The sequence below is a fragment of the Hippichthys cyanospilos genome, chromosome 1, assembly GCF_059441005.1.
Source record: "Hippichthys cyanospilos isolate Australia breed blue-spotted pipefish chromosome 1, RoL_Hcya_1.0, whole genome shotgun sequence".
NCBI classification, from domain to species: domain Eukaryota; kingdom Metazoa; phylum Chordata; class Actinopteri; order Syngnathiformes; family Syngnathidae; genus Hippichthys; species Hippichthys cyanospilos.
Window position 1 is genome coordinate 31791935 of NC_142369.1, and position 64250 is coordinate 31856184.

Sequence of the window (64250 nt, forward strand, 5' to 3'; positions counted from 1 at the left end):
CTGCGCTTTTACTGCGAGGTACGGTGTTAGTCATCAACAATAATCACAATTACCGCTAAAGTACATGTTTTTTGCAAGTACGGTACAAGAAAGTACTTTTTTTCTTTAGGAAAAGCAGACACTTGGTTTTCAAATTCCAGGGGAGGGTGAGAACACATCATAAAAGTGTTCGTCTCAATGCAGAGGTTGGGACAAGAAGGTGTGGCGGCTGACTGCAGTACCAAAAAGACACTCCGGTGCGTAGCGTTGGGCCCACATCGATCCCATTTCTGCAAGGACAGCAGGAAAAAGCAAAAGGTCCACTGGCGGCTTTGGGATGTCAACTGTTTTTGGCGGAAATGAGAGAATCCTTCATCTTTTCTTAATTCGTCATTTCTCCATGATTTTTCATAACATTAAAAATGAATGAAAATGTTTACATTTAAATACATGTGCCGATGCTTTGGTGACACGACAGGGGAAGAGGCGCTAAATCAGTGAATTCTTCTCTCCCAAGAGGATGGAGGTATAATCTGCATGGGGTGGCAGGGCCCCTCCCACTCCGCGGCCCCCGCATCCATCCATCCCTTCTGCGTCAGATGATGCGCAGGCGCTCCTCCCTATAAAAGTACCTGCGTGGAACTCGATCGCCGCATGCACCCCGCGCTTGAGCTCACGTTAAAAGTGTCTCACACTCTCCCGGACTCCACCACTTTCATCCCTCAGCAGACACCGGCGAGTGGATAAGGAAACATGAGCTACTCGAGCGATATGTATAGCAGCAGCAGCTCCTATCGGAAGATTTTCGGCGATGCCCCGCGGGCCGGCTTTGCGGGGATGGGCAGCAGCAGCCCGTCCCGCGTGCACTCCTCCGGGTACCGCAGCCGCACCTACGGGTCTCCATCGGTCATCGCGTCCAGCAGCTACCGCAGGAGCGCCGCACCCGCTCGCGTCTTCTCCTCCCCCATGCAGGACTCCCTGATGGACCTGAGCCAGTCGACGGCTGTCACCAACGAGCTCAAGATCATCCGAACCAACGAAAAGGAACAACTTCAGGGGCTCAATGACCGCTTCGTGTCCTTCATCGAGAAAGTGCACAACCTGGAGCAGCAGAACAAAGTTCTCGAGGCGGAGGTGACATTGCTGCGGCAACGCAACAGCGAGCCGTCGCGCCTGCACGAGCTCTACGAGCAAGAGATCCGCGAACTCCGCGCACGTGTCGAGGAGCTGACCCACGAGAAGAGCCAGATGCACCTGGACTGCGTGCAGATGAACGAGGCTCTGGAGCGCCTACGGGAGAAGCTCGACGAGGAGACCAGGCTGCGGGAAGAGGCGGAGAACACCTTGAAGGGCTACCGCAAGGACGTGGACGACGCCACCTTGGCGCGCCTGGAGCTTGAGAAGAAAGTAGAGTCGCTGCTGGACGAGATCGCCTTCCTCAGGAAAGTTCACGAGGAGGAGCTGCAGGAGATGCAGTCGTCCCTCCAGGCCACGCAGGTAGCCACCGTTCCTCTTATTTTCCCTTGACTTTGCAAACTTTACGGGCTCAATTGCGCTCTAGTCGCGTGACGTAATTGTGCTGCTACATCCCGCATTATTGCACGGGCGCACGTGTTAAGCAATATTGCACCCGTAATGTGAGAAAAAAAAAATCACCTGTGTTATTTTTAATTATTTTGCGCAATTTTACATGCATTGTGGCTTCTGTGCCACTTAAGAGCTACTTACTAGTTCTGACCCACGCATTGTCCCACCCTTTGCAGAAATCTGTTAAGACCTGTGAAAACTTGACCACAAACCCATTTTTTTCTTTTGTGCTTATATACGCTACACACGAACATTATATTCAAGTCCCGGGTCAACATTGTCATGCAGAGAGATGTCTAAAATCAGTTTGAAGTCCTGCGCCATATAGAAAAATGAATTTCATATTATGAGCAATATGAAAAGATATTTTCACTCTTGATTGTATTTATATTTCAGGGAACAATTGCCTATATGCTTGAAAAAGGGAGGGGCGTCCGAAAAGGGAGAGTGGGATGAAAATTGCGCAGAACAAGCGCATCATCCAAGGGTGTGGTCTCCCCAAGGGGAAGTAGTCAGGACAGGCCCCCTGACTTGCGCTTTAAGATTACAGATGAAAAATATGTTTTAACAGTCTCGGTAATCAGCATATAAAACGTTTTTTTCAGCAACATTATTATCGAAACATATAGCTTGCTGGACAATTTATTTTTTACTTCTGTTGCATGCCAAAGTATAAAACAAAGAAAATTCAAGACTTTGCTGAGTAGACGAAATATAATCAACAGTGGAAGATGGTTTTCCAGTTAGATTTCTCCAGAGTATTAGCACTTCCCTGCAAGCAATTTTACCGCCACGTAAGATATTGACCGCAAAACGAAGGCTTGAGTCAGCAGTTAATCCTTCAGTTCAGTTCTCCACCTTTCCGCCCCTCCACAACTCAGCTCATTAACGGTTAGATTAAAAAAAAAAAAAAAAAAAAAAAAACTAACCTTGTTTGCGGCATCTTAACGATTTTGATGAACAATTGGAAGATAATTACCACTTATACCCTGCAAAATGACAACAATTTGAAAACAAAACAATCGAAAGCTTGAATCCTCCTCTGTCCAGGTGTCAGTAGAGATGGACATGAGTAAACCGGACCTGGCCGCGGCCCTGAAGGACATCAGGGCCCAGTATGAGAATCTGTCATGCAGGAACCAGGCCCAGGCCGAGGAATGGTACCGTTCCAAGTTTGCAACGGTGACCGAGGCCGCAGCTCGTAACCAGGATGCCATCAAGCACTCCAAGGAGGAGCTGACCGAGTACCGCAGGCAGGTGCAAGCCCGCACCCTGGAGATTGAGGCTCTCAGGGGCCATAATGAGGCCCTGGAGCGGCAGATTGCTGAGATGGAGGACCGTCATAACAATGAAATTGGAGAAATGCAGGTAAGTGCGAAGAGAGTATGAAAAAATCTGATTTCAAATGATAGGTCTCAACTTCTCCCTGGACAATCACCTTCTTAGATGTTAAATTAGACCATGTGTAAATTCCTGTGTTTCCAGGACACCATTCAGCAGCTGGAAGCTGCACTGCGCAGCACAAAAGGAGAAATGTCCCGTCACCTGCGGGAATACCAGGATCTGCTCAATGTCAAAATGGCACTTGACATTGAAATAGCCGCTTACAGGTTTGCAACTTTCCATACAATAGCCCCATTGTCGACAGCAGTACCTTCACTCAAATAACGGTCAAGTCACTTGCTAGTAATACAGGGAAAGTATTCATGAAAGTAATCTTATCTCAATACAGAGTATGTACAGGCCATATTCACGATCTGAATAAATGTCACATTGATTGTATTCCTTTATTATTTCAAGTACATTTACACATTCAGCAAGTCGAGCACAAGACTACACTCAAAAAACAGTTGAGTGAAAAATGAACTAATTAATAATTAATTTCCAAAATTAGATTGGTTCCCATTTGACCTGCTTTGTGTTGATTTTTAAATGATGCCTATTTTATAATGTAAATAAATATCAATGATTCCTCTTTGAAACAGTTGGTTCAAAATAACCTCCCTATGTGATAAGAGTAGTGAGAAAAAAGTCATTTATTACACTGTTGAAATAGTATTGTAACATATTACACTGTTGCTGGGTGTTGTAGGAAACTGCTGGAAGGCGAGGAGTGCCGCCTCAGCTCTGTGGGAGGAACCATGGTGCAGTCTGGCTACCCCGGCTTCTCCTACATGTCGTCCCGCACGTACGCCCTGGGATCCTACAGAAAGTCCAAGCCGGAGGAAGAGGAGGAGGGAGAAGAAGAGGAGAAAGACGACGAGGATGAAGAGAATGAAGAGGAGGGAGAGGATGAAGATGAGGGAGATGACCAGGAGGGAGGTGATGCTGAGGAGGAGGAGGAGGAGGAAGAAGAGGAGGAGAAGCCGAAAGGGAAGGATGAGAAGGAGAAGAAGAAGGAGAGCCCCACCGAGAAGACCAACAAAAACTAAACCGCTTGTGTCATCGTCATCCTTGCTTTCATCATCGTTGTCTCTCGTTGTTCCTGCTTCTAAAATAGTGACCAATTACACACGTACGCACACACGCACACACACGCGCACATGTGGAAACAGCATTATATTTTTCTGACAGTTTGGACTATTTGCATGGTGTTCTTCAAAAAAGATTTAGAGTTTGGATGGGATTAGCTGACTCAGCACACGCAGTTGAGCCATCTGCACTTGGTACGACAGAATGATGCTGTCAAGAGCTTTGTTTGACTTCAAACATAGATGATGTACTCTAAAATGTGCCAATCACACCAGTAAGAATAATCAAAGCCTGGAAATAACAACTGCACATACTAGCACACACACTTCCAAGACAAATGCGCAGAGCATGACACAGTCCAACTTTTACGGTGCTATTAGATTTTGACAGATAAAAGTTGGCAACCTTTTTATTTGATTTGATTTTTTTTTTTAAATCATAGCACTACCAGCTCAATGCACAGCATCAGCTTGTCACCCTGGGATATAAAACCGAATGAATAGCTTCCATTTGAGTGCAACCCTGTGTGTGTCGCAGTGAGGGAACGATTTTCATCCTCTTGCATTGCAATGTCAAATCGGAGCAATAACCAAAACTCCTACAATATACATCCATAGTATGTTGACACAGTGTTTCTCTTTGCTTGAATGAAGAAACTGGTAAGACTGGACTATATCTGAGTGCATGTTCAAAAGGGAAAATGATTGAAACCCAAACTCTGTATAATTTAGCATCGTTAAGTTTCTTCAAGCATCCCTCTTTGACTCATGTACCTTCTTGCTTTTTCCTTTTTTATGAGAACCAAAACTTACACTGTCTTTGTCACAGAAACACGTCCGTAATTTTGTTGAATGTAGCATTGTGCGCATAGCCGAGTGGCAGGCAGCTGAAAGTGACGCTGACGGCCCTCCACTCAGCCTGCAAGTGGCAGATGGTTCATGTAACTGTGGTACGTACAAGGGCTATTTTCACCTCAACTTCATATTGTGATACTTCTTTTTTTTGTCCTCTACCCCAAAGTGTTTGTAAAGCTTCCGTGCATCATGTCCCACATCGTTGCTCCTCCGCGTTCTCCTCGACAAATGAATGAAACAATAGGCACAAATGCATGGCCTGACTCTCAGAGCTTGAATACTGTACCTGTGGTTGGAAATCATGATTTGCTTGTTGTGTGTTCAAGTTAAACTTGCCTTAACCATAACTAAAGCTATAAAATACAACAAGTTCTCACCTGTGTCATAAATATTGCTGGGGTAGCAGAGGAGTATGGACACGTTCCCATTCGATCTACAAGTAACATAACTGTGACTGCACACGCTGCTAGCTTATGCAGTGACATTTCTCTCAAAGCCAAATAAAGCCATTTATTATCCAAACACAGACTACCATTTTTTGTTTCTCTTATGAGCATCTGTCGAACAGAACAATCACGTGGAATTTCCCCCAGAACTTTAATTCTATTTCACAGAGAAAAGGGAATCAACCAAATACAAACTCTTTATTACTTTGCTTGAGTATTTATTTTTCTAATCCCTTTTGACTTGTACTCCCAGATCTCTTTACAGCCAATTGGTTTTCACAAAAGGCTCGTTTTTTTTTGTCGACCTACACAGATGAAGACAAGACATTTAAAAAAGACATCTAAAAGATAAAGATAACAAAAGATTTTGTAGACTTGTAAAAGGGCAAAAAACAGACATACAAACAAACAGGGACAGCAGCATCATGAAGAGCAATAATTCGGGAGCAACAGCTTCAGAGAAGCTAGATATTCCCCATCCAGCCCTTATTTAACAGAATGCTTTTATGTTTCTTGGCAATTTTTGTTCTGCATAAAGTTCAAAAACATTACAAAAGTTTCCGCCTTATCTGAAAAAGTGCAGATAAAGTGCATTTGTTCATCTATCACTAGTGAATTTCTTTGTGTCTAAAAACACAAAATGCATGACAAAACCATTGATTAGTACTGTTTTGGTAGCCTAAAAATGTCTATCCTAGTATGTATGTGATCATAGCTCAGCTGCCTCTGCTGCATTACCCAGCCTTCGGTAGACAGTCTAATCCGATGCATGGTGGATAAAGGTAGACATTTAGTGGAATGTCGCAACGTGGGAGACCCGGGAAAACCTGGGATGTCCGCCAGATGCATCATCAGCTGGAAAGAGGAAGGCTGCCTGGATCACTTGCAGGGTTTGAACATTATTACAGAGACAAACTGCATGTCCAACAAATCTGAGTGCATGGCACTTCACTGTTATTGAGCTCGTCCTTGGACTTTCAGCCCTGGCATACACTACCTCCTTGAAATTGTACCCAATCGGATGCCCAGGATAGGCCAGGGACACCAGCTGATAAAAGACACATCACAGCGCACAGCTAGCAACTTCTGCAGAAGGTGACAGTGAACATCAAACTGGTAAAGTTAAATCCTACAATTCCTTATTGTTTTTAATAATGAGGAAGAAATGAAAAGAATAAAAGCCATTGCATGCATAAGAAGACAAGATGAATGTCATTAACCATGTACCTGAGCAATTTCTTTGGAAAATATTGACGTTTCAGTTGCTGGTGTATGAAAGCATCCATGATCCACAACGTCCAATTTCATAAAATACTTCAGCATTTATGTTACTCACTACTGGTACTTGCTGTGGTGGTGCTTCATCTGAGAAGTGACACACAAAAAAAATATTAGATCAGTTATGAATAAATAAGACATTCACATTGTTAACAAGAAAGAAGTAGCTATTTTAATTTTAAATATTCTCAGACAAAAATGAGCCACCTCATTGCCAATGTGGACTGGATTTCAGGAGGCGCGACCGAAGCTTAAAAATTGCAAAAGAAAAGAATAAACACTGCAGTATGATAACCAAATGAGTAGTTTTTGCTTTTATCTCTCTTTGACAGGACATGTTATTTTAGTCCTTGAATGTCATGCATGACTGTGATGCCTACCGCGACCGACTGGTGATGGAAGCAAACAGCTACACTACCCGAAGGTGTCACTTAAAAGAGGCTTATATATCTGTCCTGGATGAACCAGAAAGTCATAAGCAAGCTTCGTTTCCGTGTTCCCAGTCTGCACGCACTTTTATTTTCTTTTAAAACATTCAACTTACAGTGCGCCAGAGCGTAGCGAGCGGCCGCTAACTCTCCCCGAGCACCAACCTCCTCCACCATACTGAACCACAATGCCCATTCTTCACAATGGATGGTTTTCTTTGTTGCTGGTCTTAGTTGGGCACTCCGCTTCAACATACGCAACAATATTTCTTACTTCTTTTCTAAATTGTTGCTGCTGTTTCTTTTTTTTTTTTTAGGGGAGGGGGGGGGGCAAAATGTGCTTTTATAAAGTCATGACTCCATCAATGAAAAATGACGAGCAGTGGTTTAGTTTGAAGCAGAAACACCTTTATATGCGGCTGAACAAGACCGAATAGTAACAGGCTGTTGGGCTGGGTCAGACTCCACGTTAGACTGAGAGCAGGAGTGTAATTTTAGGTTTTTAAATTGAACATTTTTAAATTGAGCAAAGCCTGAATATCAAAAGTTAAGTTCATGTTTTCCTTTTTCGGTGTGTAAGGGTCCTGAATTCGTTAAAGAAAAGCTGATTATGTAAATTAGGTAGGGCTCTGAATTCTCTCGGCTCCATTTGTGGGGCCCAGAGTTTGCTTTAAATAGCGTTTAAACACTTTTAAAATCAGGATACAAACATTGCTTGTTTTTCCCCATACTTTTGATAAGTTTTTTTTTTTCAATCGTTTAAATTAATTAACATTTTTTTGTCTTTGAGTCATCTTAGAAACCTACTACAGTAATTCCATTTAGAAAGCTTTCAAATTTCTGTTTGTTCTTAATGTTCACTGGTTAGCTTTTGGTGGACAAAAGTGCGCACATCCAGGTGATTACCAAACAATGGGATACTGTTTGACCCTAAGTTAGCAATGACAGAAACGTTTGATATAATTGCAATGTTTGGTTCTAATATTTACAACTAGTCACTAATGTAGTAAATTCGAATTTCATTTGCTTTGAGAGGGTATTTAAGTCTCACTCTATCAGTTTGATGAATGCTCCATCACGCTTACGTGACACATTAGGAGTAATGACGCAGTTATGGGCGTAAGGAGTGAGCATACAGACATGGACAGTGTCAGGAAGCAGATTTATTGCAAGTGTAGGGGTCCGATCAATGCCATGGCCTGAGCAGATCGTGCGTTGCTTGCTGAAACATCGCCCTTGATCTGGGGCTGCCGTTTGTATGCTTAAGTCAGCAGATTTGTTATTGTGGGATGCATTTGTACTCTACTGCTTCTCACTGCTCTCCTGAGACTCTTTAGGATTAAACAGTACTGCATATGCCAAGCACTACCAATTTATGATAAGCCTCCCTTCGTGTTGCTTGATCATATATTCACTATTGTTTTAGGTGACAGAAACATCTACTTATATATTATATACTTATATACCTGTGTTGACTTACTATGTGTACATTTATATCGCATTCGTCAATATAGGTTTACGGCATTCTGATTTCTTTAATATATCGTAGACTTATTATTCGATTTGTCATCTCATTTCTTCCCAACGCCCTTTCATCCTTCTGTCTGTCCGTCTGACTCGCTTGCTCTCACCCTCTACCTCCATTGCTATATATAGACTTCTGCATTGCAGAGGTCCCAAAGCTCTGCAGAACTGGAGAAGAAGCCCCCTTCCAAAGTTGTACTGTTTCTGTAATCCATTGTGCTGAAGTAGGATATCACTAGACTGGGATGCACAGAAGACTGCGAGGATGAATATGCTGTCTGTACGCTGCTCAAATTCCCCCGCATCACACTGCAGTGAGGATGGGCTGCCACAGTTATACCCACTGCAGTAGTAATCGTTGACTGTGCGTGCACGCGCGTCCTTTTACTGTGGCCATTGAATAACTTGATTGGAAAGGGGGGACGATTTTTAAATGAATAAAAGTGAATTCCCACCTTCCATTTCTTGTGTAGTCTATGAATTACACAATAAATCGATCAACCTGATGATGCTCCTTGATATAACATCTCGTCGCCCACACCTTGCAGACAAAGCAAGTTAACACCCTGTTTGGTGGTGCCAGATAACATCGAACCGTTGGATCTGTCAACGTCGGGTCCCTTTCTTCTCATTTGTGTTTTACAGAGCAATTAAGTATTTATAACTTTTGACTCCAGACACAGCAACACAAACGCTCGTTTGCAGCACTAAATGAACTATTGCTGCCACTTCGTGGTAAAAGTGAAAACTACAGTGAAAAATATTTTCTCAGCGGCCTTTATCCTTCAAATGCCCCAGGCGAGCAGCAATATACCAGTCAGCCAGAAGAGAAAGTCCCTTGGTAGTAACATCAATGTGACATTGCCATAAAAATAAATCATTCATATTCTTAATGTGTGATCATGTAAAAGGTAAATATTTAAAGAGTGTTGAGTTGCGGTTGACAGCAGCAAGGGACGACGAACTTGTTAACTGTTTTTTTTTTCAAATTTTCTTTCAAAAAAAGAAGTGAACAGACCGAACCAGGACCGAGTGAATCCTTCAACACGCGCAAGCGCATTGCAGAATTATAGACAACAGACTACTAGGTTCGTATTGTTTTTATCCAATGCTTGACGGAATGATCTCGTATGTCTGACACACCTCTTCTAGAATCTAGATGTATTGGCCAGCACATGCTCGTACACGGCATCTGAGATGTTTTCACAAAAGCGAGCACATCTATCAAATCTGGCCTGCTGCTACTCGTTCGCCAGTTCGAGCTTCTGACAAACTCGGTTGTTTACGCCTCGTGCTTCATGGTTTGTGTTTTAAATTCTTCACTTCCATGACACTATAAGTACAATGCACGCAGGTGTTTTTTCTGAACTTGTTCCAGAAGTAAACCCGCTCAGACCCGCATGGCGCGAGGATAATCCGAGCAATTGCTGGGCGCGTGCAAAGTTGAAAACCAATTACCATACTCTGTTACGCACTCATAAATACTGTATCTTGTCTTCAAACAACACGCAGGACTAATTGCCAAAAACATGCAAAGTACTCAGGAAAAGCAAGCTGAGTTTCAAAATCTCTTACCTTCAAAATTGAAAAATCAAATGCCCGAATCACTCATCAATGTCCTGTCCAGAAAGAATGATTTTATTAAAATACTGCATTTTATATATTACATTTACGAACTACGATAAGTAGCATTTATACTTAAAGTAACATTTGAATGACAGTATCCTTTTCTTATTTTGAAAAGCGGAAGTTTTGTTCCATTTCACTCCCACTTAGCTCCGCGGGTTTTCTGTATACTAAAACCGTGCAAAAATATTAGCCAGTGGATAGCCAAGTGTCACGGAAGCACAGGTTCATCGCTGTTACTGTTCGGCCGCGGATATTAAGATGACAGAGCTGAGACACCGCGGAACCAAAGACACCGAGGACACGTTACAAGATGAGCCGTCCGAGGACAAGGTAACGTTAGCTTTGACAAGCTCCTGTCATTTTAGTGTTATGCTAACGTTAGCCGCCTAGCTAATTCATTTAGAACGGTACTTATCTCTGAAAGACATTGGCCTTTTGAATTTGGAAGTGGTGTTCTATTAAGAGAATATGTAGTTTCAGGCGCCATCGCTTTAATTTTTCTTTTCTGTTTACAAACGGAGCATCCCGAGCTTCTTGACCCTGCTTTCGTCATTGAACACAACGAGCAAATTTGAATATGAAACCTGATTTGTCATACTGTACATATCAGTTCGTGATTGAGCGCACAATGTTGCTGCGCACGGTTTATTCCCCATGTCACCTCCAGTTGTGCGCCACACGCTTACACGTAAAGATTGATATTGATCTTTTTTTGGATGTGTTTTTAATTTTTTGTCAACGATTACGATGGGCTTGAGAGGTCTGACGGGGATTGCCTTGCAACCAATCAGTTTGGCAGTTGCCACACGCAACGTGAAAATAGTCTTCATGTACACAGGAAGGAAATGTAGGTTTTGTTGTTGTCAAATCTGGAGGTGGATGCTGGAGGGGGCGTGGTGCAGGATGTGGCGAGCAAGCTGGATGTAGCCATTGTGATTAAGTTAAAAGGCATCACATGGATTTCAAATGCGCCAGGAATTCATTGCGTTTTACGACCTGTCCAAAAACAAATGACCGTTTGTAATCATACGTTGGACTGTCATATATTTGTGGGTTTTTTTATGTTCAGTGGAAATAATAGTGTACTGGGCCGATATGTTCACCTCCAAAAAATGGTTTCCCAGTTGGAACACCAAGCTCACAGTTTTTCCATTGCAGCAAAGTGTGAGACTTTCAATCCTTTGGGATTCGCTGACCGTATTTGATTTCAAGGCTGTCCTGTTGTGTGTTCTCTTGCGCATTCTCTTCAGTATGGTTAAACATTTAATAATAATAATAATTAAAAAAAACCATCTAATTGACAGGGCATTATTTTCATGCATGTTTAGTTATGGAGTATCTAGAAACTTATTTGATGATGAAGTGCAATCCACATTTTTATATTTTCTCATGAACGTGAAAAGTTTATGTGTTTGTATTTTTGTAATCTGACTTTTGGCTTATTCATATTAGTTTATGCCACACTTTTGTCATTGAATTATGGCATTTTTCTTTTTCTTTATTATTTTGATGAAATTCTCAATTATTACATATGTGTAGATTTCAGTCCAATTGGATTGCTCTACTGTCGTCAGCGCCGCTACTTACATCCATTAGGGGTCATTAAATATGGGATGATCTCGTCATCCATTCATCCATCTATTTTTTTACAGCCACTTATCCTCACTATAGTTGCTGTCTTGCTGGTGCCTGTCCCAGCCGTCTGCGTGTACACCCTGAACTGTTTTCCAGTCAATTGCAGGGCACACAGGAACAAACAAACATTCACACACCCATTCACACCAAAAAGGCAATGTAAAGTGTCCAATACACATACCATGCATGTTTTTGGAGTGTGTGAGGAAGTTTACGGAGAGAACCCACAAAGGCATGGGGAGAACATGCAAACTCCACACAGGAAAGCCGGAGCCAGCTGGAATTGAACTCTCGACTCTTAACTGTGAAGTATATGACCTAGTCACTTCCCGTCCGGCCCGTTTCAATTAACACTCATGCGGTATTGACACATCATTGGAGTAGAGTGAAGTACGGCTGGGCGTTTGCTTAAAAAAAAATCTGTGATTGAAAACAAAAATCTAGATTCCCCCACCTCCTATTTTTGAAGAAAATAAGTAAAAATGAATGACGTCATAAAACATTCCAAATAAGTTTTGCTTTTATTTTAGCTAATGCTACTCTAGCCTTCTGTTTGGCGTGATTGTGAAGTAAACAAGAGCTCATGAGGGCAAAACGTGCCACAGGAAACAGAAGGAAACAGAAGGAAAATAAAATCGATACATCGCCTATTGTGGAAACATGATGCCATTCCTGATGTTGAAACCGTGCTGTTATAAATGAATTTACACACATTGAATTACTTAGGAGCACCATCATTTCAAGCAGGTCAACTCTTTTTAGGTGTTTCTATTTGAATTTATTTTTCATTTTATAAGGTGAATCACAATTGTTAATAATGAAGCTAGGGTAAAGTTTCCCCAGAATTTGGGTCTCGATAAAAATATCCAATTTATCAAAGATAATCTTTCCATGTCCACCCAAATTGTCTTCTTTGATTGTTTTCACGCACATGGTTGACATTTTCAATTGAAAACATTGGATGTTACATTTTTATTGCTGATATACTTTGAACTGAAAACATTACCGTTACTGATTGTTTGATTTGTGAAGGGTCTTGCACCAGTAATGAATATTATGTTTTTCTTTTTTTTTTTTTTATTTTAATCTTGGGGAATACATTTCTAAAAACAGAAGCTCAAAGTTCCCTGTGGTCTAACCGGAATTATGAAGTGGGAGTACTGCTGGGGTGTTTATGTTAGGCGGTGGGCTATTTTTGACTCAAGCATCCTGAAAGAAGAATATAGTCTCCATGGGAACCACTAAATGTACAATCGTTACGTGTGTGTGTGTGTGTGTGTGTGTTTCTCCATATTGAAAGCATCTGTTATTAGGACACTAATCAAAGTGTTTGGATGCTCAAACAGAGGAATTATGATTAAGAGCAGAATTTCTTGTGAAACATGCAGTGTAAATATATTATCTAGCTGAGTCTTGCCATTTATGTCGCTAGCTGTGCAGCATGCTGTCAGTGGACCATCTGCTCTGTGGTGATGACTCCAAACCTAATTTGGTCACTACAGCTGAGGGGTCAGTCGCTGTGTGAAGCGTTTGTCTTTTCTGCCTTACTGTGTCTGATGTCGTTTTCTTACTGAAGAGTGAAGAGCAGTGTTTCGAAGGCATCCCTCATAAAGATCTTTTATGAAGGTTCAAGATTTAACGGTAATTATGTTGGCTCTTTAAGGTAGCCCGCAATGACCAAATGACTAGCCTGCTGGCCTATTCTAAATATAGCTTACCTGTCATGGTATATGGTGATTTTTCTAGTAATGTTTAGCATTTGAAAACGTAAATAATGATAGGGATGTCAAAATCTAGGCACTGTCTTAAATGGCTTAACAAATCCGAAGTTTGGGAAACCAATAGATTTGCAAAGACATTTTGAACATGTTCAAAATATAAAATAACAAAAAAATAATAACAACAACCAAGACTAATGATGTACCGGTTGTCCAACCCTGATCAACACTGAAGAAACGCGATGCTCGCTCCTTTCGACAATGATTGTAACTCATTGGGATAGTGGCTTTAAGCGCATAAAGTGTTTCTATGTTGATTGCCTTTTTTTCTTTATCATTTCTGGCTGTAATGAGTTCCAAAGTGTAAACTTTTTGAAATTTTTTGTCATCAGTCCATTCACATAGTCCATGTACATTGGATGTTGTACTTAAATATTTATTTGCCTGATTTTCTAACTCAGTGTGTTGTTAAAATATATGGAGTTATTAATCAGGGATTTTTTTTTTTGATATAAACGTTGATTACATGTAGCTTTGTTATCATTTTCACTGACGTCAGGACCCTCTTAAGCAGGGTTGTCAAACCCATTTTTATTGTGGGCCACATTGTTGTTTTAGTTTCTGTCAGAGGGCCGGAATAACTATGAATTCAAATAAATAATAGAGTTCGTCACACCCTGAGATAGTTTTAAAATCAGAGGCAGTTAAAAACTGTTCAAAAGAGAAAATGGTGGTTGTTTCCTCCCCAAATTTTTAAAAAGTTGAAGACAACTTGCATGTTTGGTATTTTAGCCAGAGACTTGAAGACATATCAGCATTTTGCGGGTCACATAAAATGATGTGGTGCGCCGGATCTGGCCCCCTGGCCTTGAGTTTGACACTTGTAATCTAAAGGAAATGCTAACTACAATGTGCATGCCACAGAAATCAGTTTGGAAAAGCATAATTTCTCAGATTTTTTTTGTTTTGTTTTTTTTCACCCCCCTTCATAGCCACTTGTTTCTCGGCAGAACCCTCAGAGAATAAATGCATTTTTCCAGTCTTTGAGAAGATTGAATGGTCATTTTTTCATTTGACAGGTGTGCCCATACATAGAGAGCCTCTGGGCACAAGAAGTCAGACCCAGTCAATGTAGCCTGATTTCTGTGTCTTTAAAAGATTACTTTTATTATTATCGTTTTAATACTGCTAACCAGTTATATTGGGACACTGCTGCTACCCTGCATATGTCAGCCAACTCACAATTTATCAAAACAATAATAAGAATTTTGACGTACTGTACATTAGGCATGTATGTCACTGTTTAATTGTTTCTACATGTGTTTGCATTTTAGGGTTCAGACAGTGAGCTGAAGTTGGAAAAAGATGGCGCGACAGAGAGTGACCTGAAAGTGGACTCAGGGGTCCCCGAGGTGCCAGTGCCACCTGATGACACACCAGAAGTGTTAAATAAAGCCTTGTCCGGACTTTCCTCAAGGTGGGAAAGTGTGTGTGCGTGCATGCATAACATACTCTCACACAAACACACACACATTTACTTTTTAACTGGTATGATGTATCAGAATACCTCCCAACCCTAGCCTACATAGGGAAGGGTTTATCACTTTCATCTTTACTTTAGTGCTGATGCTAATGTTTTTATGATTTCATGATCCTTCAGATGGAAGAACTGGTGGGTTCGAGGGATTCTTACACTTGCAATGATTTCCTTCTTCTTCTTCATCATCTACCTGGGCCCCATGGTGCTTATGATGATTGTAAGTACAGGCAGCAGCAAGTGGAATTGCAAAAGCATCATGGAAACCACATACTCTTATGCAGATGTTTTTGGCCACCACAGTCTTTGTAGTTTTAATTAACTGTTCTGCATTACATGTGAAAATGATCAACAAATGTTGTTAGCAGTTTTACATAAAAGAAGACATTTGGGAATTAGAATTTTGGCTATGGTCTGGATGGAGTGGCAGCGGGTGTTAACGTGGCTGGTTCTTTCCGAAACTTTGCTTGGTACTGGACATGACATCCAGCAATAAAATAATGGCACGTACAGTACAGTGGGCCCCCGGTTTACGAGATTAATCCATTCCGCAGTTGGGAGCATAAGGCGAATTCGCTGTATGGCGGGCAATCCAAACCTATGTTAATTCACTAATGCATGTAAAAACATCAAAATTTGTATAAATTACTTAATGTAATACAGTGGGCCCCCGTGTTACAACATTAATCCGTTCCACGGTTGGGGTCGTAAGGCGAATTCGTCGTATGACGGGCAATCCAAACCAATGTTAAATAGCTAATGCGCTTAGAACCCCAGGTAAAAACATCAACATTGTATATAAATATTAAAAATTGGTATCAAAATACTATAGTAAGTGCTACGTATATATAATATACATGTATACAATCAGAAAACATCACAAATTTAAAAAAAATATAGAAAGGATTTATTTATCTTTGAGTGGCACTAGTTATGCCCATATTCCCTAGTAATGGTAGCCTAGGCCAGGCTAGCTTCGTATTTCTTGATTATCTCCAACTTCTTTTCCGTAAAAGTCATCTTCTTACTTCTCTCTTTATTAACATCACTACCAATCTTGGGATCCATGGCTCACCCATTCAAGTTTGAATTAAGCAGTAAAATGCACTATAAATAGTTATTTTCAGCAGTCAGATGTGACCCAGACCACAGCATGCCGCCATTTTGATAGTGACACCGACCAATAGCAGACCAAGATCTTAGGGAGTCGTGATGCAGACCAATAGCAGAACAGCATATGAGTGACGCGTTGCACCTGTAAATAAGTGCAATTACCTAATAACGCCTGAAGATGGAGTAATAATAATACAAATACAGCCCACTCCTAGGGTCGTGTGTTGTTTTTGTCGTAAAGCGGGAAAAATAACGTAAAGAGGGGGACTAAAAACCGTTGCAGATCACGTTGTAAGCTGAAAAAAACATATGGCGGGGATGTCGTACCCACTGTATATGATTTGACATGAACGCAAATAAATGCACCTCACTTTCACAGGTTTAGCTCTCAATTCTGTTTTATTGGCTCGGTATAATTTTCTCCTCCAAATCAAACAATTTATGATGCTTCATTAATGGAGGTTGACCTATTCCCCGTTTATAATTGTGTGTCTCTTTGCTAAGGTCCTTTGTGTTCAGATCAAATGCTTCCAAGAAATCATCACTATTGGTTACAGCGTTTACCACTCGTATCATCTGCCATGGTTCAGGACATTGAGTTGGTGAGAAACTGCACACGTAAAATTTAATGTTTTGCATCCAGTTTTTTTGTCCATATGATATTGTCTTATATTTTGTCTATTTTGTTGCAGATTTGCTGAGGTTTGTTATCTGAAATGTTCGAAATATTTAGAGTAGGTTTAGATTTTAAGTGACTGCGGCATTGGGATAGTCTGGGACTTCAGACTTGTACTCCCTGTGATGTTGTCTTCATAGTAATAGAGGTTATCATGACGCTAGTCCTTATCACTCCTCTTTGTCATGAATAATGGAAACTAGCTAGAGAGCCTTGAAAAAGTATTCATACCACAAAATGGCACATAATTTTGAGGGCTAAATGTAAACACACGCCACATTATTCCATTTTTTTTTTTTTTTTTTAAGTAAAAATTCCAAATTATTTCCATTCTACCTTTCAATCATGTACTATTAAGTTGGGCAAATAATTAAAATCTGAATAGACAAAAATTAAGTTAGTGGTTATTGTGTGTCAAAAAGTTCAAGCCTATGAATACTTTTTAAATGAAATGTACTCGCAGAGGATTTAGTTTGCATAAAGTTGGTTAAGATTTTCTGATGAACTCTTTCTCTCCTGTCCACCTATTCAGAATCCGAGGTCTGCTTTGTTGTTTGTTTTTCTGAACATACTGAGCATATGTTGCCATCATAAAGTGTGTGAGATTAGTGTGTCAACATCTTTCCTGACAGGTACTTCCTGCTTTGCGTCAATTACTTCTTCTATGGTGAGACCGTCACAGATTACTTCTTTACGCTGGTACAAAGGGAAGAGCCACTTCGCATCCTCAGCAAATACCATCGCTTTATCTCCTTTGCCCTCTACCTCACAGGTACAACACCCGACACACAGCATCTCCAGTATAGATACCGTGTCGTTTTCATGGAAGCGGACCACAACCACTAATATTTATCAGACATACTGACCAGATTCAATGGCGGTTTCGGGCTGGCCAATTTCTTATGCAGGTACTGCAAGCATTCAAATTAGACCCTCTTCAGGCCACAAGGCCGCGCAGCTAAGAAAAAACGAGCCATCGAAGCAAGCCGCTTTTTAGTAAGACCCGATAAGAGACAAGTGATTTTTATTTTCAATTTATTAGTGCTCTGCAAGGGCACCGTCTCCTCAGTCCTCAGACTAAGAGACAGTAGCATCCTTGAGACACTCTTCTGCATATCAACATTGGCTTTTAGCTAAGGCCAAACTCGAATTAGTCTGTTTGTCTCAAGGTGACCTGGATTTTGTCCTAATTGATCCGCTTCAAATGAGTATTGCACTGACCACGCCATTCACACTTCAGGTTTCTGCATGTTTGTGCTGAGTTTGGTGAAGAAGCATTACCGCCTTCAATTCTACATGGTAAGTAGTGTTTGAACTCTTTTAGGCCTCTACCCATAGTGATGGTGAATTATTAATGAGGTCTGCATGAAGCAATCCATTTCTGGAGGCAAGGAGAAGTAGTTGGCCTAGAAAAATTTGGCAAAATAAAACAAACCAGACTCCGTGTTTGTCTTCAACGACACTCTTCAAGTCATAATATTGTTAGATTGAAATGGTCTACTATGACAGCAGAATTGGTAAACCAATCAACATCATTTCCAAGTTTTCATACACAACTTTGGGATTGTACAGCATTCAACTATATTTCTTCGTCCTGCTGAAAGCTTGTGTGTACAACATTTTGTTGAGCATATGTTCATTCGTGTCAAAAGGTTTTGGCCAGTTATTCTCTATACACCAACATTGAATTACAGTAGCACAGTAGGGCCAAGTTTTCATAGGAAAAAGAGACACGGGCCTTATTCAAAATTCATGTTAATATTATTGTAAGGAATACAAGACACTAACAGTAAGCAGTTTGCATTACGAATGAAACAGTCATTTCAACTTTCACCTATATGATTCAGTTGTTTTTAATAATTCTATCAATCATCGAACAAGTATTGGATTCTCTGTGACTGTCAGCCTGCATCTATCCAATGTTCACTCTTTTCTTTGTCTTCTTTTTCCACGCCCCTGTAGAGTTACGAATTACATGCTTTTGCCTTCATGACCTCACAGAAAATGTGATGGACTTGAAATCAGACCTCATGAATAGTCTGCTCCATGCAACTGCAGGCATGCCGAAATACTCAAATCTTAAAAAAAGTAATTAAAATGAGCTGATTCAGAAAACAGGTTGATTTATTATTAACGCAATTCAAAAGACAAAAAAAAAACAGTTTGGGAGAATATTTTCATTCTGATTGTGCAAAAACTAATATATGTTGTCTTGAATAACCCTTCTTGTGCACAGTTTGTCTGAATCTGTAGTTATAGCCGGTTTGGGTGCATTCATGCAAATGAATCTGTATGTCACCTCCCTTTTCATTTGTCTTTTTCCATCAGTTTGGGTGGACACACGTGACTCTGCTAATTGTGGTGACGCAGTCTCACCTCATCATTCACAACCTGTTTGAAGGAATGATTTGGTATGCAAACAGCCTGCTGGCACTGCACGATTTATGTTACAACACTTGAAGATGTTCTTTTTTTATGTGCAGCATTCAGAATCATAAACACACATAGAGATAGGAGCAAAGATGTTATTAATGCCCTAATTTGAAACAAGTTTTATTCTCCTTTTTACAATAGGTTTATCGTGCCAATTTCCTGCGTGATCTGTAATGATATTATGGCCTACATGTTTGGTTTCTTCTTTGGCCGCACTCCTCTAATTAAGGTTGGTCGACGTAGCACTTTAAATGCATTCTTTCGGGAATTAAGCTAAATGTTTCGTGTGTATTAATGAGCTGTTTTACATACTTGTACTGCATTCTTCATAGCTATCGCCAAAGAAGACATGGGAAGGATTCATCGGTGGATTCTTCTCTACCATTTTGTTTGGCATCCTGGTGACTTTTTTTTATATATTGCCTTATAGACAACAGGAAATATTTTGCTGAATTGACTTGATATAAAACAGTAGCATCCATTATCACACAGTTTTTCCGAAAGCTTGCACATGCACACAAATCAAAACGCTTGGAATTTTTTCCATCCAAGTTTATGCACACCATCGAAGAAAATAGAGCCCTTAGTGCTGAAAACAATCATCATTATCACACTGGGGGTCGCCACACATCAAATTGTCTTGATTGGGTCAGTGTGAGAAGGGCCGCTTGGTTAAAACATGGTTTAACTTTGTATAACTTTTTTATTCTTGCTATATGATAAGTCTAGCCATAAAGACTGGAACCATCGAGTAACACCAACCCTTGATTTTTCTCACAGCTCTCTTACGTGATGGCAGGCTACCGCTACTTCGTGTGTCCAGTGGAGTTCAACAACGATTCGAACAGTTTTCAGGTGGACTGCGAGCCGCCTGAACTTTTCCAGCTCCAGGACTACAGTCTTCCCAGCATCCTAGAGTCTGTCACTGGATGGGTGAGTCCACAACATGTGATATTGGAAGGACCCTTAGACTTGGAGGGGCAAGCCGTCCCATACAAGTTCATCAGTATCTCCACCCAATACTCTCCCGAAATTGTTCTCATTATGAGCTGTGAATTTCATTGCATTGCATTCTGTTGCGAGACAAAATTTGAGTTCTAAACGATCATCATGCACGCTGCTGCCCAAGTCAAGTGGAAAAAACAAGGAATGCTTAAAAGGCACTAATGCCCTAAGTTGGGCAAAGTTAGCTGATACACTCTCAGCTTTTTGTCATGCAAGGAAAGCAGGAAAACACACAAATAGAACATGAGAAAACTCAAAAGGAGCTGCTTAAAGTTCACATCTTGTGCTTACATGTACACATGCAAAAAAAAAAAAAAACTAAATTAAGACTTGGGAAGGCAGTTTTTCTCCCCATATTGCCCGATAAGTCTTATTGACAGAATTGTTTCAATACTACCGTCGAAAATGGGTCAGTCTACCAATCTTGAATATTGACATTTTCAGTATTAACGAAGAGAAATCTTGATGCGTGTTTTTGTTTTTGTTTTTTGTTGTTGTTTTCTTTTTTTGTGTGTGTGTCTAAAAGTGAATTTCCCAGACCTCAACAATAATTTTTCAAAGCGAAACCTTTAACTTCTCTGGTCATAAACACTTGGATAACGTCTAATCTCGTAACACGCTCAAGAAATCCCGCATGAGCTGACGAGAACGAGGAACAAACACTGCGGGTGTGTTGCGCTTATGATTCCCTGTTGAAGTTGAAGTTGAAAGTCTTGCTTTGGAAATTACTTTTTGAGCTCTGCGAAATCCACTGTTAGACAGAAAAAAAACACAACATCAGGTAGGCCATCTTTTTATTTATTACTTGTTTGAAAGTCTTTAATTGGGTTAATGAGTCGTCTGTCAGCTTCAGGCAACCTGAAACATTTGATAAACAAACAAGAAGGAAGACAAGGGCCTTTTACTCACAAGGAGAGCGGACAGGAACCCGCACCTTCTCAGAGCTCCTTCTGGTCTCGTTACACTTTCTGTCCGCACTCTTTTATTTGTTAGAATCGGCCCTAGTTACAAAACCACTTGCTGCCCTAAAGGATTGGGGGAGACGTTATGGCAACAAGTTAATAATCAGTAGTGGGGGACATAGTTCCCATTAACATGGCGACAAACCTTGTACTGTTCCATCCTGTGATTAGGTAATCATGCCTGTGATTTGGTCATTCGGCCATCAGGCCTGTGGTTTGGTCCTTACCTCATCATACCTGTGATGCATTACAGCTGCAGGAGACGTGACAACTCAAGCAGAAAATATCCACGTCTACAAATATACATGTTGCAGAAACAAATATGGGATAGTCTACCAATTATTCTAACAGCCTCCTAAAGCGTATCAACAAATGGCAAACTTTATTGATACTGTGTTGGCACCGTGTCACTTCAATTGGGACACCCAATGGATCTTACTTGCATTGCAGCCAACCTATTAATAATATTATTTATGCTTGTTTTGTATGCTATCTTGTATCATTTCTATTTTAATCCAAGTGAAAAGTATCTTTGAAATATACAGTCAATAAATAATATGAATGTGTCAATGTGAAAATCAGAAATTGTCATGATTGTGAACTGCTTTGGCTTATGTAGAATACTTGTCTTTACAGCAAGGACTTCTTAAAATAACTTTGATGTGCAGTTTTATTTAAGAAATACCGGTATATATATTTTGGCTGTAAAAAAACTACTTTTTTAAGTAAAAAAAAAAAAAAAAAATTGTTAATACAAAAGTGATTATTTCACCCTCTTACTTCTTGTTGAGACGTTTTCTATGCAAACCATCATGCATGGCAAAACATTTGATGGCTCATACTATAGTTCAGAATGGCCCCCCCATCCTATGCATGGAGTTAAAAAAAAACTGCTAAAATAAAACTCATCAAATGAAAATGAGCTCCTCATGTCTTCCGTAGGAATCAAACCCACCGTAAATGTAAGACCTAGAATAGAGATTGCAGTGCACGGAGCATTGAGCTTAACATCTTTGTACTCCTCATTTTGTCATGCAACGACCTGCAAGGCTAAGCAAGCAAAACTAAATGCAGACTGAAGCATGTTTTATTGCCAAAATGACATCACAAACTGGAAACCTTTCTTCTTCTTTTGGTGATTCCTAACATACTGATTTGAAGGGAAGAATTGAAAGATTTGTCATTCATTAAGCAAAGACACAACTCACTGACAGCTGGACTTCCTTGTAAAATTTGCCGCCTCATTTACATGGACCAGTTGAGCGACACAGTGGGTGTATGGGTCATGTGATTCGATACAAGCGGCTGTATTTTTTTTTTTTTTTTTAAAGAGCTACGCTTAGTCATGAAACTAATTGCGCCATTGAGTGTTTCCAAGTAAACGACGCTGTCCCACCTGTGTCTGCAGCCCACAGTTCGGCTGTATCCATTCCAGATCCACAGCATCGCTCTGTCCACATTTGCCTCCATCGTTGGACCCTTTGGTGGCTTCTTTGCCAGCGGTTTTAAGCGGGCCTTTAAGATAAAGGTACACGACTCTTTTTGCATGGCTCACGAAATGTCCCGCTGGCATTTGAGTTGAACATGCCAACTTCTGCAGGCTACTGCGCCAAGGCAAATTGCAATATTGTATGAATGTCTTTTTTTTTTTTTTTTTTTTCCCCAGGATTTTGCCAACACTATTCCAGGACATGGTGGCATAATGGATCGATTTGACTGCCAGTACCTCATGGCCACATTTGTAAATGTATACATTGCTAGTTTCATCAGGTAAACACGATCAAATAGGTGTTGAAAACCACGGTAGTGACACACTCGACAATTGCGCGCGGCCTTTCACAAAGTGTTTGATTGCGGCCATCGCTTTACCCCTCAGGGGCCCCAACCCGAGCAAGGTGATCCAGCAGCTCCTGGCACTCCGCGCTGACCAGCAGCTCTACATCTTCAATTCTCTGAAGGCTCACCTGATAGAGAAGGGCTTGCTACCTGCACCGGAGGAGGCGGCCGCCTAGAGCGGCCCGCTGCCAAAGTGGGCTCGTGGAGATGGGAGACGTCAGGGGGGTCTCTGCGTTCCCGCTGCGGGAGACTCGCAAAAAAGGAAAATCAACAAAAGAAAAAGGCGCCCTCGGGTCATTCCATTTCATTTAGGTATGCGTTACGTTCCCCCCCCAAAGCGTTGGAATGGCAAAGGTCAATTCCTTTGTTTTTGCTGTATATTCACAACATTTGGGTTTGGGGTTAAAATATGAAAATCGCGCGCATTTTCCAAATTCCATCTTTTATTTCGTTGCATTTATATCTAGATGTGTTAAACAACTCAGGACACCTTTTTTTTTTCCGAAGGCACCAGCTTTTCAATTAAGATAAAGTATTGAGCATTTGTAGTTGTGCAGGTAATTCCTATTAGATGTGCCTGTTTTTGCCTTCGGGTTTCACCTGTGAAAACCGCGTTTGCTGATGAGCAAACAAAGACGATAGAGCTGTCTCTGGTGTTCCAGATGTGTTTCTATCATGAATTGTTTCGCACGTCTAGATGGAAATGACCATGACAGAAAAGCTGACCTTTTTTCCTCTATTTATTTTTTGATTTGAAACCCAAATATTTTCATCGGTCAACAAGAACAATACAATTGACCTTGCCATTCCAATCATTTCAAGGGGACATCTATGCTTGATGTGAATCATGTTACACAAATCTTTTTTAGGTTTAAGTACTGTACAGCTTTCTGTCCGAGCCGTTGCGTTTATTCCCCAAGCGTTTGTCGGTTGTACTTTCCACTAGTGCACAACATTCTCTATCTACCTTAATTATGTATTGATATTTTATCGTGCATCTTTTTTAATGCACTGCTCTCAAATGTCACTCACTGTATTGTTACCTTCTCTATTGAGATGTTTTGCTGGGATTAATATTTATCTTTTTTATGTCACGTTTAACTACGACCCCAATTCTATTGCCGTTGAGACATTGTGTAAAATGGAAGGCAAACAATCCAATACCCTGCAAATATTTTCAACTAATACTCAATTGTATTGACTACAGAGACAAAAGTCCATGTTCAAGCTGATAAACTTTTGGATTTTTTGTTTTTGTTTTGCTCAATTTGAAATTTCACGCCTGCAGCACATTCGCAAAAATCTTGGCTGGGGTTTCACACATTTTATTTACCTGTATAATTTTTCTTTTTAACAACTCTCAATAAGCATTATAGAACTGAGAATGCTAAGTGTTAGTGGAATTCTTTCCCATTCTTGCTGGATGCACAGCTTGCGTTCCTCAAAACAGTTCAGGGTCTTCATTGCGGGAATTTGCGTGTCATAATGTACCCCACATTTTGACACCTGGAAGAGTCACCGTTGCTTTTCACTTGCCACATAAATGCAACGATTTCTCCGCATTCTCTGAATCAATTGCATTATCAATAATAGATTAAATCGAGAAGAAAAGCATAGTTATAATAACCTTTAAGCATAAAACATAATATTCCTCTAGTGTATTCAGTTAAATACAGGTTGAAAAGGATTTGCAAATAGTTTATTCTGTTTGTATTAGTTTTACACAATGTTCTGTCTTCACTGGAATTAGGGTTTGTATTGTGCTTGCGAGAGTTTTTTTTTCTCTCTCTTCATTTAGGAAGGTGATCATAACGTGTCTTGTCTAATGGTTTTTTCACTGCCATTCAGCATGATTGGTGAGCTTAACCACATCATGTGTTCTATATTGTCACGTGGAAACACAAGTTAAATGTCTGAATGATTGTATAGGATTATGTAGCTAAATCCAGTTTTTGTGTGTGAAGGACCTTTTGAGATCAATGCAGAGGAACCGAGCACCACGTCTGCTGTTACTGACAAATTCTATATCAACCAGATAAGCATCTTGTGTTTGTTTTTTCTAGACATGAAGCTTTTGTTGCGCTTGTAATTTTATGTGGGAAATAAGTTTTATTCACCCTTTTTACATTGTTCTAGTGACTATAAGGTGTAATTCTGATGGTCTCCCACAATGCTCAAAGGGAACATTCGGTTCCTTTCATCACTGCCATAGTCTGCTTTTGTATGAGTCCTTGATAAGATCACAAATGCAGAGAAAAGTTTCTTAAACAATCAGTGCATTACACAGCAGTCGGAGTTTATTACCAGTTCAATAAATACTGCTGGCACAAGTGTTGCATTGAATGGTAAAACGGAGTATTGTTTGTGTAGTTTTAAGTATTCTGCAGTTTTAGATGTTGGGGTCACCTACTGCCACTCCAACAGTTTGTATTTGTGTGTGACAGATACCATTTAGAACCATTTTGCATATCCCATATGTTATTCATGTCATTCAATTTTGCCATTTACAAACTTTCTGAGAAAGTCCTACTTTTGTGTTCATACGAGTTCATGTTATTGATTTTTCCGAAGGTGCATTTAATAGATGTGGATTAAGCCCTGCTAGTGGAGTTGACATGTTTACATTGGAAATGGATTTTAAGTTGGAGTGTGTTAGCTGAAATGGTCCAAGTGATCGATTAGTGACGGTGCGGGAATTGACGGGTTACGCTCACGTGGTCATACAGTATCCGTCAGGGAAGTTGAAGATGAACCCCTCTCACTTTTATTCACATCACACTTACTTCGTTATGTTTGTACGCGACAAGTTGCTCCCCACGTGCTGTGACAAGAAACATTCAAATCATCTACGTACTTTTAATTCCAAGAAGACTTGCTTGAGGTAAGCTCATGCTAAATGTCGACAAACCAAATGGAAATGTAGCAGGGGACACTGCAGGTCCACTTTTGGATTCATCTTGTTGTCAGACAATATCCAGCTCTTGAATGTGTAGTCAACCTTTCTAGAACGTGAATCAATCACATCCTGAATGCGATGTCCTCCAAGCATTTTCCTCAAAAACATTCTTTGGATTGTGGCATGCACGCCTTTGTTTTCTTAAGATACACTGAAACTGGGTAGGTTATGTGCTCTTTTGTTATTCAACAGCTAGTCAATAAGGAGACTGAACTTTCCGTTGATCAACGCAGATCTTAAGTGTATGTTTATCGTGAAAATATTTGAGCAAATCGATTCATTTCAAAGTCGTTATATAATACTTTTGAGGTTTTCAGAGCTATTTTGGTGTGCTTTAATATTTTGTACAGCCTTGGGAGATATTTAAAGCTATATTGTAACTAAGAAAAGGACATTGCTACAGCAGAGAAGAGTTTGCTTTCTTGCAATGAGCTGTTTGTTGACTTGGTTATTTTGTGCTCTCGCTGTTGCGACGCGATTAGAATCTGCACAAATATTGCTGTTGTGTCCTTTCATCTGAACTTTTTTTGTGTCTTTTCATCAGGCCTTTTTGTTCTTAAATCTGTAACGGCATTTGTGTCCTTGTGATGCTACTACTCAAGCCCGGTTTTGTTAGTGGCGACCACTAGAGGGAGCAAGAGCACCGTTTGCTAATGTGAGAAACCTCTGACCAATCAATGACAGTTTAAATATAGCTACTATATAACTTTTACTCGTGACACATAGAGGTTAACTAAATACTTCAAGAGCAGATTAACTAGATTTTATGAGAACAAATTTAGAAAGTCATTGTGGACCATAATATCAATTCTGCCAAGCAGGACTTTAGAAAGAATGTATTCATGTGGTGCAGCATTTCATAACGGCACATTATTTGCTCGCCTTTGATGAAATTCTATTTTGTGGTTCTATAAATCCGTATGATTTGTGTTATTATTCTTAGGCAGTGGAGTGCTTAATTGTGTGTTATATTTGTCTATAGAAAGAAATGTACTCTTGATGCTAAAATGTACCTTGCTTTGTCTGAAAATAAAAAGGAAAAAAAAAAAACTATTGCTTGGTTTCATCGGTCAACTGTCGTTTCCCAGCTTCAGTCGACACTATATAATTTCTGTACGACTGCATTTCATTTCGTGCAGGTACAGTAATACTCGACGAGTGCAATAAACTGGTCCCTATAGGAATCAATCAAAAAGGTGACTACCGTTTTGTACCACAATATTATTTCATTTGAATAATATCGTTTGCCCTTTGACGCGACAGAGCTTTTGGTGAATCACATCGAAAGAAATTCATAGACAAGCCTGAACATGGAAGCAGTCTGAGGAAACATGAGTGTTTGAAATGGTGAAAAAAGATGAACACACAGGAAGCAGGAAGTGTGATTTGCGATATCTGTCTTGTTTGTGTGTGTGACAGCGTGTGCGTGTTCTGAGTGTGTGTGTAAAATTAAACACTGACCTGCGCTTAAATTGGGGACTCTACAGTATGTCCTTGAAACTACCTCGCAACTGGGATTTCAGCACCTTCAAAATTGAGACAGCTCGCATTGGTAAGCGGATGGCCGTGCTGCATTCACTGACAGCAGGATAGACCAAACCTCTTGAACATTTGAGACCTAAAACTACCAACTAATATTATTCATCACACATGTGGTGTTAAAAGTATGCGATACTTGTTTTGGATGTTAGGCTGAAGATTCGACACGTGGGTCAAACGCGTAGCAACTGAATTGAGATAGAACAGCATTTTTGGTCATAGGTTCAAATGTTCAATTGTGGTCCAATTCATCTTTACCAAATGGTGTTTAGTGTTCACGTGTGTAAATGTTAATATCATTGTGCATATTGATGATAATATTTGTGCTTATTGTTAGACCATGGGCTTTCTTGTCTCTGCATACGTGGGATCATTGCTATAACACACCTTGTTCCCTGTGGCGTATTCAATTGCAACAGTATGATGAAGCACCCTTGCACACAAGCTGTGACAACTTCATGCTGACTTGGGCTCAATGTGAGTGGGAATTTGCCACTATCACAGGAAGTCGCATCCCGTCGGACTGTTTGTTGTGAGGCTCCTTCTGCCACAGATGTCAGGCCGTATGTGTGTGTGTGTGTGTGTGTGTGTATATATGTATTTATATATATATATATATATATATATATATATATATATATATATATATATATATACACACACATACACAGGAATAATGAACACATAGCAGGTGTTCCTCAAACTTGACAGGCAACTGACTACTTGTTAATAATCAAAACATGATCATGAATAGTCAAAATATAATCATTCTGATTTGGTGGAGGTGGAGGCCTTGGGCAGAGATACAGCAACTTCCTGTTTACCCCAGCAAGGCCTGACTTTTTTTTTATATCATACTGTAAGACGGAATGAACTAAAACAAAACCGAATAACTTGACATAATTAAAATAGGGCTCATTTTGTCCCACTTTTCACTAGTATCCAGCGCAACGTAGCACGTGTACTGTCTAAATGGACTAATATTGCTACACAGCAATAACAGCCCTATATGCAGGCAGCCCAACAGGAACTTGGACGGCACAAAGAAGCAGTTTCTTTTCACCAAGAAATTGTAAGCTTAGAGCAGAAATAGGCTCCCCCACCCTTTGAAGCGGCAAAATGGGGAAGTGAACTCCAAGTAGCGCACAAGTTTCTGTTACTTTTCGGTAAAAATGAAAATTGTTTGCCTTGCCGTTCTTCATCTGTTTCCTGCGTTCCAGCGCGCTCAAAGAGCATATTATCTGCCGAGGGAAGCTCAAGTCCGACTCCCGGCTCACGACGCTCTTCCAGGTCCATGGAGAGGCCTTTGAAGACAGGCTGGCTCAAGAAACAGCAAAGGTCACTGGTGAAGAACTGGCACCAGCGCTACTTTGTGCTCAGGGGGAGCACACTGACCTACCACAAAGATGACCGCGAAACGACCATCCTGGTAAGAAATATTGCTTTCTATGGACTCTGTTTAAAGTTCCCATATTTGGACCCACCATCTTGAAGTTATCTTCACGAGTAAGCTCAAGTAACTCAGCAGTTAGACACTTTCTGTGTCACAGTTTAGCTTGGTTAGTTTGGCTGTCCTGTTGTATTTTGTTTTAGGGCTTCATCCAGCTTCAGTTCAGCAAGGTCAACGAACTCTCCTCAAACTCAGATGAGCCCGGGAAGTACATGTTTGAAATCATACCAGGTAGGATTTTTATTGAAGAAATACTAGCAAGCTATACCTTAAACCCAAGTCGTATATACAGTACATCACCAACAGCTGATTTTAAATTTTTTTTTCTATTATGGAACTGAGTAGAATGTAATACACTATGCGTATAAAGCAAATGTGTACCTAGCTCAAGAAAGCCACACAAGCGGATCATTTGATTAATTTACCTTGTTCTTGTCATTGTCTTGCTTATTTACGGCAGGTACAAGTGCGGATAAAGAGCGATGCGCACACGTGTTCATGGCCAGCTCCCAAACTGATATGGATGAGTGGGTCCGAACCCTGCGCAGGGTCATCGGGATTCCCAGCGGAGGTTCAGTAATCTCAAATCACTCAAGAAAAAAAAAAAAAAAAAAAAAAAAATATATATATATATATATATATATATATATATATATATAAATTCACAAATCACAGTAGAGCTACTAAATAGCTTTGTGTCAGCAGTAACTAAATGAAACACGTTACTGTGATTTTAATATTGGTAGTTCATCGCTGTTTCTTTGACCTTCACTGATCAAAGCTTTAAAAAAGTATGCTTTGTTTTAAAGGTAATGCTTACTCATATAAACAAATACTACAGTACAGCGAGCAAGACGGAGAAAGTGAGAGAGAGAGAGAATGAGATGAGGGATGTGTGAGAGGAGAGAGATATGAGATGACATGAGATCAGAGATGAGATTAAAGATAAAATGAGAGATGAGCAATGAGATGAGACATTTGAGATGAGATGAGGTAAGAAATGAGAGATTATATGAGAGAATGAGACAGAGAGGAGATATATGATACGAGAGATTCAATAACATTAGAGATGAGGAGATGAGATGAGCGAGAGGGAGAGAGAGCGATATCAGATGAGAGTTGAGATGAGAGAGAGTGGGAAAGATAGATATTATATGAGCGATTAGAGATGATCTGAGAGATGAGAAACATGACGTGAAAGATGAGTTGATATGAGAGATGACATTAGAGATGAGATGTTATGAGAGATGAGATGGAGCTAGAGATCAAAAATATCAGTCCACGATGTGAAAGTTTCTTCTGTGTCTTTCTAGTGTTTGGAAAAAGTCTGCGTGACACAGTGACATATGAGCAACGTTTTGGACCCCATATGGTGCCCATCCTGGTCCAAAAGTGTGTGGAGTATATCAAAGAGCATGGTCTCAATGAAGAGGGTATCTTCCGTCTCCCTGGTCAAGACAATGCTGTCAAACAATTCCGAGACGCCTTCGACGCAGGAGAGAGGCCGTCCTTCCCCAGGTCACACACTTGCACTGTGTCCTCATATTTGAAAAAATGTTTAAAATCCCCTTTTTTACAAGTACATTTGGAAAAGCTTCACTTTTATTGACGATCTTGTTGAAGATCTTATGAACAATCTGAAATTTCTTTACAAAATGACTGCAAATACAATCAATCACATGAACATTTTATGTGAAGTAGGCTTGAAATTTGCCATCTTCCAGTCATCAAATGTAGAGTAACAGCCAAATTCACAATGGCATTTATATGATCAAGCCCTCTTGTGGAAAAAATAGCAACACCAGTTTATTCTGGTTTATTGAAAAATGTATTTAGATTGGACCCCACTGGTTCTGGTCCTCGAGCCCAAAGTTTGACACTTGTGTTTTAGGGTTCACTGAAACTTTTTTTTGCACACACGAAATCCACGCAGGCACATGGAGCACACACACACACACGCACACACACACACACACAATCCTCACACAATTGAAAATTTCCCCAATTTTTTTGTGAGTTGTGTGTCTGCTCTGCAGCATCTGGGTTATTTTGACTTGTGAAGCGCTGAGATTGAAGCCACTTACAAATCGGTTTTCTGAAACACACAAAGCCAGAAGACTCCTGAGATAAGTTCAAAAGAGAGAAAAACATTTTCTCACTGAGCATATAAAACTTCCCAATAATTGCAAATAAGTTGGTAAAACAATACAAATCGAACTCAATTCAAAAATTTCATGTATAAGGTGGCAAGGCGTTATGAGAGCTCTTCAGAGTGACTTGAGTGCCAGATGACACCACATCCTGTTCTGACAGTATGCAAGAGGATGCTTATGTGTTACACAATATGATAAGCGTTGTTTTTCCACACCGCTTACATCAGTATAACCTTTCGTCTCTTTCCGTGTGGTAAAGTGTAACAACAAATGGTAAACGTACAGTCACGATTGACCTCATTGGGTACTTTGGGCCAATCAAATTAAACAGAATACAAAATACCCCAAGAACAGTCAGTATAAATCAAGCAACGCATTATTTATTTGTCTCTTTTTTGGAGGGGTGAGGGGGATACAGCAATTGAGGTGTAAAATGCAATTCAAGCGTGCAAGTGCGCATGTTGTTATCAACAATGAGTGAGTGCTGTGAAGTTGTCTTGTGTGTCGTCCCCCCCAGTGACACGGATGTTCACACAGTGGCGTCACTGCTCAAGCTGTACTTGCGTGAGCTGCTGGAGCCTGTGGTGCCATGGACCCAGTACCAAGACTTTTTGGACTGCGCCAACATGCTCAACTCTGGCAATGAAAAAGTACGATTTAGCTTTAGGAAGCATCATGTTTGCACATTAGAGACGAGCTGACACTATGAGCACCTGCGTGTATGACATTCCTAGCATGTGTGTTTTCCTTTCAAGGGTAAAGAAAAGTTAGAACAGCAGATCGCCCTCCTCCCTCGAATCAACTACAATCTCCTAAGTTATATCTGCCGGTAAGATGAAACGTTGCATAATGTCACAAACACATCACGAACAGCACCACTCAAAAGCTTGGAAGCAGCTTCAATTTCACATGGTCTCAAACACCTCAAAGCCCAGTTGTAAACTGGAAGCGATTCCAAGCTATAAAGCGTCATCCACATCGTCAAAATGATGACAAAACAACAGCCTAGTTTCTGTTCTTCCTCGATGTTCCAATGGCTTCTATCTCGGTAGACAAACAGCGAGCAGCAAATGAGTGTAACTCTTCTTTTATTTCGTTGTGTCAGTAGGACACCGCTCACTCATCTATATTCTAAAATTGTCAAGAAAAGAAAATACACCAAACATAACTCAGGTAAGTCCTACATGCAAAAATTATGCATTATATTAAATTATATTGTTCCTAAATTGCGTGAATTAAATCAATCACATAACTTAAATACAAATGATATTGCCTTCAATAAAAACGTTAATTAGATGCAAACGAGTATGATTATCAATCCAAAACATTTGCATAGGCTAACATATACCAAACATACAGTATATGAAAATGCTAATGAGCTAAACACCAACAAGGCAACAGTATAGAACATGCTGAAGATTAAAAACTAACATTAGCTACCATGTTAGCTACAATCACAAGTTAGACCAATAAATGACTAATTGTGAGCATATTAGCATACGTGACAAAAATTCCAAAGAGGAAAACACAACTCACTAACACTCTTGTGCCAGATCTCACAAAGAGAAGGAACAATGCATGCGTACCAACAGCAACCGCTCCACACCGTCCTTCCCAACAAAAAAATGCACTGTCAACAGCGGCCAGAGGCGGCGCCAAAAAACAACGACTCGTCCAAACAGGGCACGACTCTGTAACTATTAAACGATAAACTATATCAGTTCCAAAACACCCAAATGATTTCATGTACCCCCTGCAGTCAAAACCACTGCTCTACACAATGGAGAATGTAAATCTTGTTGAATTCAATGTAAATGTAGTTTCATGAAATATTATGTGTTGATTAGCATTTTGTTCACCAAATAATTCAATATTCTTCCATCATTTCCATGACCTAATAATGAATTCAGAACATTTGAAAATATGAATGTAAAAAGGAGTGTTTCCCCACTATCGACTACTAAAGTATGCCTCGTACTAGAATGACAATCAGTGCCTCAAAGTACCTGAATATTCCACAGGTTCTTATTTGAGGTTCAGCTGAACTCCAAAGTCAACAAGATGAACGTGGAGAACCTGGCCACAGTGATGGGAATCAACCTGCTCAAACCACAGTTAGAAGACCCCATCTCAGTCATGCAGGGTACCAGCATTTCCAGCCCTTCACTTTCCTGTGTATAGTACATATCGCATATGTATAGTTTATTTTTTTCTGAGAAGTGAGTCTGTCCACAATATGATTTTAATTATTCAGAAAAGACCTTCATGATCTGGTTTGTTTTCTTCTCAGCAACTCCTCACATCCAGAAGTTGATGACGGTGATGATTGGACAACATGAAACTTGGTTTCCTCTGTGCAACGACGTGCCTCCCTCTCCTCCCTCCAACAAGGCCGAGAACCAGAAAAACTCTCCTCGCAACTTTGTGGGATGGGGTTCTACTGAGGTACCCAACCCTTTCATTTTCATGCCGTGGTTAGTGCCTCCTAATACTTGACAAATACAGAACAACCGAATGAACCAAAAGCCAAGGTTTCCTGTTTCCATACATTTTATGTTAAAGTTCACCATTGCTGACACGTAATACATATTGTATGCACTGCTTTAGTCACATATATACCTGTATGTTACAAAAGTAAAACAGTAAGTTTGGAAATAATACAAACACTGCCATACTATTCAGTAACCCTTGATAAGATCATTCTGTACACTAACAGTCAGTTTTGATTCGAATTGATCATAATGTAATATGCCATGAAGCCTATGACTACAACTATAAACATAACTAAACAAATAATATAGAATTAATGTCATCCGACCCTGCAATTAATATGAGATCATTATTTTCTTTATTATTTTCTTTTTATTATCTTGATTTTGTTTTTGGATATGGTTTCAAATGAATCTCGCTATCAGATATGTTTTCAATTCTCAGTGCGTTATGACACTGGAGTCATAATAGAATGGCATACCAGAGGTCACCAACTGCCAGTCCACGGCCCGGTACCGGTGAATAGATCAACTGGTACCGGGACGAATGGGCCACACTTGAAATAATGATGTTTTGGAACTGATTTAGTTTATCTTTTAACAGTTATAGATCTGTGTTTTATATGTGTTTGCTTGACTTGATCTTTGTTCTTTGGCGCCGCCTCTGGCCCGCTGTTAATATCACATTTTGTAGCGAGGAAGGACGATGTGACGTGTTGCCTTTGTTTGGTGTATCGTTAATGGTGAGCTCATACTTTATGTGCACTTAATATTCACCATCCCCCCCCCCCCCCCCCCCCTCCCCCCCGTCCACAATAAAAATCTCCAGGTGGATGGATGGAAATCAAAATCCTAAAGTGAACATTATCAAATACATACTGTAGCGACATATCAGCGGTAGGCAGCCATCATGGAAGACCTACTTTTACCAGAATTACAATTTGCATCTATCGATCCATAGGCACATAGGCATGGACGACCATTCACAGGCACCATCAATAAGTAGGAACTGAAGCCAGGCTGCCTGAAGCAAAACCATGCAAATGTACCACTACATCATCAGGGATTTCATGTAAACTCATGAGCACAACTGTCTGTGTTGGATTATTGGGGCAATTAGATTTCATCCCTAACTCTATTTTAGCAATGGGATTTTTCTTTAACCAACGAATTTCAAAAGTCAATCTCACAAGGCAAGCAAGATGTCTAACTTACAAATGAATGTGTGTTATAACATACATAGCCCAACATAGCACTCGGTAATTATTGTTTCTGTTCCAGATGGGTGATATAGCTTTCTCTCAGTCTGCTGATGTGGAGGCAAATGACAGCCCAGATCCCCTGGAAGGAATCTGCAGCCCTCCAGATGTCCTGCAAGATTCTTTGTCATCTTCAGACAACTGGTCTGGAAGCCCCCGCAAACGCACTCAAACCTTGCCCACCTTCAACTGCCCCCTCACGGGGATGGCGGCAAAGGCCAACGCCCTCAACCGCTGGAGTCGCCTCCAGGAATCAGTGGAAGATAAGAGCGGGACGTTGTCCGAGAACATCTTTAAGATCTTGGATCTCCGCAGTTCAGGATCGTTTTTAAAAAGCTCATCGACAAGCATCAAGGAGGGAAACATGAAGTTCACAACGCCCGACGGAACGAATAACGCGGCTTCCACTATTTCGAGCCCTCAAAAAATGAACAGTGACTCCCAGCCCGCTCTTGCCGAAAAGAGTGTTGAACCCTTGACGGTGACTAGTTTAAGTCAGGGGGTCGACAACGGGACCGAAGTGAAACGAGACAACGGGCAGTCTTTTGACAGGTGAGGATTAACATTGCATTTCATGATCAGTACAGTGATCCCTCGCGACGTTGCGCCTCCCCTATCGCGCCCTCAGCGCGTTGCGGATTTTTTTTCCTGAAAAATAAAAAGCTATATTGCGGAGAGACGTGCTGTGAAGGTTCCCTGCGTGTCAGACAGACGAGTCACATGTAAATGCACACGCCACGGGCACTCCTCGGACATCTAACTACTGCAGTACACATATTTACTTTAATCTTAAATTACTAAACCTTATACAGTAACTGCAGTACTGTTATCCCTTCTCCTTTTCATGTCTTGGCTGTACCTAGCCGGGATCACGGTGAGCCGCAATTGCCCTAAGAGTTGGCGCTCGGACTTCTAACAAGAGTAAAGCGAGTAACTGACCAAACATGAAAAAAAGCAGAGTTTGCACTTGTAGTACCAATTTATTCTAAAAGGTAAGAGGGTCCCAAAGCTTTCTTTCATCCTGGTGATCACTTTCAGCCGCTTGTGTGTTATTGACTCAGAGAGCTTCCTCCGCAATGGCAAAAAAACCCAAAACAAAACATTATTGTTCCCAATTGACTGGCAAGGCAATCCCTCAATAAGCTCAAGGGGCACTCCTACTGTACACGACAGTGTTTGGCTCCCGGTGCGACAATCGGCCAATGAGGGCAGGAGTTGTTACCCAGTCCTGCTCAGAAGTTGAAATCCACTCCTCATTGGTTCCCGCGTCTTGTAGGAGTAGTGCTTTTTTTTTTTTTGTCATTGCGGAGGAGTTCTCTGAGTCAATCACACACGAGTGGCTGCAAGAGATTGCAAGGAGGAAAGAAAGCAAAAAAGAAAGTAGATTGGAATTTCAAGTGTTATCTCTGCTTTTTAATCATGTTGGGTCAGCTACTTGCTTCTCTCTCGTTAGATATCCGAGCGCCTACTTGCACGGCAACTGCACCTCGCAATAATTCTGACATAAAGCCATGACATGGAAACCAGAAGGCATAACAGTACAGTGACTGTATTAGGTTTAATCATTTAAGATTTAAGTATATATGTATATTGCAGTAATATTTGTCTTAAATCTGTAAAATATAAATACTTTTCACATTTAAAAAAATTCCAGTAATCACATACACGTCAGAGTACGAGGGATTACTGTATTACTATTTTACACAAATGCAGCAAAGTGGATCCAGCCTCAAATTTCAGCACAAATAATCGTCCTCATCATGCTGTTTCGCATTTTGATATCATGAGACAAAAAACGCTCCAAACAGGATCTTCTGACATGGAAATACTACTACTGAGCCTAGAGTGACTTGGGAAGGTGCACTGCACATTTTAGAGGTTCAAATGAAGTTTAGCTGTCAAGTTGATAGTTTATTTTAGGTTCCTCCTTAAATTTCACTCAAAAGTGAAATATTTTAAGCATTACGTGTCCCGCAATTGGCTGGCGAACGGTTCATGGTGTAACTTGCTTCTTCCCTAGTGACCCGGGAAATGTTCCACACACCTGACTTCCAAATGAGAACAAGTGCTATAGAAAACATAATGAATGTAATCAGTGACATGCAGTGAGGTTCATGGATGTGGGGGGCACTGATGTCGTCAATCAGATTTACAAACATCCTATGAGCGCTCTCAAGCAGAATATTCACACACAAGACATCACCACATCTTTGCAAGAATTTCTCCTTTGGATCTGATGCTTTGCTCCTTTGGATTTTGGTTGAAAATGCAAATTGAGATGTCACATCAAACTACGAGGCAAAGTAAGTCGATCCGCAAATCAGCCGCTGCCGTTGGTCAAGCGCTCATGTCTTTTTGACAGCGATCTTACTCCCTCCATCAACAGCTGATAGTTTGCAATGTGAATGTCCACTTTACTTGTAAATTATTTTATAAAATTGGACCGACAAGTAGTTGACTGTAGCTCGCAAGCTAAAGAGTAATTTTTCGCAATTTTTTACGGGAAATGCAGCAATCCCCCAGCTGCAGTAGCGATAACAGACATGGCAACCTCTGTAGGAGTGCCACCCCCCATGTAATATAATTTAATGATAACTAGATCTACGATTATATTTAAAACATACTGTTGGCCGTTAAGAAAACATTTATATGCACGTTTTTGAAATTATTTTATTCAATTTAATGAAAAACAGTCTACATCTTACACAGTGTCAGAGATTAGCTGGCGCATTGCCTCAACAATACAGCTAAAACAACAAATAATGTAAAAATCTTTATTTGCAGTTAATTAATCTTTATTTACCTCAGTGTTGGTGTGTGCTTCCAAACCCAATTCAAAGGAAAGGGTTTTTCCATATCAACTGCAGTGCTTGTTTCTGCCAGCAGAGGTCCCTAGCTGTTACAGAAGCTCCTCAAAATAGCGTCATTTTCCAAGAAATTGGCCACAAATGGCCCCCAAAAGCCTCATTTGAGCATAACTAAAAATGCACTTACATTATCCTTAAGATTAAAGCCAGATGAGCCCTTGGAAGCTTCCGCTCGGCGATCACGTTCTATTCAACCCCCTCCCCCCCCCCCCCCCCCCCCCCCCCGCTTCCACATAAACGGCGCAAATGACTCGCATATTGACTTACTATTGAGACAACCTTGCAGTGACGTAATTCCATTTTATTTGCATATTCAACCCAAATCCAAAGACTCAGATCCACGAATGCAAAGGTGAGATTCATGCAAAGATGTTAAGTCGGTCAGAGCCGTGCAAACGAGATGTATTCCAAACACTTTGCACTCGCAAATTTTCACTTCGTGAACAAAACACAATTTAGATTCATATTCATAGGAATTGTTAAACAGCATTGTTTGACAGCAATCTCACTCCATTCATCTACACTGATTGTCAATGTGTTTTACAGTGTGCAGCAAGAGATGAAGGAGTTGAGAGCCACTGTGGCTGAGCTTCAGTCTGCTCTGGAAGCAGAGCGCCATCGCGTGGCAGCTTTGGAAATATGTCTCCGAAATGCAGAACGGAGTAGGGATGAGGGTCAGAGACGAAATGAAGAACTGCAACGGGACATTCAGCAGTTTCTTGGGCGGATGGACCAAACTTCTACCTAACATACAGCGAATGTTGCCCTTTTAGAATCAATGAACTAGAATGTTTCTTCTTGGCTGCTGGCCCCAGATGAGAAGTTTTTTGCTGTCCAGTAAATAGATAGTTGCAAATCTTAAAAGACTTAACAGGCTTTGTTGAAATTTCTCCTCTGTTAGAAGAACTACCATATTTCCTTAAAATGCTGTGCTTCTCAAATAGTGGGGCAGGCCATCTTTGATGCACTTGATTATTTTTTTTTCTTATTTAGACTAAGTTATAACCCGTATGAACGCTGTAAAAACCATTAACAAGTGTGCAAGTTGACTTTTATACATATATATATATATATATATATATATATATATATATATATATATATATATATATATATATATATATATATATATATGTTATATCATATTATATATTATATTATATTATATATTATATATATTAAACAAAGATGCCATTTTTTAATAGTGCTACCTGTGCAATCACAGACATTCAGACTTTCAATTTCCAGATGTTTTCAGAACCTTTTGATGAAATTGGGGATATTTTAGAACATTTAAACATTTCTCGCAATTGTAGATTAAGAAACATTGTCCTCAAAATTGTTGGACTGCTGACGCAATTCTTCACAAACTGCGCCTTTGGGGATGCTTCTTTTATATCCAGTCAGGACACCTGTTTCCACACACACACAAAAAATGTTTTATATATATATATATATATATATATATATATATATATATATATATATATATATATATATATATATATATATATATATATATATATATATATACACACATACATACTTAAAACATGGCATCAGTGTTTGATTTATTTGTACTGGTCTAGTGGGTTAAAATTTGCTTCTGTAACTATACTTCAAAGTATTTGTTTTTATTGTAGCTTCGTAACTGTTATTGACAGCCCATCCAAAAAAAAAATGATGTGGAAAAAAAAAGCCAAACAATGAGGCAATATCCTGCCAGGGACAAAACACAAGATAAAGACCTGAGAAGATAAAATGAACAGAGTGCATGGTGACCAAGTTAACAGCAAATCTAGACAGCCAGCTAACACATTGTCAATGTAAAAACATACTGAAGACGTCAACAGGGTTCTTCAGTCCGGGTTCTTGAGGGTCAGTTTCCTAGATGCTTTATATGTGTACCATTTGCAAAACACTTGGCTCAAATGATCATGATCATTTGAGTCATGTGTGCCACATGTAAAACATCCATTAATCAAGGACCACAACGTATTAGCTCTAACTGTTTCCTGTGGTAACATTGTTGATAATAATGGTAACATGAGGGTCAAACATAAAGAGACATATGGTCAAAATTCACTGTCTTTTGAACAGTTTTTACAAGGTAAATGTGTCACAAACACACTTACAATTTATTCCGGCCCTCTGACAGAAACGAAAACTACAATGAGGCCCGCGATAAAAAAATGAGTTTGACATCCCAGATAATGCCCAAGGCACTTCACAAAACCCTCACAGTCATTCATTTAAGCACCCATATAAGACAATGGTCAGCTGTGGACCTTATAGAAAAAAAGGCAAATGTCAACCCTGCACTGCAGCAACTCTCATTTCTATACATAGGTCATTTCTAAACCAGTGTTTGTCAACCTTTTTTCAGTGGTGTACCCCCTGTGAAATACCTTTTGAGCATTTTTGGGTTTAAAAAAAAGTGCCATCAGTGCCATCAATTTATTAAACTTTAGACCCGTTCAAACTTTATTTGTAAAGGTCCACAAAAAAAAAAATCAACCTCAAGTGTTGTCTTTTGGATCATAGAATAAATCTGTTATCAAAAAAAAAATATTATTCAATCAATCAATCAATCAAATTTTATTTGTATAGCCCTGAATCACCGAAGTCTCAAAGAGCTTCACAGTCGAAAAGAACTCATGTCAAGACTTCTTTTGAAAAAAGAAGTCATACAGAGACATTTTTCAGTATAAGGTACACAACAGCATCCCCTGTCAAAGCTCCCAGAAGGGGAAGGAAAAACTCAAAAACCTCAATTTGGGGAAAATCAGAAACCTTCAGAAGGGACCACAGGCGGGAGGAGCCCCCTTCCAGGCTCAACACATTGAAGTGGATGCTGTGTGTACCAAATACAGACAGCTACAGATACACAATACAGATTCCAGAAAACATATTGTGCCATACGATGTCTTGACAGCAGGCGAAGCCATTGGGCAGGAACCTCCCCACAGTCCAGCCAAGTGGACCGCAGGTGGTCAATCTCATAACCCGCGATGGTCGATCAGCGCGGGGCCAAATGGGGGCGTGCAAATCATTTTTCACCATCCTATCATTATTACTATTATTAATAAATATATATTTTTAAATATAATCAATATAAAGTGTCAGACCCGTTCTCAAAAATAAATGCTTATAAAGAAATATTTGTCCACAGAAAAATATCAAACATTAAGTGTATTGTTTTGGGATTACAGTAAAGATCTGTTCACAAAAATAAATCATTAACTTAATTATTAAGGAAGATTTGTCCCCCAAAAGATAATCAACATAAAGTGTCAGACCTGTTCAAAAAGAAATTATTATAAATTATTATAAATAAATAAATTAAATATTATAAATTATTATAAATAAGTATTTGTCCACAGAAAAATATTCATCTTAAACTGTCCTTTTTGGGGATTATAGTAGACATGTGTTCACAAAACCATTCTAGTAAGGGAGAGAATCTGGCTTTCTAAAATAATGAAATAGAATAACTCCATGAACATAAAATACGTTTTATGAACTTACATTTATATATAAAACAAGTAATTACTTCAATAATTAATTTGAAATGATTTTTGCACGTTTGTTTGCTTGTTTTATTTAAAATCTAGAGTACCCCCTGAAGTTCCTTCAAGTACCCCCAAAGGCACTAGCACCCCCGTTTGATAACCACTGGATCAAAAAAACAAAGCCAAAAAACAAAGATCAACTCAATCTGAGCACAAACGAATGAACTGTTAAAGAATCAAATAAATTAGTTCCAAGACATGATTTTTCCAGGTACAGATCGATACCGCGCCGCAAACCAGCGGTTGGGGACCTCTGATCTATACTATTTGTCAGTCCACACGTGGATGTTATTTATTTGGAGGTTAAATCCAATCTAAAGTGTTAATTGCTTCTGTTTGGTGATGTAACGTTCATGGTTAACAAACATCTAGTTTTGGGGGTCTTTTGTAAAGTAATGATTGTGGAGGTATGAGGGTTCCAGTAAGTAGCCTTTGAATTTGATTCTGAAGAAACAGACAGGGAGTATTTTCATGGGCTTCAGGAAGGAATTCATCGATATCTAATAGGATTGAGGGCATGCATTTTCATTTTAGGCGGTGACTCGTGAGGGAGCATGTATTTTTACAAATACTGTATGTTGTTAAAGTCATGAAATTCTGCTTTCATAAATCATTTTTGCTTTGTGGAAAATTTGACTGAATGTACCACATATTCCTAATGCGTGTGTGTGCGCGCGCGCATGTGTAAGCAAGCGCGCAGAGGGGACTATCAAGCCTTCAATGGGTCATCAGGAAGGTGCGACGTCAGTTACGACAGCAGTTTAACAATGCTACTGATAAGAGCACGTCTGTCAAGTGTCACCCCGGTAGATGAGTGGCAGGTGCGGGAAAAGCTCCGAGCTTCCCATCTGGATGACGCACCGAGTGTATCTCCGGGTCACGCAAAGAAGCTCTGGAATGAGAGGGACGCCTGTGAGCTGGCATGTGAGCTGAGGTGGTGAGCTGAGGTGGAATGTTCTTCCATATGGCAGGGAGGACATTTTACTATCTCACCAGGAAACGTCTGACCAGCATTCCGGAGGCACAGTCAGCTATAACTTGTACACGGTGTGTCTCATTCATGGACAGATAGTACCAGTCAAATGTCTTGGAAACACCTTCAATTAGAATTTTTGATCATCGACATTTTTTTTCGTAATACTGTATATACACTATAACCCATAGATTTCGGTCAAGGCAAAGTGACGTCACCCTCCTTTGTTGAACAAACCAGTCGCCTGAACAGCAACTGTCGGGCCGCCAGCATCAAAGCATGTAGTCCTCTTCATCTATTAATCTGACCATAAAAGGTAATACGGGTGCTCTACAAAGCACCCGTTGTGATTTTGATGTCAGAGCAACGTTGTGTCGGTTGTATCAAGTCAGGGCTTCAGCCGTTGTCGCGACATGCTTCCAAAAACAATCTCAAAATAAAGGCTTTCATGTCTGAAGACAAGTATTTGTGTCTATACATTATTAGGCATGTTCACCTTTATTTTCAAGTCTCACTACATTTTTTTGTGGTGGTTGTTTTACCGTCAGAGCAGTGACAAGCTATGCGTTCTCCTGTGTAATCCTTTGCCAAAAAGAGCAATAAAAAAAAACAATCTTGCGCTGTACAGGGACAAGAAATTGTAGTGTTCTAATCCAATCTCGTTCCATCACTAATACCTAAGTGATCTAATTATTCTTATTTTAGTCTCATCTAAAGGAGACAAAAATCCTCAACCAGAGTTTTTCATTGCATTTGGACTTTTTTTTCGAAGATAAAAAGATTGATATAAAACAACATAAAAGTGACTGGAACCATGTATTTACTCCAACAGACATAACCAGATGCATTCGTAGCTATTTACCGCTTGCTGTATTTGAGATGTCCAAAGTGCGTTAACCTTTAGTGTCAACCAGGAAAGTTGATGTTTTCTTTTTTCATTTGCCAACTCTTTTGAAATTAACATGAAAATAAAACAAATCAAACATGAGGTGTCCTCAATTTTAGTTGGCTCGCCACAGGAGCGTCTTTATTGCTTCTGTTAACTGGCTGCAGTTGCTGCTGCATGCTTTACATTTATGTGGTAAGCTAAACGTGTGCTGCATTCTTTGTGCTACTTCAAAGAATGCATATCACTGTACCTTTATCAAAGATGCCATTGTAGTATTTTTTAAAGTTACATAAACCATTCATCAGACCGTCACTGTCATATGCTCTTCCATTTTCATCTTTATAGGGGCAGTGTGTAAAATTTTGACCGTTTTTCATTACAGACAGCAGGAGGTGCTGCATTTACTGTTGTCCATAGCTATAACATTTAATGATAACAAATCCTACGATTATATTTAAAACACACTATTGATTGTTAAGACAACATTTATTTGCGAGATTTTTTTAATTCGTAATAATTTAATTGATTCATTTTTAATGAAAAACAGTCTAAATCTTGCACACTGTCGCTTTAACAAAAGACCTCCTTCAACTGTTGCTGCATAGTTTAAATTACAAAGTAGAGGAAAAATGCAATATCATGGCAATTCCAAACTTTTGACTGCCACTGTACATATAAGTGTATGAATAAAGTGATCTATCGCACATTTTCTTTCTCTTTATATTCCTATAAACGTTATTAGAACTATAATGTGCAAGACATACTTCTATTGCACTCAGGAAAAGTGAAAGAAGTTAAGCATCCTTTATTCTTGGTCGTCGGGCCTCACAGCTCATTACATTTCAATTTCATTGGAACAAGATCTTTAATGTCCTCTAATACGCAATGGTATCAACAGACTGGCACACTTTGTCAAAAGGAAATGGTGGATGGCGCATCAATAATGGTGTACAGAGCTCTGCCATTTACAAACCAAATAAACAAATGCAAAAAAAAAAAAATCAACTGGTGCACCCACCCAAACAAAGTAGCGCTTCCACAAGGAAGAGGCTGCAGGACAGTGTTTACAAAATCCTCATTAAGGAAGTTGTGAGATAACACACGCTTAGCATCACACACACACACACCCACACACACACACCCAGAGCAAAGCAGAGCCCAACATATCGTAGATAAGAGACTGAGAGAAAAAGCTGGGTAAGGAGAGCAAAGCACAGACAACAGAGATGACAAGGTGGACCATAGCGAGTCACTGTCACACTGCCACTGGACCAGGAGCCCAATAGCTGTGCATGAGACTCAATGCTGTGCCAACTGCTAAGCTGCATCAGGCACCGCAGAAGAGCCCGCTCGTCACAGCAAAGGTCAACAAGACTTTTTATTTACCGGCGAGGACAAAAGGCTCATTGCAATTTTTTTTTCTCCATGGCGAGCATTTGGGTTTCTCGACCGGGAACCGTTTGCAGCTCCGAGACTTTGCTCTTGCTATTTTCTGTATCGTTGCTCCTGGGGCCTCTTTGTGGCGAGAGCAGTCCGATCTCCAACGCGGACCTGAGACTCCGAGCAGTTTCGGGACCGGGAGAGGAGCCGGGAAAGACGGCCGACCCGGCCCGGCAGGGCAACGGCGTGATTATGCAGGGTGTGCTCGAGAGCCTGAAAGAGCAGTTCCTGCACACGTTCAACCTGTCGGGCTTGGGGCCACCTCCGCTGCCGCCTGGAAGCATACGAGAGGAGCCGCCTGAGTACATGATGGAGCTTTATAACCGCTTTGCCAATGACCGCTCCTCCGCGCCCAGTGCCAGCATCATCCGCAGCTTCAAGAATGAGGGTACACGAAGCTTTGTCGATGACTTTTAAACTCTCGTCAATATATTTCCATTTCTTTCAAATAGCTCCATTGCGGGACTAATAAAGTGTATCTTTGCTTACTTATCATCTTAAATTTCAGTTCATTTTATCTTGAATCAATTGCTCTTATACTGTACCTTACAGAGTTCCCCCTTTTCAGGGGCTTTGTTTGATAATTATTCAACGTAACCAATAATACCAGTGTCAAAAATAGATCATTACATTTTTTTTAGTCCTAATTCTTTCAACGTTTTTCGGGGACAATCATTGTTTTTTTTTTTCATAATACCGGAATTGTTTAGAAAATGTCATTGATTCTTCGGAATACCTACCAAACATTTTCATACAGTGCAGGTGATTTGATGAGGTTTTAAGTAAATCTTTAGAAACCAGGATCAGGATGAATGGTAGTTCAGTAGGAAACCCATAGATCGGAGAAGATGGCATTCAACATGAAAGAGCTACAGGGAAAATTCAAATGGGCAAAATCGACTTGATACAAGATCGTAAATAGCCATTGACATAAAGATCAGAGCAACAAAGGCAAGCACCTTTGAGACTGGGACTTGCCTTTGTGTTTTTTTTCCCCCATCTCTGTTAGTTTTGATTATTATCGAAGCCAGCTTAAATCATATTTTGTTTTTTTTCTCCATTGCCCAGATTCCTCCTCCAGCACTGTAGGTGTTGGGGGAGTAAGGCGTCACCCACTCCTCTTCAACGTGTCAGTCCCCCATCACGAACACATCACCGCAGCCGAGCTCCGCCTCTACACGCTCGTCCAGACGGATCGCCACATGTTTGCCGGCGTCGACCGCAAGGTTACCATCTACGAACTGGTACATTGCGACGAGGACGAAAACAGCACGGACGAGAATTTGCAGAGAGGAGAGGACTTCGGAGGCACAAAGGAGCACCCGCAACTGGTGGAGTTGGCTTCAAGACAAGTCTACGGCACTGACAATGGCTGGGAGGCTTTCAACCTCACCGCTTCCGTCCAGCGCTGGCGTAAATCTGTGCACGGAACCACGCATCGTTTGGAGGTGCACATAGACAGTCTTGCCGCTGACGGCGACACGCGACGTGTCTCGGACCAAAACGAAGAGGGCGATGTTGAAGGGGACATGAAGATCGACACAAACGCAAAGGAAAAACACAAACCCCTGCTGATCGTTTTCTCGGACGACGAAAGCAGCGACCATCGAGATGATAAACAGGAGCTGGAGGAGATGATTGACCACGAAAGCTCCAACGTAATCCTCCCGAATGATTTGGAGAACGACTTGTGGGGCGGGCTGGAGCGGGACGGGTTCGACGGCGATGACGAGTCGGAGCCAGATGAAGGCGACCTGCTCCAGATGCGTTCCAATCTCATCTACGACACGAGCTCACGCATCCGTCGCAACGCCAAGGGAAACCACTGCAGGAGACAACCTCTGCACGTCGAGTTCAAGGATATCGGATGGGACAGTTGGATCCTGGCACCCAGCAGCTACGATGCCTACGAGTGCTCGGGGATTTGTTCGTTTCCGCTAACGAAGCACGTCACGCCCACCAAACACGCCATCGTGCAAACGCTGGTCAACATCAACAGTCCCCACAGGACGGCGCGAGCGTGCTGCGTGCCCACCAAGCTGGATCCCATCTCGCTTCTGTACCTGGACGACACGGGCGTGGTCACCTACAAGCACAAGTATGAAGGCATGGCTGTGGCTGAGTGCGGCTGTAGATAGCTGGACTCTTGAAGGAGAGACGTTCACTGATCAATGAGCAAAGCGAGGCTGAGGTGGTTTTCGAGATTGGCAACAATCGTTGGACTCTACCCAAGAGGACCGAAAGTGCATCTAATCACTATTTATAAAGTCCTACGTGGTTGGATTTTGTCCGGGAAAGATGAGCTCTTCTCACAGAGCTTAAGTTGCGGTCGCTGCCGACAGTAGGGTGAGCCTGTGGACATCAGGTCACGCTGCGAGAGCGTCATTCGTGCATTTTTTGGACAGCGTGACTAAAAGTTACAAAAAGTTCCTAAAGGATCTAACTAAGCACATTCTGCCGTGTATGCGTCTGTGGGAACTCGTGGGCCAGAGGTTCCCCCTCCTGCTCCATCCCCCTGACATGTGTTTTCCTCTCCACTTATCTCCACCCTCTGCACTTGATGCAAACACTAATCAGCACTTCATGCACCCTGCCACAGCCAAATGACCTCCTCCAGGCAACCTGACAAGACTTGAACTCTCCAGGCTCGCCTGCTGCAGGATCCTGATATGTAGGCACCATGCAAGGGTCCGACTGACGGGGTTATCTATCCCAACCCAGTTTCCCACTTCACATGCCTCCTTTCCACTAGCCCCCACCCCACCATCGCCGCCAACACACCGACACACACACACACACACACACACACACACACACACACACACACACACGCGCACTCGCAGAAGCTCCAGTGATAGCGAGGTGTTTGCGGTTGAGAAACATGAATTCCACAGATCCGACTTGGACGTCATTCCAGTTTATGTTTGAGGTGATGCTATGGGGGATTGAGACAAAACCAGGGGCAGAGGTTGGCCACATTCCGAGGCATCTCAATATGGCTCAACTTACTGACCTGGCACCCCCATGCTCCTCATTTGGGTCATCCATCACTCTTTAAGGTAAATTGCCTTTCCGGGGGGGATATTTATCACTTTTGGACCAAGAAGAATTGCTGGATAACGCTACCCCCCAAAAATGTGTTTTATTTTTGTTGGAAGGCTTTTGATACCTCCGCTGCTTGAAATAAATACACGACTATTTATTGTTCTAATTTATTATTGTTATTTTTGTTTATTGATACAGTATATAGAGTTACATTTTGAGTTAAAGTGACTTTATTTTTGAATGGGTATCGTTCAGCTAAAAATGGCAGGAGAATATGGAAAAGGCCCAGGAACATACACAAAGCTGGACAATCCATCAGCACTTTTACATTTTCAGCATGTGCTTTATGACAAAAAGCCTTGCAACAAATGCACGGACTGAGCACCGACTCTTTGCTTTGGCACCCGATTTCCCAGCTCTGGACATAAACACCATTTCTATTATTTAAAAAAAGGGAATTTACCAAATTGTATATGTTCATATTCTTGAGATATGCAAATCAACTGCTCTAAATCCTAATTGTTTAGAATGCTACAGTCAAACTCCTTTTTGTTGTGCCCACTATATATATATATATATATATATATATATATATATATATATATATATATATATATATATATATATATATATATATATATATATATATATATATATATATATATTAGTGCAGTGCTCAACATAGGGTGTGATGCTATGGGATATCTTGTGGCCTGCATGCTTCATCCAATGGTATCTGCACAGAAGTCAGAGTTCACCCATTTCCCCCAAACAAAGAATCATGGGAAAGTGATTCGAGGGACTGTTAATGACGAAAATGTGCTCACGCTGACGCCGTGATGGACAAAATGAGACTGAACACTGATTCAATGATTCGAATGATGATGACTCGCTGCTGTCAAATTGTAAGATCCTGACAACAGATTGCAATACTGTCTCACTCTTATCATGTACCAACGCACAATGAGGTTGTAAATAAAGGATGTGATCCAATTCTTGTTGTGAAATGCAAATGTCATCATTTTGTTACCACAATTAAAACACAAAAAATATTTTAGGGTTATTGTGCTATAATTGTGGAGAGTGGTATTTTCTCACTAACATTACAAAGCAGTTTTAGTAGAAAGGTAAGATTTATTGCGGGCAGAGGCCCTAGTAAATATCCTGTTGCTGATCTTCACCAAAAGTAAACAGTGAAGTCACAATTTTCATCGAAAGACTTGAATTCTACCTACCTTCTGTCTGTTCGCAGTGTGAGAACGAACACGCTGACTAAGACTGTTCTGGATCAACTGGAAAAATTGTGTCGTAATGAGGTGGCACAATAAGGAGTGCTTGCAGCTGTAGCATATAAAACCAGATGATAAAAAGCCCTCTGTAATCTATAACAGAACACAGCAGATTTCAAAATCTCTTTTGAGCCCTAACCAAAGCAATATATTTCAAAGATGATTGATGTTCATAGTGTGCCAAGTGGACTTGCATTGACGTTAAGAAACAAACTGTGGTCAACGGCACTTTGGTGCCACATTACTTGTGTTTACTTGTTGGGTAACTCAACCTTAAAGTACATAGTTGTGCAAATATTGGCAAACGTACTGTATGTTTCATCATTGTAGCTCAATACTGCATCCAGTCCACACCTGGTTCTCATTGAAACCACATGATATCAAGTGAAATTTCCAGCAGCACAGGCTCAAAGAGCTAAGTGCAAGCAAGAATTGGAAATTATTCTTTGAAAGAAAATCCTTCATAAGATAAAGTCTCATCTTACTGTAGTCAACCTTCACTAAACACTAATTTTGCTTTTCTGATGCTTTATGTCATTAGTACACATACGGGCTGGTGAAATCCCAGATTTCAATTAAATGTGTCTGCTTGTACAAAGAGGACTGAATCTTCAATAACTCTTTCAGTGCCACGCAGAGAAGTCTCATCTTTGAAAATACTTAACTTGTGTGCCAATCATGAGACTTTTCGTCAAATGCATTTTTTAAAAAAATGAAAGAATTACCATATTTTTCCGACTATAGGCCAGCAACATGCTGTCTCCACCAGAATGAACATCCCAGCATGGTTAGCACCAATATATTTATAGAAAATGGATGAATGGGTGGATTTTTTTCACATATTCACATACACTGTACAATGTATAACCCTAACTCTATCCCAATACAGTATACATACATATATATCAAAATTACACATCACAAACTTTTATAGAAGGCCTTGTTCAAATTATACATAATCAATATATTTCTAAAACTCTTTTTGAGCACAGTCATTGATTCACATCTCTTGAATTTCATAGTTGTTGCATAAATTGACATTTTTAACAGATACACATAATTGCTACACTGGTGCTTTGTGTCCTGGTGCTAACATAAATAAACAAATAAGCAAACAAACAAATCAATCAATAAATAAATAAAACCCGTAGAGGAACCGCATGGCTCAAATCATTAGAAAAAGGTTTTGGCTTATAGTCAGATAAATATTGTACCTATTTTCAAACAGTGATTACCAAAGAACAGAATAAGGTATAAACATACTTGATTAAACATCCATACATATAATAAAGAATTGAATCTAATCTTTTGTATGGTACCAGGCAGGTTTGCATGGACATAGAACTCAATAATTTGTTGGTCTTGAAAAATGAGTGAAAACGCTCAAAATTGGCTGGCACTCAAAGGGTTGCCGTTTCCAAAAGCAGTTGGCGCTGGAAGAGTTAACGTGATATTAATTTCAAGATATAGTATCATTTTTGTGGTTCTTGTGTAGACCTGACAACACATTGTGTTTTGTGATTGTGGCAAGAAAACAAACAAAAAACAGTTGAAGCGCAAGTGCTATTTTGCTAGTACCATATTTTCCGCACTGTAATGCGCACCGAAAAGCCTTATTTTTTTGAAAAAGCTGATGGTGCACCTTATAACCAGGTGCGCCTTATATATGGATGCATATTGAGAGTGGGATTGGTAGATGGTGAATGAACTGATAAAGTAAGCTTTACCTGTTTCTTTTGTGTGTTTACAGTTGAACAAGGTTATTCATATTGACATTGAGTTTATTTTGCTATTGAGAGTTTAGAGTTATATTTCAGTTATTATTGTTATTACTTTGAGAATTACTAAATTGTGGTTGATAAAGTTTTAAAATATGTAATTAATTGAGTGTGCGCCTTATAATCCGGTGTGCCTTATATATGGTAAAAGAGATATGTCATTAATTGAGGGTGTGCGTTATAATTCGGTGCACATTATAGTGCGGAAAATACGGTACTTTAAATGCTGTTGCCAATACAATTTACACTCTTTTAATTTCTTTGAGAGATTTTAGTTGGGATTCAAATCTGGAGACTAATAACATTGATAGCTCAATTATGTAACAAAAGGTCCACTCTTACCTACTATTAACTTGGAATTACCATCACAATCAGTGACTTAATTGAAGAAGAGTATATGCAGCTATTGTCTTTTGCAGACTTGAGGTCTGTATGCTCATTTCTGAATCCCTCCGGAATTCTTTTTCTAGGCCCACTACTATTAGTTGATAGTGCTCAAATTTCAACTTCTCCAAATAAAAATAACGTGAAAGTGAATGAATTTAGAACAGAAATGAGCTCAAAGACAAGACTATGGTAACACGGCAGGTATTCGTTCACTCATCAATGATGTCATCTAAAACTACATTGTCAACAGCGCATAAAAATCCAAGAAAGCAAAAAGTGCAAGTTGTGGCTGACCTTTTCGTAGAATGACAGTACTGTAGCAAGTAAATATAGTAGCAGACAAGAAGGGAAGGGCTATTAATTAGACAGTCCGAGCTATGTAAAGCTCCCTAATTGGATATTTACAGAATGAGGGCCAAATAGAATCTGGCCTTTGTCAGCGTAGAGCCAACTCTCAGGAAATATGTTGAAATGGGAAGTGTTTTGTATTTACTCAAACGATAACAAATGGCGGAGAGTGCTCTGCGCCTTTTCTCTTTCGCCTTTGACATATCTGCTGAAACAATTTCAGCCTGGCCGCATGCTCTCGGCGCCGGCTTTTGCGCAGGATTTAGCCTACGTGATCCATCTGTGTACTGTACCTTACAGCGAGTAAACAATGGGTGGAGTCCACAATGGAGGGACGGTGCCCGACATCCCATAATGCTACGCTGAATGAAGTGGGCGGCTGGGTGCCGACGTGTATTTTGCTGTGAACATGTGGGGCCCACGGCTACGCGACTCGCCCTGACTCTGACGTTGGGCCTGTAATGATCCTTTCCGCTTTGGGTCACGTTTTTATCGAGCCATCTCCCACGAACACCGCCACCCAGCTCTCTTCTCTTGCTTTCTCCTCCTTTCCCAAAGCAAACAGCGACTTGCTGACTGAGCGCGCGGGGCCGGAGGACGCGTTCGGACGTCTTTGAACGATTTGACTCTGTGTTGTGAAATGCTGCCGAGTCAGAATGGAAGGCAGATGTTGACCACGGTTATGCAACTTCTCAAATGTTATTCATGGACTCGCTTTTCGGATACGGCAATCGTCGTAACTAAATATATGTATGTTCTCAACGAAAAAAAAAACATGCGTGTTGTAACACCCGGCATGATTCCGGTAACAAACTTTAGAAAACAGACAGTTGTTCTGTCTGTGACTTATGTGGGTTTCAGTGTTTTAATCCCTGGTGAAGATTTTGACCCAACTCAGGCTTTTATATGTTTTTGTTGTGTGATATCAAAGGAAAAGCACACAAAAACCAAACAAAAGGAGGCTAAAATATTGCAAAGATTGTTCATTCTGTACATGTTGAATTTCAACATACCATCCTGCCATCCCTTGTAAACACTTACAAACGGGAGGTCAAGAGGTCCACCCTGCAGATGTCAAATTTAACCCATGTCAGGCTTATTTACTACCATTAAAAATTGGAAATATTGTCAATTTTGGACATACTGAAACGCAATGTTTTATCATGCATTTCCGCCGATTATCGCATAAATCGTTTCAACGGCAACTCGCAAAGAGGGTGCATGAGAAAATTTTGCGAGCCCTAAACCACCAGGGGGCGCTAGCGGACAACTTATGAAATTTGCAAGCCTTTGAATGACTTCATTAAGTGGCTTAGCCTGACTGCCGTAATGCAAAGTTCTTGCTATGCATTGTGGGACTTGTAGTTGACAAAAGGCTTCAATTGACGGACCAAATCTTGCAGGAAAAACTTTAATTTTGCTGCAGGGAAGTGTTTTATTTCATGCAACGAATAACACTACCTGCATATTCCCGGTTGCAAAATCTGCTGCAATAAATAGCTGTTAACATTTGTTTCCTCACAAAATGAAAATTCTTCAAAAAGAAACAGCCTTGGAATATATATATATATATATATATATATATATATATGCTTAATATAACTTGGGCTGTCTTTGAAAGGGTCATAACATCGTGTATATATATATATATATATATATATATATATATATATATATATATATATATATATATATATATATATATATATATATATATATATATATATATATATATATATATATTTTTTTTTTTTTTTTTTTTTTTTTAATTTCAATCGCCCGAAATGTTTAGTGGCACGAGCTCTATCTATAAATATGTATATTTACATATACTGTATATATATATATATATATATATATATATATATATATATATATATATATATATATATATATATATATATATATATATATATATACACGATGTTATGACCCTTTCAAAGACAGCCCAAGTTGGGTGATAATAAAGCCAGATTAGTGTAAAACCCCCGGACACCCAGGGGTTAAAGAAAAAGAAAAAAAACTCGACACACTTTTGGTTTCTGGGCCCTACAGGTTAATCTCAAGGCAAACAGAAGAGCAAAGGGGCACAAAGGTCTCACACCGAGGCAGAAAAATAGAAACGAGAGCTTGAGTCTAGAGTCTCCTCTCCTGCTTACTTGAGCTTATCAAGTGTATCTGAAAGTGAAAACAGCTATGCCAGAAGAAGGAATCGCTTACTTTAATATAGTTTATACACCAAAATGTACACTGGATTTGGACATGAACAATAAATACCTAAAACAGACAAGCGATCGAAAATGGATGCAAGACACACAAGCTATGACAAACTGTATCACTCACAAGGATTTGGATGGTAGATCGACTTCAATGAGGTGAATTATCCATAGAATTGGCTCGACTAGTTGCAGTCATTAAACACCCACCCTCAGTTATGGCTGCATGTGCCAAAGAGGCGGTCCCAATGGGTGAAGTAAGGTGCAAAATTGACATTGTGCCGACGATGATGAGTGTGGTGGTAAGGGGCTCCGCCTAAAAAAGGCAGCAGTCTGTGCAGAGCCCACGGCAGGTTGTAGCCACAGTGGTCCTCCACGGCCAGCCAGGTGTTGAGAATGTGGAAGAGGACCTCGCTCAAGGGGTGACAGTTCACCACGCCGGCGCTGATCTGCGCTAGCAGCAGCAGGGAGAGCAGCTCGGCTGTGCTGGCGTCTTGGGCCTGCAGAGCGAAGGGTACTTGGTTTTGGTGGTGCTGTTGGTGGATGTTGCGGTAGAGCCAGGGGGACCTGAAAACAAGCAAACGTTTAACGCTCTGGACTGATCGGAATTGACTTGTGTCACACATGTTTGAAAATTTGGGGCTTTGAGGGTTGCCTGAAACTTGGGAAATTCTTTAGCCTCCTTTTGTTTATTTTTCGAAAAAACATTCAACCCCACAGTCCACACAGTCCAGCCAACTTGTCCACAATGCTGCCAGTGAATAGTAGCCAATAACAAGTAAAATTACAAAGTAAAACTTGCTGAGGATTATTGTTGAGCGTTTTGAAAGAAAAAGAAAAAAGCTTAAAAGTTTTCTTGGCTGAAGCATTGTGACAAATGCCATTCTGCATAGAAGAATGCAAACATTTGAGTTTCTTCTAAATACAGTAAATGGAGTCAAGTGACTTAGTCCATCATACAGACCAACTATACACATGAAGAAAGTAAACAAAAAAGCAGTTCTCGCAAGAAATGGCTTGTGAAGCTACGTTATGTTTACTTTTCACAGGATGCGTCAGAGAGTGTTGATCGCCTTTTGTCTCATTTGTTGCTGTAATTGTCATGCATTTTTTGCAATTTTTGAGGAGGTAAATCTCACTTTTTTCAATAGCTTTAGTACATTTCTAAGAGCAGAATCGAAATGTGCCATTTCTAAGAACAATTTGCACAAATAGCAAAGCATCATGGTTCCGTTGCAAAAGCAATTTTCTGTCTCTACATATTTAGTGCAGCTCTAAAAAGTAAATATCTGCATCACTGAACATCAGTACCATCACAACCGCAAGCCTTGTTGTGTAGAAATAACAGTCAAATTGCTAAGTCATGTTGCTAGTTTAACCAGTGTACGCTGTAGGCATGTTCTGATGTAAACCGACACTAAAATTTTGATCATCAGAGGTGGGCAACCTTCATTTTTTTGCTGGTCAGACATTCATTTTTCGCCACCTTTCCGTCATCATCTGTTCGTCATTTTTTTCAAGCCAGCCAAAATTGTAACCGTCGGTCCGTCTCTGTATTTTTTCCCAATCTTGCCACTACCAGAGGATGACATTTGACAATGTTTTTTTCTGGTCCGTAATTCGTTAGGCGCTGGTCTACTTCTGTCTGCACTCATGGCACACTGCACTCATACTAATTTTTTTTTCTTTTTTGCACTTACACTTAATGTAAACACCATCTCTGTAGTTCTATAGTTACTCTGCAATTAAAACACAACACTGTAATATAAGTGTAACACGAAAGCAAAGCCAGCTAAGGGGTTAACCCTAGGCTATAATACACTCATGTTTACTAATCCTCATCTGAGGGACCGGAGGCGGGACGAGAGTGCAATTAGCAATCATGTCCTCATGTTCTTTATGTGATACTCAAATAGTAGATGTCGCTTCTCATTTATAACTGCTTGGCCAACAATTGTTGAAGACAGTTTTCAAAAGTAAATTTCATCTGTCACATACAGTACAAGTAAAAGGTAAAATTAACTAAAAAATAAAGTCTTTAGTTAGGGAATTAAAAAACTTATCTTGCATTTTCTGGCCAAGAGCCAATCAGAGAAGGAATGCACATTTCCTCAGCACCCATTGGTTACTTGAAGGAGTGTCCAGCCTTGTTGTGGAATCGCATCCCAGAATGCTTTAATCAGCAAGAAATATCTTTATGTAAAACATTTAAAAATCCAAACAACACAAAAATATTTTAACACTTAATTCTAAACATTACTTTCTACTTTTGGTCAGGGAGATTGTGGACAGTATGAGTTGTGGTTTATGAAACCAGGACTAAGAAAGGGAGCAACTCCAAATAAATCTCCAGAAAAGTCAGCTATTATGTTATAGCTGTAATTGAACCAACCAGCCAAAGTTGACAGCTAAAGTGACTACGTATTGTCACATTGACTGCGGGCTGATTTTTGTTTGCACTGCAGCAATATAGCAGATAAGCATCAAAGTCAGTTGAATTAAATTTCAGTAAGCAAAAAAGAGCTGATGGACATCTGATGTAATGTCGATCCCAACGATTACAAAGACAGATGAAATTACAAAGACAGATGAAAATTGCAATTCTGACATTTCCCAACATTTTTTTGGGGGGCATTCCCGTTATTCTTTGGTCCGTTGGCAGAATGGTTGTCCGTCAGCAACGGACTGTCGGACATTCCACCAGTGCTGACAAAGTGCCCAACTAATAACTATATGAAATTCAGAGGTGGTCAATACAAATTTTTACTGGTCTGTCTCTTCATTCATTCATGTCATTCATCTTTTGTCGGTGCCCTGAGCCACCCTCCATTAACTTCAGTCCGCCATTTTTTTAGGCAAGCCAAACTGTAAGCAGCAGCCCATTGTATATTTTTACCCACACTTTCATCATCACTTTATCGCCACTGAATGTGGGCATTATAAACATTTTGGCTGGTCCCTCTTTCATAGTACCCCGCCTGCTTCCTGAAGACAGCTGCGCACTTGCTGTGAGAGATTTAAGACAAATGTTTGCTCATTGGTTAATGCTTCACACACTGCATTAGGAAAACCGCTGCCTGAAGACAAATGGGATAGGCTCCAGCATGCCCGTGACACCTATGAATATAAGCATTTATGCCAATGGATGGATGGAAAGATGAATGACGTTAGCAACTGATAATGTTGGAAACACATAATTATACTTAATTCGCTTGCCCAGGTGTAAAAGTATTTGCTACTCGTTTACTTGAATGACAAACTGCGTATTTGATGTGCACAGGTGACAATGATGTTGTTTTAGTAGTTTGAGAATTCGACTGGCCTGAGAAAAACTACTTAGTTGGGACAGTACAAAAATAGCTGCTGGCCACAAGCTCCACCTCTCATGTCCTGCTGTGTTGCTACTAGGATCTCTGTTTTGCACAACGGCATCAGGAAACGAAAGGAGCATTGCAAAGCCAGAGCAACAAAATTAAGCATTGGATCAAGGACCGAAACCAAAATCAATAAATCATAGCACCGGCACTGTCACTGTCAGCAAAGCCCGGGACTTTCCATTTTCGTCACCGTATGCACCATGTGACCTGAGATCAGGGATGGGTAACTGGAGTTTCCTGGAGCCGAGCAGCTGAAAGTTGTAATAGCACCACTAGATTTGGAAATCTGTTGAACTGTACGAGCTTCCACTGCAGCACATTCACAGTGTGCGGGGCTTCTGCCACAACATTTCGCTCATGGCTGGGCCACTGGTTTGGCAGCAATGCAAATGCACCAATGAATTAACTCATCAAGCTTGTGGTAAATATTGCTAGTTGTGTGCCAGATCCAAGAAGTTGCTTTCATCGGCAGCTAGTTGTCATCACCCTCCAGAGTCTCAAGCCCTCAGGCGAGAAGCCATTTTTGGGGCAAGGGCCACGACTTGGACTGGGATCTTGCCAAGAACTGCCCTGACAGCAGGACTTATTCATTCCCGTCAAGACTGTTGCAGGATTCCACAGGCCATGCGTCACCCTCCATTTTGAGACATAAAAACCTCTCGTATTGAATGGTCCAAGCAGCAGTAAGCAACCCACTAAATTTCTTTACCCACAAGCTTCACTGTTTCATGTGTAATAGAATTGCTGGTCGCATCACTTGAAGAAACACATCTGTCGGCCAGTCAGAGGAAGTTGATGTAAAGGCCCACCTTCACCTGTGTTCTAGAACCAGCTTGGATGTCCTGAGGAACGGTTCCATTGTAACCACACGGCACAGAAACGTTAAATGAAAAGTGACTTATGGGGCATAAAGAGCCTGTTTTGGGATGAAAGACAACAATGGGAAAGGGACTTATGATCACGCAGGTGCGTGAAAAAATGTACAACATGACTAATTGCACTTAATGTTGTTGCAATTCATGTTGCTTCACTGTTATTAATGTTCCCATTCAAGAATGTTCATGCACAGACTTCAGCATTAACTAATAGTGAAGTCTGTGGTTCGTGCAAGAGAGAGACAGGTTTAAACTAACCCGTGGCCAGAAACTCACTGGACTGAACTTCAACACATGCACACACACAGACACACACACACACACACACACACACACACACACACACATATATATATATATATATATATATATATATATATATATATATATATATATATATATATATATATATATATATATATATAAACTTCACATCGGTATTTTAAACACATATCTAAATGAGCTCAAAAGGTTGGTTATCTTCAGCATCGCAGCGTGAACGTCGACGTCGCATGTCAATCAAATGTGTGCGAGTTTCAACTGTAAGTGCTAATAATAATTTGACTTGAATTGTGTTTACACCCATCAGTGGCGGTTTGAAAAAAGCATGGTTACGAATTGCGACTGGACACGAGGATGTCGAGACGGTGTCCTGTGATGTTGCTCACCTGTGCATGCAGAGATGCCAAAAGAAAAAGAGCGCATCGAAAAGCAGAAAACAGGCAAATACGTCCACAAAAAGCCTCCAAGCGGTCGGCGATTGCTCGGGGAGTTGAGCAGGACTCCTCGCTATCTGGAGGACCGCGGTGGCAGGGAGCACCACGGTCAGGTATTGGACCGCGATCTTGCACATACTCTTCAGCCAGGCTCGCACAGGCGGCGGCGGCTTGTCGGCGGAGATCCTCCACGCGCGGAGCCGCTGACACATTCCGGTCAAGAGATCCAGCATCAAGAAAGGTGCGCAAAACATGGCGTGGGTCAGAAAAGCGCACAGCGCGGGCAAGTAGGGGGAGAGAAGGACTCTCCCGTATTGACTCCTCACGTAGTCCCACAGGCTTTGGAGCATTGGACCACATGCCTCTCCACTCTGCGTGAAAGGTGCGCTCATCGCGGGAAGCGATGTCTATCTATCTACCTTTATCTCGCATCTAATAAGTAACTTCCTCTGAGTCACTTTCACTTACAGGCATAACGCAAATGTTTGGCCCCATTAGTCAGGTTAAACCACACCTTTGAGTCAATCTCCAGGATGAGTATTCCTTCAAGAAGTACACTGTTCACTCACTTCACTGTTTCTCTTTCTCAACATCACTTTGCATAGGGACCCCCCCACCCCCACCCCCCACACTCCCATTGGAGGAGGGACACCACAACACACCACACACGTCTGTATTCATCATTAAAAAAAAAAAAAGAAAAAAAAAGTGTTCAGCACTCGAACAAGAATGTTGTGACTCAAGCAATTGAAAGCACTTCCGGCACGGTGACTCAATAAAGGACAGAATTCTGACATGGTTAGAATGTCCTTCAACAAATGGCAAATAAAAGCCGCAGTGAAAAAGGAGACAGTCTATGCCAGAAAGCGGACCCAAATTCGTAACAGTTGTGTTTCCCACAAACCTATCCAGACTGATTCCTAAAGGCTTAGGGACTGCAGAATGTGTATCCTATAGCAGAGGTCCCCAAACGAAGGTCTGTGGCGCAGTAGCGGTCCAAAGAGCTACTGGTATCGGGCCGCACACAAAATAATGTTTGGAATTGTTTGTTTATCCTTTAAAGGGACACGGTGTAAGATTTAGACCGTTTTTTTAATCAATTAAATGCTTGCAAATAAATGTGTTCTTAACAACCAACAGTATGTTTTAAATATAATCGTAACAATATGACATGGTGGGCACTTCTCCGAAGGCTGCCGTGTTTGTTATAGCTACGGACAGTGGCAAATGCAGCACCTCCTCCTGTCCGTAAAGAAAAACTGTCTAAAGGGATGGATCTTACACAGTGTTGCACAATTTCATTCATTTGTGCTTTGTTTTGTTTGATCTTTGTTTTTGGCGCCACCTTTGGCCTCTGTTGGTTACATTCCATTTTGTAATGAGGAAGGACTGTGTTGCTTCCATTGAGTGTAATCATTGTCAGTGACTCACACTTTGTTCTGTCGCTCTGTGAAATCTGGCCCACGAGTGTCAGTGAGTTGAACTTTGTAAGAATGTTGTCATTGATGATAATATGCCCAAAATTAGTTTGTTGATCCAACAACTTGTGACTGTGGATAATATGCCAGCTAATATTAGTTCTTGTCACGTCTGTGAGGCATAGCGGCGAGCGAGGTGGGAAAGATTGGACCAAACAATGCAGGAACTAAGACGGATGTGGCTCAAACAATGAAGATTGAATAAAAAATGAGGCAGGATCAAACTGGAACAAAAATAACGCAAAGTTACAACAAAAAGCTTGAAACGGAAACTAACTCCCAGGAGACAACAGGGAACGGAGATGAGGAGGACGATGATGTACTTAGCTGGAATGACTGTGAGGAAAAGACAATGGCCCGACAAGAACTCAAATGAAACTGGAGACTTAACACCCACACAACTAATGAGACAACACAAGACAGCTGGACAGGGAACAATGGGCAGAGGGAGCTGATTGGTCAACACACATGGGCAGGTTGACAAGGACAGGTGGACGAAATCAAACTAATGAGAACCCAGCCAGAAAGGCAGACCCGAGGTGACATAAACTAGAAACGTAAACAAAACCCACAGCAACAAAAGCCCACAATAACACCCACAATAACAACAAAACGTTCGGGGACTCTGCAATGACTGACTTTGGCCCCTTGTCTTCTTATTTTAATTCTTCTGTTAGAAATCTGGGTGTGATTTTTCTTAGTGCTTTTAAATTTGATAGGCAAGTTAACAATGTGGTTTAGACAAGTTTTTACCAATTACGCCTGTTAGCTAGGGTAAAAAATATTCGGAGCCGTCGCGACCTGGAGAGCGCTATACATGCTCTTATCAGTTCCAGGTTGGACTACTGTAATGCTCTGTATGTTGGCATATCCCAGTATTCCTTTAACCGCCTTCAACTGGTCCAGAATGCCGCTGCCCATCTGCTAACAAACACCAAAAAGAAGAGAGAACATCACTCTAGTCCTTTATTCCCTCCATTGGCTTCCTATTCATTTTAGAGTTGAGTTTAAACTTTTATTGTTCGCTTTTAATGGCCTTGCCCCACCGTATTTATCTGAGCTTTTAACTGCGCGGGAACATGCTAGGGCTTTGAGGTCATCCAACCAACTGATGTTGGAAGTGCCCAGGTCCAAGTACAAGGACTGGGGTGACCGTGCCTTCTCGGTGGCTGCTCCCAGACTCTGGAATAAACTCGCTCTTAATTTGCGCACTTTATCGGACTTGGGCCTCTTCAGATCAAGACTGAAAACTCATTTATTCAGGACGGCTTTCAATATTCAGTAGTGGTGACTTTCTTTTTAAATCTTTTATTCTATGTTTTTTATTGCGTAATCTGTGTCTTAAATTGTAAATTGTATGTGCACTTTGGCCCACCTCTAGGTGGTTGTAAAGCGCCATATCAATAAAGCACATTTACATGTAAATATCCTAATATGTTCCAAGCAGCCAAAAAATGCTCCTAAACACTTTAAATTAATTATATCAATAATGTATATCAGTTGATAATGTGAATGCAGTTCACTTGGTTGCCTTGAGATGCTACTGGTATGTCGATAAGTGCAGAGAGAGACACACCAGTGATCCAGGAATCATTTACAAGTTCACAGGAGAAATAATAAATATATATATATATATATATATATATATATATGTATGTTCTTTTAATTATTTTGAACATGTAAATGAACTAAAGTTTAGTTTGTGTGTCATGCGAAGTGCTTCCCGTGTGATGTCATCGCTAAAGTGCTAAAGACGTGCTCACAATGCTAATAACAGACACGACAGCCTAAAGTGGTATGATACATATATGTTTTTATGTGAATATGTACAATGTTAGCCATAGCTAATGTCAATGTTATGTTTATTAGTTCTACGGTGTAAATTGGTGGCGGGAAGTGTGGATGAAACGAGTAAAGATAAAAAGTTGAAGACCACAGTTAACACCACTGCAAAAAACTATTGTCAAAAATAGTAACACATATGGTAGAAATCACGGGTTGTGATAACGTATTACATTACAGTCACGTTGGCATGATCACTGTCTCATATTGCCAACAATATTGTATCGTGAATTTTCTCTCGTTACTTGAAACAATGTTTGTCTGCCGAGGCGTTTCGTAAGCTGAATTATTCGTCATCAGAGGCATTTGTGAGTAGAGGTACCATTCTAATCAAATCAAAACTTTTGGCAAACAACAAGAATGCACGACTGACCTCTGCTACTAGCGCAACTTTACAAATGTCTCCCAGATATCACATTTTACTTTTAACCACTTCTACAACATTCCTAGAAAATCTCAATGTTCTATGTGCTGGTAAAATTCTGTGCCCTTTTTTCTCCAAATAAACATTTGTTCAGTTCTGTTTTTACCTCAACAGGCCACCAAACTAGCTTCCACTAGTTTGTTTCTATGCTCTTTTGCGAATATCAAATTTTGTGGGGAGAACATAAAAGGAATTTTCTTTCTTCAAATTATGAGTGAGGACCATATTTGGACAGTATTGTGTCATTTTCTAGCGTATTATTGTACCACAGCTCCAGTGTCTGCCAGATGTTTCTTTAAAGATTAGGCAGTTATATATTAAGTTTTGACTTGAATTTCTCCCAATCCTGTGCAGTGCTGATAGTAATGCATCACAAAAGTAATGTAATTACTGTAATGCATTACTTTTTGCAGTAAAGTATTATTCACAAAAATAGTAATCCAGGGGATCCTCAGGTTACGACGGTCTCCACTAATGACGTTGCGAGGTTACGAACGCACACAGTAAACAATTGGCCATCACCAAGAGAGTGAAATTGGATATTATTAAGCGGTTTAAAAATCGTGAATTGCCAACGAACAAATTGTGACGTCTGAATGCTATGTTCCATTTTTGGGTTTGGTTGATGTAATCCTTAAACACAATAACAATGAGCAGGCTAGCTGCTAACGCAAGTCCCGCCGAAATCTATTCTCGAAACGCCTGTTCCTAACCTAGCCGACTGATCTGGAATTTGAATATTAACATTGAAATTGTGGACTGCACTGTTTCTGCCTAAAGACTCAACAATGCATCACTATGCTTTGAAGCAAAGTAATAAAGGTTTTGTAGGTTTACAACACAATACCGATGAAATGAGTTGTACTGTTAGGCTTAAGACAACCTTCAACTGGATGTGTAATGAGCTCCATTTAGAATGGCAAATCCATATTTCCAGTTATGTTGGAGAGAGTAATATAAAAGTACCACTGTACTTTTATGTACAGTACTTTTATGTGATCCCTCGCTCTATCGCGGTTCATCTTTCACGGCTTCGCTGCTTCACAGATTTTTTTCCAGTGTGGATATTTTTTTACAGTGCATTGACGCTGTACTGTATTGGTTTTTCACTTGTCAATTTATTACAAAAGGCAAGAGGATCCAAAAGCTCCCTTTCGTCTCTCCTGCACCCGCCGTGTGCGAACGTACCAGTAAGCACATTGATTGACAGCTTGGTCTCTGGGAGCCAATCACGTGACTCGTAGGCGCGCCGAGAGCAAACGCACACACTAATGTAGGCACACAGACAGCAACGGAAAAATGCACAGCTTTGGAAATCTGACTTTTACTTGAGATTTCTTTTGTCATAAAATTAAATTTCAAGTGTATTGGTATTAGAGGCTTCACTTTAATTCAATGTCAGGGCATATCCGTTTATAAAAATCTTCTTGCTTAGAAAAAGAAAGAGCGCCAACAACTCCCCATACCAATGTTCTTCTCTCGGAGAAAGACTCCTGCGCCTTCAGTAGAAGCAGACACTAAAGCGGAGCGGCACAGCTGGGACTGTGAAATATGTGAGTGACAATGTATTGCGATAATAAAATTGTTTGAAAAAAATCTTGGGCTTTACAATATATTTTATATTGCATTGTAAAATAAAAAAAATAAAATAAAGCAGACTACTTCACGGATTTCACTTTGCGCGTGCTATTTTTGAAACGTAACCCCGGCGATAAACGAGGGATCACTATAATGCAATAGAAGTGTAATGCATTGCATTTCAAATACAGCAATATT

At 40.4% G+C, this 64250-nt stretch overlaps 5 protein-coding genes across 9 annotated transcripts; 4 read left to right on the plus strand and 1 right to left on the minus strand.

Moving 5' to 3' along the window:
• Positions 1-615: 615 nt before the first annotated feature.
• Positions 616-5414, plus strand: neff1 (neuronal intermediate filament family member 1). Its single transcript, XM_088431697.1, has 4 exons — positions 616-1476; positions 2617-2934; positions 3052-3176; positions 3659-5414. The coding sequence occupies exons 1-4, from the start codon at positions 733-735 to the stop codon at positions 3996-3998; spliced, it is 1527 nt and encodes a 508-aa protein (XP_088287823.1). The 5' UTR covers positions 616-732; the 3' UTR covers positions 3999-5414.
• A 4917-nt stretch (positions 5415-10331) lies between these two features.
• cds2 (CDP-diacylglycerol synthase (phosphatidate cytidylyltransferase) 2) lies at positions 10332-26562 on the plus strand. The gene is made up of 13 exons (XM_088422999.1): positions 10332-10527; positions 14885-15027; positions 15211-15307; positions 16705-16802; positions 17509-17648; positions 18117-18175; positions 19205-19287; positions 19451-19538; positions 19642-19710; positions 20090-20242; positions 22685-22804; positions 22943-23046; positions 23153-26562. Exons 1-13 carry the CDS (start codon positions 10456-10458, stop codon positions 23286-23288), a joined length of 1362 nt encoding a protein of 453 aa, XP_088279125.1. The 5' UTR covers positions 10332-10455; the 3' UTR covers positions 23289-26562.
• Positions 26563-27429: 867 nt separating this feature from the next.
• arhgap25 (Rho GTPase activating protein 25) lies at positions 27430-38628 on the plus strand. Of its 4 annotated transcripts, none has more exons than XM_088421532.1 (11): positions 27430-27620; positions 28828-29036; positions 29201-29288; positions 29518-29628; positions 30371-30575; positions 31728-31860; positions 31945-32039; positions 33232-33353; positions 33501-33655; positions 34981-35510; positions 38372-38628. In XM_088421532.1, the coding sequence occupies exons 1-11, from the start codon at positions 27557-27559 to the stop codon at positions 38571-38573; spliced, it is 1914 nt and encodes a 637-aa protein (XP_088277658.1). In that variant the 5' UTR covers positions 27430-27556; the 3' UTR covers positions 38574-38628. The 4 variants fall into 4 exon arrangements, with proteins under 4 accessions (XP_088277658.1, XP_088277666.1, XP_088277684.1 ...); XM_088421540.1 differs by having other exon boundaries at positions 27433-27620; positions 31966-32039; XM_088421558.1 differs by having other exon boundaries at positions 27485-27620; positions 28898-29036.
• Positions 38629-44418: 5790 nt separating this feature from the next.
• Positions 44419-48298, plus strand: bmp10 (bone morphogenetic protein 10). Its single transcript, XM_088433115.1, has 2 exons — positions 44419-45087; positions 45768-48298. The coding sequence occupies exons 1-2, from the start codon at positions 44562-44564 to the stop codon at positions 46835-46837; spliced, it is 1596 nt and encodes a 531-aa protein (XP_088289241.1). The 5' UTR covers positions 44419-44561; the 3' UTR covers positions 46838-48298.
• A 5445-nt stretch (positions 48299-53743) lies between these two features.
• Positions 53744-59299, minus strand: LOC148430119 (cholesterol 25-hydroxylase-like). Of its 2 annotated transcripts, none has more exons than XM_088411474.1 (2): positions 58683-59299; positions 53744-54329 (listed from the first exon to the last, which is right to left on the minus strand). In XM_088411474.1, exons 1-2 carry the CDS (start codon positions 59120-59122, stop codon positions 53975-53977), a joined length of 795 nt encoding a protein of 264 aa, XP_088267600.1. In that variant the 5' UTR covers positions 59123-59299; the 3' UTR covers positions 53744-53974. The 2 variants fall into 2 exon arrangements, 1 of the variants encoding a protein (XP_088267600.1); XR_015865220.1 differs by lacking the exon at positions 53744-54329 and adding an exon at positions 54386-55935 and having other exon boundaries at positions 58683-58831.
• Between the last annotated feature and the right edge of the window lie 4951 nt (positions 59300-64250).

Excerpts from the sequence above, each read along its gene's own strand:
- arhgap25 (XM_088421532.1), top strand. The coding sequence starts at position 27,557 with ATGTCCTTGAAACTACCTCGCAACTGGGATTTCAGCACCTTCAAAATT. Across the intron at positions 29,037-29,200 it reads ACCGCGAAACGACCATCCTG|GGCTTCATCCAGCTTCAGTT; the intron begins GTAAGAAATATT and ends ATTTTGTTTTAG. Across the intron at positions 31,861-31,944 it reads TCAACTCTGGCAATGAAAAA|CATGTGTGTTTTCCTTTCAA; the intron begins GTACGATTTAGC and ends TGACATTCCTAG.
- cds2 (XM_088422999.1), top strand. The coding sequence starts at position 10,456 with ATGACAGAGCTGAGACACCGCGGAACCAAAGACACCGAGGACACGTTA. Across the intron at positions 17,649-18,116 it reads CTTTGCCCTCTACCTCACAG|GTTTCTGCATGTTTGTGCTG; the intron begins GTACAACACCCG and ends TTCACACTTCAG. Across the intron at positions 20,243-22,684 it reads TAGAGTCTGTCACTGGATGG|CCCACAGTTCGGCTGTATCC; the intron begins GTGAGTCCACAA and ends CTGTGTCTGCAG.
- bmp10 (XM_088433115.1), top strand. The coding sequence starts at position 44,562 with ATGCTGTGCCAACTGCTAAGCTGCATCAGGCACCGCAGAAGAGCCCGC. Across the intron at positions 45,088-45,767 it reads CCGCAGCTTCAAGAATGAGG|ATTCCTCCTCCAGCACTGTA; the intron begins GTACACGAAGCT and ends TCCATTGCCCAG.
- neff1 (XM_088431697.1), top strand. The coding sequence starts at position 733 with ATGAGCTACTCGAGCGATATGTATAGCAGCAGCAGCTCCTATCGGAAG. Across the intron at positions 2,935-3,051 it reads ATGAAATTGGAGAAATGCAG|GACACCATTCAGCAGCTGGA; the intron begins GTAAGTGCGAAG and ends CTGTGTTTCCAG. Across the intron at positions 3,177-3,658 it reads ATTGAAATAGCCGCTTACAG|GAAACTGCTGGAAGGCGAGG; the intron begins GTTTGCAACTTT and ends TGGGTGTTGTAG.
- LOC148430119 (XM_088411474.1), bottom strand. The coding sequence starts at position 59,122 with ATGAGCGCACCTTTCACGCAGAGTGGAGAGGCATGTGGTCCAATGCTC. Across the intron at positions 54,330-58,682 it reads TGGCATCTCTGCATGCACAG|GTCCCCCTGGCTCTACCGCA; the intron begins GTGAGCAACATC and ends GCTTGTTTTCAG.